The sequence below is a fragment of the Nannobrachium achirus genome, assembly GCF_963921795.1.
Source record: "Nannobrachium achirus genome assembly, chromosome: 16".
NCBI classification, from domain to species: Eukaryota; Metazoa; Chordata; class Actinopteri; order Myctophiformes; family Myctophidae; genus Nannobrachium; species Nannobrachium achirus.
This window is the reverse complement of record NC_137823.1, coordinates 40,395,577-40,456,524: the sequence shown is the minus strand read 5'-3', so window position 1 is coordinate 40,456,524 and position 60,948 is coordinate 40,395,577. Positions and strand designations below refer to the sequence as shown.

Genomic DNA, 60,948 nt, shown 5'->3' with positions numbered 1-60,948 from the left:
ACAAAATACCTATCAGCTATATGGGGTCTCTCCATGAGAGCTGGCTAATGAATGCAATTATAGACTATATAGGAGTAGTGTCGGGGAGATATATCTGTGCAGGTAAAAGTGTCCAATTCCAAGCAGACACAGCCAAATTCAGGAAACTCACTGGTTCTCAATGTCAGAACCAGAGACCCCACGGGGTCCCCAAATGAATACAATTGAACAGTCACAGTGTAGATTGGGTTCAAAGTTGGAAAGAAAGGGGAAAGAAAGTTGTATTTATACACTCTCAGAGTTACAGACCTGTAAGAGTCCATTTGAACCCCTTGTGGGCCCCGGCCCAGATGTTGAATTGTGACGGTGCATGCCTGCGCAAATCAGTGTTGTTAGGACTGTGTTCAACGCTTTGTCTTGGGTGTGACATCAGACCAGAGCTCTAGCCAGGTTAAAAGAAAATGCCCTTACTTTACACATTTTATCTGTTGTAGTCTGTGCAGGTGAAGTGTACTGAGGGATTCAGAGAGAAAGGGTTGTAGAGAGATATATAACTAGAGACAGATAGAGCCTTTTCGATCCCTCTCCTCCGCTGAAAGACTTGCCAAAATGTCGTCTCATCTGCAGTGGATGATCATTAGGGACAGCTCCAGCTTCCTGCGCAAGAGGAAGGGACAGACCTTCAGCACCGAAGCCAACAACCTGACGTCCAGGAACCGCTTTCGCTTCAATGGACTGGTGCACGAGAAGACCCTGGGAGTGCAGCCTCCAGCTGGTGATGGCAAGGGTGTTGTCGTTGTGTTGAAGAAACGTTCAGTTCAGCGCAAACCTGAATATGACAAGATCACCATCAACAAGTACCCCATCCTGAAAAGCCTCAGCAACATCATCAGCAAGAAGAACTACAGGAAGGACCTGCTCTTGCCTGCTCTGAGTCGCACCAGTGCCATTCTGAATAGCCAGAAACGTGTGGAAAAGATCAAAAAAGAAAAAGAAAAAAATGCTACAAAAAAACCCAAGGCTACCAAGAGAAAACAATCGGGGAGATTTAAATGTTAAGTTATTCGCTGAAAGAAATCGCACCTGTGCGAAGTGACCGGTGTTCACTTCACAGACACACGTACAGATCTCCTCTGTTCGTGACATCTGCTGTGGTGATGTTGGTCTCTGGCTGCGTACTTTCTATGACAGGGGTCTTCAACATTTTCAGGCCAAGGACCCCTTAGTTGAGAGAGATGAAGCAGGGACCCCCACAACCCTTTCAGAGATTCCTTATAGTTTGATCGTTTAACAGCACAATCATCAATGCGTATTTTGGATTCATGACAATTTGTGTTTTCAGATATTTAACTGTCAATACTTAGTAAACTTGACCTTTCACTCTGTACTTGGTCTGCCCTTTTTCCCCTCTACACAGAGGCTCTTTGCCGAAAATATTTTTGGCTAAAGTTCTCAGGATATGGACACTAGGGTTCAAGTGCATGCATATAAAAAAGGAGAAAAAAGTTACAAAAATATTTGGAGGACCCCCTTTAGTAACGCTGAGGACCCCCTAGGGATCCCGGACCCCCGTTGAAGACCCATGTTCTATGACGTTAGTCTCGTGTGACGTTAGTCTCGGTCTCATACAGACAAAGGGACATAGGACCTACACACAGAAGAGTGAGAGAGAGAAAATGAAAGAATGTTCAGCCCCATGAGACCTACAACTCCGGCCATATAGTCCACGCATCAGCTTTGACGATGAACAAATGTCCTAAGCGTAGAACACTAGCCTATTCCTCCATGAACACATGAAGAGAAGACACAATCACATATACTTACTGATCAGTATCCACTGAAATAATCAGATAAATTAGGTGATGCAATAACCATGAAAGGGTGCATATAGTATGGTGTAAATAAAAAATCACACCCAATGTGAAGTGAGCGGTGGTCGTGCTTGCATAACGTCTTCAGACTAGGATTTTAGTCTAGGATGTATACAGGGTATGCTACACACACACGTTTTGCTATGGCAAAACGCTGAGGAAAAAGGCTACAGACATACGACATGTGACATCACTAGACAAACATGATGCTACGTACACACATTTTACTATGGCAATACGCTGAGGAAAAAGGCTACAGACACACACACAGCCACTCTTAGGAGCGGTTTACCACCGCTCAAAAATAAAGTTTCCCCAGGACTACAGTGTGTTCCCCTGTTGGGCAACCCCACTCACTAGAAACGATGCAATTGGAAATTGCAAGTATGGTTGCCTATGTTAGCCAAATTGTCATGTGAAGCTTGACCAATCCTTAAGCTAGCACCACTCCCTCATTGAACTCGATGGACTTACTCTGTAATGGTGACGTCACCGAGAATGCTGCTTCCTGATTGGCTAAAAGTTTATCCAGAACCTTAGGAGGTAAGCTGGGCTAGAACTATTAGTGGGAGAAATATGTGAAAAAGGTGTTCACTTCCGGCAGAAAGCGTGAAAATCTGCACCTAGGGGTATTTTTGTGCGCTGAATTCAAAAATTGACGGATCCAAGCACTTTTCTCAAATTCACTTCTCTCTAATTCACTTACCATACAGGGAAAAAAGACCCCCCAAAAATCTTCTTTAAGTAGCATGTGAGAGGTCTATCTAGGTAGGGGGTTTTCATGATACTGAATCCATTCCAAGCATTTTATTTGCACAAAAAACATTCCTTGGGCTAGCAATGGACCCCACAAAACTATGGTTTAGTGATGAGTCATCACTTTTCACAGTTTTGTAGGGACTCCATTTTGAAAATGGACCCTACAAATGAAAACCCCCTAGATAGACCCCTCACATGCTACTTAAAGAAGATTTTTTGGGGGGTCTTTTTTCCCTAGTTTGGTAAGTGAATTAGAGCCACCAGATCCCATGGGAAAAGTGCTTGGATCCGTCAATTTTTGAACACAAATACCCCTAGGTGCAAATTTTCGCTCTTTCTGCCGGAAGTGAACACATTAGCCTATTTGTGTTACATATTTCTCCCACTATATAGTGTGTTGCCTACAGCAACCACACTAATGAATCAAATAGAAATGAAACCATTATGCGATTTTAATTTTATTATATCGATTTTAGTGGCACTCTTTGCACACGGACGGACAGACCGTGTGCAAAGTCTTGGCACCTTAGTACCTATAGCTGGAGAAGGGAACAAGGTGAATATTACTTTTATGGTTGTTGGTTTATATAATGTTGTGGGATTTTATTGTTGGGCTTGTATTTTCTCTTCCTGCACTGTACTATGCTTTGCTTACACAAAAAATATTATTGAACTCAAGTCTCCATGGCGTGAGTAATCAGTAGAAAAAAAGGTCATTTTGGGGGTGAACTACTCCCTTAAGGTCCTTGCAGGCTGAAGAGGTGATATAATATCACGTTTCTTGTTGTCTGCAGTGCCTCTTGCTCTACTGATAACACAATATGTTCTCAGTATGTTAATACATCCATGGATAAGACAGCATTCCTGTCTTCCAGTGTTGACCTCATCCCTCAGGGTGTACTCTGTGTTGTCTGAGGTCGGGGGATTAGAGTAGTTCTCTTATCGGCTGCGGCAGCGCGTCACATTCCAGGGATGCAGACATGACCCACAGGCCACAGAGTACCAAGGGCTGAACGCAGAGCGGGTTATGGCTATGTAAATGTCCAATCCCAAAGTCCTTAATGACTATCGGCCTGTTGCCTTGACATCACTAATTATGAAATCTTTGGAGCGCATTGTTTTAAACAACCTTCTTAGTAATGTGCAACATGAAATGGACCCGTTACAGTTTGCATATAGAAAGGGGAGGGGTACTGATGACGCTCTTCTTGTGATGCTTAATAAGATCTACTGTCACCTAGATAAACCTGAAAAGAAACGATATGCTCGTGTACTCTTTGTAGATTTCTCGTCGGCATTTAACACTATGAGACCTCTTATACTGATGAGAAAACTATATGATATGGGTGTTAACACCAATATCATCAGATGGGTGGAGACCGTGGAGTCCTTCCTGACTGATCGGGTACAACATGTCAGGGTGAATAAAGCAATATCTCTCCCTATTACGACCAACACGGGGGCCCCGCAAGGGAGCGTGATTTCACCGGTATTGTTCACTTTGTATAAAAGCGACTGTAGGAGCGACTCTGATAACACCTGTATTGTTAAATTTGCCGACGACACAGCCATTGTTGGTTTGATCGAAGATGACGAGATAGGCTATCGAAGAACAGTGGACGAGTTTTCTGGTTGGTGTAAGACCAGTAAGACTCCCTAATCGGGAGATAAGCGACCGTTGGTCGCTTATCTCCACAAATAGGCCAAAAGTTTGTTTTACCAATTATCAAGACATACGGGCAGTTGACAGTTTGCCATGGTTACTCATTGAAGTTGAATCTCCATATATGGAGATAACCTACGCATCACACTAAGTCTGACCTCACCAGCCCATATTTGGGCATGAGCAACTTATGTCTCCATATATGGAGATATGATGACATCACACAGTCCTCAGCCGATGATGTGGCGTGATGTCATACAATACACAAACGAGCCCTACAGTATAAAGGGGCAATTCTTGCCAGGAAAGAAGCATTTCTTCGACTCAGACCTTATCGCCAGGGTTGGCTTATAGCAGCTGTCGGTAGGACCATATATGGATTCTGTTAGTGTGGATCTCCTAACAGGGCATCATCTGGGATACAATCCCTTTTATGCCCATATATGGAGATCCCTAACAGAATCCCTTTCATGCCCATATATGGAGATCCCTAACAGAATCCCTTTTATGCCCATATATGGAGATCCCTAACAGCATCCCTTTTATGCCCATATATGGAGATCACTAACAGCTAACAGAATCCCTTTTATACCCATATATGGAGATCCCTAACAGAATCCCTTTTATGCCCATATATGGAGATCCCTAACAGAATCCCTTTTATGCCCATATATGGAGATCCCTAACAGAATCCCTTTTATGCCCATATATGGAGATCCCTAACAGAATCCCTTTTATGCCCATATATGGAGATCCCTAACAGAATCCCTTTTATGCCCATATATGGAGATCCCTAACAGAATCCCTTGTATGCCCATATATGGAGATCCCTAACAGAATCCATTTTATGCCCATATATGGAGATCCCTAACAGAATCCCTTTTATGCCCATATATTATGGAGAAATCCCTGCTCTGAGTATCTGACATCAGTGTGATGTCACCTGTTTATGCCCATATATGGAGATCCCTGCTCTGCGTATCTGGTTGCTATGGTAAACAGTTGGTTGCTAGGGTAAAAAAACATGGTTGCTATGGTAAACAGTTGGTTGCTAGGGTAAACAGTTGGTTGCTAGGGTAAAACCATGGTTGCTAAGGTGGTTGCTAACGTACACTAACAAACCAGCAACAACAGACTGTTGCCACAGCAACGTACACAAAGGTTTGTGTACACATGTGGTGTGATGTCATACTGATGCGGAGATATGAGCAGGGCAAAGGTGTGACGTGTGACGTGTGACGGACGGACGGCCGGTGGAGGTTTTCATAGTAAACTGCTCCCTTACGGTCGCAAATAATTTCCTTCAGTTGAATATTAAAAAAACTAAGGAGGTTATATTTGATTTCCGGACCAGTTGTGATGCTGCACACCAGAAAATAGTCATTGATGGGGATGAGGTCGAGACTGTTGATGAATACAAGTACTTGGGTACAACGATTGATTCAAAGCTGACATGGAATTCGAACACCGATGCCATCTATAAGAAAGGTCAGCAGAGGCTGTATTTTATGCGCAGACTGAGAAAGTATAATGTGGATAAAAGTTTAATGTTACTTTTCCATCGCTCCTTTGTGGAAAGTGCATTAACTTTTTGTTTTGTTGCCTGGTATGGCTCCTTATCGTTGGTCAACAAGAACAGGCTCCATAAAATCATAAATGTATCCAGCAAGATAGCTGGGGTACAGCTGGAGAGTATGACCTCTATGTATGAGACGCGTGTGCTCAGGAAGGGCAAAGCCATTTCTAGGGATATAGAACACACCCATTATACAGTCAATATAACCTTATGCCCTCAGGACGACGGTACACAGTAGGCCTACCTGGGTTGAAGGCGAGGGCTTCCAGGACATTTGTCCCTACAAGTATAGGGCTTCTGAACAAACAAGCCCCAGCTCAGTTCCGTGCATGAAATGTTATGACTGGTATTCTCGTTTTGTATCATGTTGTCAGTGAATTGTGAGTTTGTCTTGTCATTCATGTATTGTGGTGTGTATCATGTTGTCAGTGAATTATGAGTTTTGTCTTGTCATTCATGTATTGTGTATTATGTGTTGTGATTTTGTGTCCTGATGACTGCTTGGTGCAAAAAGAATTTCCGCAAGGACAAATAAAGCATCTATCTATCTATCTATCTATCTATGTATTATGAGATACATTATCAGCACCATGGCCCATGGGACCTGTTGGAGGTGTGGTTCATTAACCTTTAGGTCTTATTCCAGAGTGATACCGGTAGTTTCAGTTCTGTGCTTGTTAAGGTTGTAAATAACAACAAAACATGTAGCTCTTGGACAGAGGTGTAATTTCAGAAAAAAATGGAAGGCAAACCATTAACATTAAGCCCCATTTGCGGCATCTACAAGCTCTCAACGCTTCGCCTAGCAACGTGTTGAGAGCTTGTAGATCAACTATTTTCACTGTTTGTTTGGTAGAAAATGTTTGCCTATAATGATATTCCCAAAATAGAGTAAGTGGTAAATAAATGAATGGTACAATATGCAAAAAATAATTTAATTTAAGGTTAAATGTGAACACTATGTGTGGCAATTGCCATCCCCTGATGCCCCAAATGACACCCCTGCTTCTGGACAATTAAAGCTCTAATACTCTGATAGTAATCATCGCTACAGAGTGTTTGTTCAGGGTCTTTCCAGGTCGGTAGTAAACAAAATGTAATTGTCCAGGTTAGGATACAGATGTTATCCAATCAGTAAAGAGAACTCAGATCTTATAGTGTTGTAGTTTTTGCTAATTTGCTTTTGTTTTATCACTTCCATAACTTGTTTATCCTGTATGCCTTCTCTCTCCTGATTTAAGGAGAGAGATGTATTTTCTGTTTACTAAAGAGCTGGAGAGACCACTTGTTACTGGACAACAGCAGAATAACCTTAAATTCATATTTTACCAACACTAGAGCACAAGGAGCTAAAGAGATTCCCGGCAATAGAAGTTGTTGTGTGACCGTAAAAGGATTATGTTGTTACATCGAGAAGTGTTACAGTAGGAATAGGAAACAAGACATTACGTGGTTTGGTTTGGGACTCCTTGGAACCAGAGGGCAGAGGGTGTTGCACAAGTAAACCTCTGCATTGTGGTCTTCCTTGGACACAATTAATGTCATACTTCTCCCAAACGCTCTCAATGAATCTGTATTGTTTTCTATTTCCCGTCCAGATGTGGACGAATGTGCGGAGATGCTGGACTCCTGCCCTCCTAACTGTGTGTGTGTGTGTGTGTGTGCGTGCGTGCGTGCGTGCGTGCGTGCGGGTGTGTGTGTGTGTGTGTGTGTGTGGCTTTGAGCTGAACCCTGACTGGCACATGCATGTGTGTGGGTACGTAAACTGCAACCAACCCTGAACCTTAAACCATTGGTGGAAAGTAACTAAAGTGCTGTACACATCCACATTAACTTCAGCGTCCCTATTCTGGACCTGTCATAACGCAGAGCGGTGAACATTTGGCAAAAACAGGAGAACGTTCACTGAAAATAGTAGATCTACAAGCTTATTCTTTTTTTAGTTTGAAAGGGCACATACTGTATGCTGGTATTTATTAATGTTGCTTTTAATCTACTTTGAGTACCAGGAGTACTAGGAGGCGTCTACTTCATCAGGGGAATTACATGACAACATTTTATGTTGGAACACAATATTAAGGCCAGATGGATAAGTCACAAGGCACTGGCACCAGTTTATTTTGAAAGCTATCGATGGGAAGTTACCACCTTATATCACTCTATTACTTGACTGGAAAAAAATAACTTACCAGACTCGCTCAAGTGACTGGCATTTCACTTAAGGTTCCACCTGTTCAGTCCGAACTAGGTAAAACTGCTTTTTGCGTTGATGCTCCCGTTTTTATGCATGCTAACACTTTATGCATGCTAAAAATTAATGCTCCAATATCCTATGGTCAATTTAATAATATGCTCTTAAATCTCCCTACCTCAGTATGCAATTGTTTTTAACCTACTATTTCCCTATGATGTTTCATTTTATTTCTTGTTGTTGTTGTATATTTGTATATGTCTTAAAGGGGAAGACCACCCATTTTCAATATTGAACTATGTCATTAATATACCTTAGAGGAGTTGTGTGGAAATTAAAAAAAGGTTCCCCCTCTTCTGTGTTGCCTAGAACTGGAGGATTGATTTTGGGGTTTGTATTGTAAAGTACAATGTGTGATGTCATCAAGTTGTGATTTGCAATACAAACCTCCAGTTCTAGGCAACACAAAAGCGGGGAAACCTTTTTATTTATTTCTACACATTTCCTCTAAGGTATATTAATGACAGTTCAATATTGAAAATGGATGGTCTTCCCCTTTAATTGTTGATCTTTGTGTGTGTAATCTCGTCAGCATTGCAAATGAGGGTGAACCTCAATGCTCTTTTCGAGAATAAATAAAGGTTTCAATCAAAGTGTCTAATCAGAGGTGTTAAATAATAAAATAATAGCCTGGCATTAGCCAGACTGATAATGTGGATTCACTCAGGCGTTCCTCTGTGGTATCAGTCTGGACTTCGTCCCATAGGGAGCGAGTATGAGAAATCAGAAAATGACCGGGCCAATCAGTGATTGCGTTTCAACCGAACAGTTGATACCGTGGAGGAACGTGTGAGTAAATCCACATTATCAATCTGGCTAATGCTAATGAAATAAAGCCTTTTGTTTATTTGTACTCAAACCAAGTAGAGCCCGACCTATATATCGGTCAAACCGATGTATCGGTCATTTTTGGACCCTGATGTTGGTATTGGACATCGTCATTATCTGTCCGATGTATCGGCCGTTTTTTATAAGTAATATTAGACCACCATTTGATGACATTTAGCCACTCAGACCCAAGTAGAATATATTGTCGTTGCCCGTAAGGATCCATTGGGTTTCATTTTACACTCATAAGTTAAAGATCTTATAAAGGGTCCATTTGGTTACCAAATCGCCATCATTTTGCTGGGGACCACCTGGAAAACCCTCAAGGACCACTCACTGGTGGTCCCTGGACCATTGGTAACAAAAGGAAAAAAAGATTTGAAGGTAAGAAGTTTTTTAAATTTAGGCTATTTATTATTATTTTATATTATTACAAAACATCGGTTAAACATCGGCAATCGGTGGTGTAGCACTCTCCATCTGCAAACATCGGCATTGGTCCAAAAATATGGCGTCGGTCGGGCTCTAAAACCAAGCACACTTGTTGATGTTAGTAGATGCCATCTAGATAGTTTAAACATTTATTATAACCTCACCCATCAGGCAATGGGTGAGGTCACCCTTACAGGAAATAAATGCGGTAGTTAAAATATACTTTTGGAATACCATAGTAGTTTCATTGTTTTTTTTTGTCATTAGTCATTTCCTGTTCTATCATCTAGGCTTACTCAAGTTTGCAAGCATTTATAACTAAAATTACTCACAATGGAAGAATTTAAACCTATGACAGATGGCCAAAGCCAGTGTCACCTATAAAATACAGAGTCCTTTGAGGCAGTTCCAGGGGGTCCCCATAGTTGAATGATTGATTGTGAGGAATAAAATGGACACTTACAGCTCTGTAACTCCAAATGTGTACAAATGGAATAAAAGTACAAAATGTCTCAGAGGATTTGACAGTGTACATTGGGATCTCAGAGATTATAAAGAAATTAGTAAAAATAAGAAAAAAATAATCATATCAAACTAGGGGACCTTTTGATCTATTGGCGCTGGAATTATATTTTAAGTGCAAGTGATGCTAAAGCCATATTTCACATGTCAATGACAAAGTGTCAATAATATTCTACTCTATCTTATTGTAAATTCTATTGTCTCCCGACCTGATTTGGCTCGATACTTGGACTGCTTTTCCCCCCTCTACACCAAATCTCTTCACCAAAAATCAATTGATTTGAACATGAACCAGTCCATATTTTGGGCATGTCATTATAGGTGAAACAAATCAACAAGTTCACAAGCTTAATTAGATCGGCCATTTTTATGTGACACTGTTGTACAACAAATTAGGCTATACAATAGAGCTTAAGTGGTTAAAACAATGTCTTAACCACTTAGCATCTCTGCTCTGAGTTTGTGATACTGTATCTTCTTCTTTTTTTAAAAAGAATCTCATGAAAAGTGCCTTGGAATCTTTGTTTTTGTTTGGATTTTCTTCCCGGCCCTTTAGGAGCCAAAGAGCTCCTTCTAACTATTGAAAGGTCTTGAACGCTGCAGCAGCCCTCCTTTTCTCTATTGAATTGTGTGCCTCTGTCAGCTCTTATCTGGAGATAGTGAGAAGAAGCCCATCTATCTTTGAGATGATGATGTAGTGAGTAAGAGCACATCTATCATGGGGCCACTGCTGCCATGTATGTCACAATGTCACTTCCAAAGTGTCCGCGGTAACAATTTGAACCCTAGTGTCCCCTATTCTGGGGCAAACATTCAGCTAAAAATAGTCAATCTACAAGCTCACAACATGACATTAAAGCCTTAAAGGCATGCAACTCTGAAAGTGTACAAATGGAACCAAATTGACTCCCACAGATCCACTTGGTTCCATTTGGACAAAATGTAATGGTGAAACTTGCGGCAGGCCTCTGTTGTGCCGTCCTGCAGCTGTGCTCTGGACATGGTGTTAGGCAGATCCATATCCTTTCCTCTTATGTACTTGACAGTGATATACCACTGTAGTAGCTGTCCGTAAATTATAAAGTCCTGTAAATCTAGAGAAATGTCCATCACAGGGTTGACAGAAGTGTCCGTAAATGATACAGACTAAGTCCTGTTAATCTACGGAAACATCCGTTATAGGGTTGGCAGAAGTGTCCATACAATCACAGACAAACTGGCAGCTAATTACCGGTACTTTTTCAGTTTTTAAACTGAATCTTTTCTTACATTGTATTCTACAGTGTAGAACCCTGCGGGACTCCGGCCAACTAATGTAAGTGTTGGCCGGCACTTGTGTTTCCCAATACTGCTGGGACTACTTATCAGTGTTCTCAATGTCTGGCTTTAAGGAGAGGGAGTTCCATGTCAAAAAGATCTCGACTGGACGGTACAAGGCTGAGGATATTTGTATAAACCTCGAAATAAGTTCTTGAGTATATTTATACAGTGGGACATGGCCGTGTGTGTGTGTGTGTGTGTGTGTGTGTGTGTGTGTGTGTGTGTGTGTGTGTGTGTGTGTGTGTGTGTGTGTGTGTGTGTGTGTGTGTGTGTGTGCATGCGCGTGCGCATGCGTGTGTGTCTGTCTGTCTGACTAATTCATTTCACAAACCACTGGTCCGATTATTACATATTTTTCACATGTTTTATAGATTTTTGAAAAATTGAACTTTTTAAGGGAAGTCAGTGTGGATCCAATCGTGCTAAAGCCTTGTCTAAATCATAGATACTGTATTGTATGTCATAGACAACTGACGTGCGAGATCCACATTGGAGCGACGTCGTGTTTACATTTGGATTACATGATCCACATATCATTGCCGTCGGGCAGAAACCTTTTATCTCCATATTTTAACTTTTTTTGAGTGTGTGTCCTTTTTTTTGTACTTTTACATTATACCTCTATCTATACTGTAATAGTTCCAACCGGCCAACCAGTGCAGCAGTAGGCTCCCGCACCGCCCAATACCATAGCCTGACTGCAAGCGTCAGACTCTATCACACACTTCGTTTTGGGAAGAGAGTCTGATCCTGCGGACGGAGATTCTACTTCAGCGTGGGCGGGCTAAAGCCTATTGACGTCACACACACACACACACACACACACACACACACACACACACACACACACACACACACACACACTAGAGCCCGACCGATACCATTTTTTCCGACCGATACCGATATCCGATGTTGGAGAGTGCTAGAGCACCGATACCGATACCGATACCGATGTTTTGTAAAAATCATTTTTTATTAATTTAAGATCATTTAATTGACTGCTCGCCCCTCGGATAAATGGTCAGATTATTGCTTTTTTTGTGCTTTTCATGTCAAACTTTAAGTTTGGTCGCAGTTATCAATTTCTATTGCTTGTTGGATAATAATACTCTTTTAATTTGGGGGTTCTGCTGTGTTTGTCTCGTTTATGAATTAATATGTGTCTTTTATCCAAACGTAAATGCATTGCCAAGCAATTAAACAACACAAGTTCTATAGTCTATAGTCAGACATCTATATTTCTCTGTGGATTTTCACATAGGCCTACACACCTTCCTCCACCGCAACATGAAAAATCAGAGTTAGACAGTGCATGTGGTGAGTGAACGACACACGAGAGGCAGCAGCTCCAGTAGTGTTGGCTTGCATCTTGGACTATTATACTGGATAATTCTGGTATTGCCCACACATAGGCCTATATAACTCAGGGTTTCATACTCTATCCGCAGACACGTTACAGACAATTCACTCAGTTACTGCCAATTAAATATGCCTTCTTTGGGTTCTCCCTGCCATAAATCTCCATAGACTTCCATGTAATTTATAATGCACAGATCATGCACGCCCATGCACAGATCATGCACCATGTTTGTGCAGGCTGTTCACAGCTTTCAAACAAAAAAATCAGATTGGAAATCCGTTCAGGCATTCTTGAGAAAATAGCCATTATGTTTTACATGTTATGTAAGCAAAGATGACTGCCCTATATGAAAGATGGGGTTGTATGGGGGGTGGAACATGCAAAATCACGATTGAAATCATGTTTACTAGATTTAATGGGGTCCAAAAAAAAAAAAAAAAAAAAAAGAATTAAAAAAAGAAAAAAGAAAAAAATATCGGTATCGGTGGAATAATTCACCGATACCGATAGCTCCAAAACGACCGATATATCGAATTGACCGATATATCGGTCGGGCTCTAACACACACACACACACACACACACACACACACACACACACACACACACACACACACACACACACACACACACACACTTAGAGCCCCCGACGGCGACGTGGCGTGACATTGCAAAAATACGTTATTTCTCATAACATATTATATGACTGCATGTTTACGTTAGTGCAAAATGGTATTAAAACGTAATGAAACGGCACTATTGTATAGTTTATTAAAAGAATTCGAGTCGAGTCTGACTCCACCATGACAGTTTTCACGGACCAATCAGAGTCCACTAGCGGCTCACGTGGGCAGAAGAGCACCAATCAGAGTCCACTAGGGACTCTCACGTGGGCAGAACAGCTCCGAAGGGAGGGGGCTGGGGGGGGGGGGGGGGGGGGGGGGCTGGGACCGGACCAGCCTACCACGTGCCTCAAGTCTACAGCCCTGATTGGCCCATTCAATTCGCCCGCTCCTCGGGCGAGCTTGAAATAAAATAAAATAAAATATCTCCGGGTTCAGTCCACACTACACACCACCCACCAACAGGGGGTGGTGATGTGCGGACTGATTCATCAGGCTACAATACCAGGCCTCCTACAGGGGGTCAGGGGGTGGAGTCTCCCTGTGAGCACTGGAGGCGGAGCCTGGAGAAGCAGTACGGCGGGCAGCCCCGCCCTCAGGACTACCGTCCCCAGTATGATGTACTGGGGCCTGATGTACGTCCATGATTTCATAATTTGGCTATTCAAAATAGCAGACATACAAGCTCTGAAAAACCTTGAAAATGTGTTCAAATCTTTGAATATTTTCAAAGCAAATTCTTTGACTCAAATATTTGCTTTTTTCAGAAAAATCTTAGACTGCAACCCCGGACTCACATCATCACAGGAACCTGGCTAGGCAACCCAGCCTGGCAGAGATGCCCTTTCTAGTTGTTATTGCTCTAATAGTCAATTTAAGATGACTCTGTAATCCATAAAGCTGGAAAGCAGAGAGCTATGATGCAACAATCATCAGAAAAAGTCTAAAGTTGCTCTACACAGCAAAATGTGTAAAAATGGATCCTAACTCACATATTTAACACACAGGATTTTACTGAATGCCTGGTGAGTGACTTTGCCGATCCACAGAATGTTTACCAAGATATTTTGGGGGGCAGAGATTTTAAAAGTAGTTTTAATGTTGTATACGGCTTTGCTTTCTTGGCCAAGGCTGCCTTGTAAAAGAGATTTCCATCTCTGGGACTCACCTGGCTAAATAAAGGTCACATACAAAACAAATTAACCCACAAATATAATTTTGCTCCATCTGGCTCTGATGTCTATCATGTTCAAAAACAGATGTACTGTTGTTGTTCACAAAGAGTCGATGTTGATGAACAACCCTTGGTACATTGTGTCCAGGTCTGTCTAGCCCAGAGGGCCTGGGGGAGGATGTGAGGTCCAGGACCTTGTTCTGGGTGGACAGTGGGACAGACAGGTTGGAGCCATCCGGTCTAAAAGGTTCTGATGGGAGGGTACTGATTGACTCAGACCTGGTCAACCCCAGAGCCCTCATAGTGGACTCTGACACTGGTATATGTCTGTCCTCAATCTGTAATTGACCCCATCTTTTTTATTATCATTATTCCAGTGACCCCTATAATAGAAGATTTATGTTGTTAAACATTTTCTAAATTATTTAAAATGTTATGTTTCTAAATTAGCCTACAGTACTGTATCTACAGAGGGCCTTTTCCAGTACTGAAAAGATTAGTAGAGGAGTTGGCATGCAGAGAGACCCTCTCTGCATTTTACAGAAAGTTGTTAACCTACTATTAACAAACATTCAACCCGACAGAACTCTAACAGTTTGTGAATTATCAAATTGTTTATAATGTATAGTTATTCATATATACATACTGTACATATATATAGTGTTATTTCTTTAATGGTTTACACAGTTTAAATGTAAGTATGAGGTTGTATTGTCTATTGGGCAAGTTAGGCAACACAATACATTATTTGCAATTAACAAAATAATATACAGATCGAAGATTACTTCAAAATAAACAGTGGAAAGTGCCGTTGTCTAAATGAAGGAATCAACACAAAAAATGTGAAGAAAAAAAAAAACATTTTGGGTACAGTAGCTGAGGATAAATGGGAACATTTGTTTCAGGCTGAAGTTAAATATTTGTAAATACTTTTCATTCCTTCCTGCTTTGTTTAAGCCAGACTGGTTCCAAAATAATCCATAGTGTGTGTTGATGTCTCATCTATAAAAGGACTTAAATTCTCCTTCTGTAATTAACCCATTGTGAAGAAAAGACTTCCTCACACCCGGTTCCTCTCAAGCAGGTGCACGGGTAACATGACAGTATAAAAAAGGGATCTGAAACAGGTAACCCACACACTGCCACTTGCCGGTCAAGAGAGTTTTCTAATAAGAGATTTCTTATTAACTCTCTTGAACCGGCAAGTGGCAGTGTGCAGGTCTTATCTGTTTTCAGATCCCTTGTAATTAAATAGTTCACCACACACAGGTTTTGGTCAGTGGTGTAAAGTAACTAAGTACATACTGTACTTAAAACTGTACTTAGGTACAGTTTTGAGGTGCTTTTACTTTACCGGCGGTCAATGATCACCTGGACCCCCTTCAGTTTGCCTACCAGGCTGATATTGGGGTTGATGACGCCATCACCTACATGCTCCATAAGGCTCTCACCCATCTGGAAGATCTGGGCAGCACGGTCAGAATTATGTTTTTTTACTTCTCCAGTGCTTTCAACACTATCCAACCGTCTCTGCTTGCGGAGAAGCTTACGCTGATGGGGGTGGACAAGGGCTTTGTGGCATGGATCACAGACTACCTTTCAGAAAGACCACAGTTTGTGAGACTGCAGAGCTGTCGGTCTGATGTGCTGGTGAGCAACACGGGGGCCCCTCAAGAAACTGTGCTCTCACCCTTACTGTTCACTCTCTATACATCGGACTTCCGCTTCAATTCCAAGACCTGTCATCTGCAGAAGTTCTCAGATGGTACCGTGGTGGTCAGCAAGATCTCGGGTGACAACACGGCTGAGCACGATGGTGTGGTTAGGGACTTTGTGCAGTGGAGCGAGGCTAACCATCTCAGGCTCAACGCAAGCAAGACCAAGGAGATGGTGGTGGACTTCCGCACTTCCAAGAGAGTCCCCCCGGTGCCAAGCACCATTAACGGTGAGGTGGTTGAGCTTGTGGACAACTACAAATTCCTCAGAGTACACCTGAAGAGTTCACTGGACTGGTCGGACAACGCGCAGGCGATTCACAGCAAGGGGAAAAGCAGGCTGTTCCTCCTGAGAAGACTGAGATTGTTTGGGGTGTGCAATAGGATGATGTTCTACCAGTCTGTCATGGCAAGTGCCCTCTTTTTTGGTATAACATGGTGGCAACAACAGAGCAGGTGACACGTTTAACCTAAACAGACTGGTGAGGAAAGCAGGCTCTGTCGTTGGGTCCTCTCTGCAGGGGGTGGAGGAAGTAACCAGGGTGCGCACAGCGAGGAAGCTAGATTCCATCTTGGAGAACTCCTCCCACCCCCTCCATCTAGAGATCACCAGTTACTGGAGTAAGAGAGGAAACGACTGCTTTGCCTACCCAGGACGGAGAAGTGAGAGATTAGGAAAATCTTTTGTACCGGCTGCCCTTAAGCTGTACAACGAGACACATAACGGACGCTTGAAAAGGTCTCCCTTCCTAACTTAGGCTGACAGAACTATTGCTGTATTGACTTTGACCTCTAAGGAACTATTGCTGTATTGACTTTGACCTCTAAGGACCTTCCAGGGAGATTGTGTTGGTAGTTTCTGAGTATTTTGCTTTGTTTAACAATGACAGTGAGATACTTGTTTGCACTAACTAGCATTGACTGCTATGGTCTCTTTTGTAAGACACTTTATGTATATATACTTATATATTATTCGCCCCCTCTATTGATGCACCTTCTCTTTATTGGTACTGTACTGCTCTTGTTTGTTTTTTGGAGCGGTGAAAGCGCTCCCAATGAACAGGTATATCCGTGGGTATGTGGCTGGCTGGCTGGCTGGCTGGGTGGCTGGCTGGCCCTGTCCGTAGCCTGGGCAATACCTTGAGTGGCCACACACAACACACTAGTTAAAGGAGGGGCGCTGTTTTGTGCAGGCCAGGCACACTCACCACTCACTCACAGGCACAGTTTACACTCACTCACTCACTCACATAGGGTACAGCTGCTCAAATTCACCGCTCCACTTCGAACCGAGGTTTGATTTTTTCCCTCTTATCTATTTTTTTTTCTTACGTCTCTGTAACTTTGTAAATAACTGTATACTGCTGTGCTACAACTGGACAACTGAATTTCCCCCTTGGGATAATAAAGGTATCTATCTATCTACTGGAGTATTTCCAATTTCCAAGACTACTTACATCTACACCACTACATCTCAAAGGAATATATTACACTTTTACTCCACTACAATTATATGAAAACTTTAGTTACTTTATAGATTTTTGTTATTATTAATAATATATAAACATACATTAACCACTATATACATTTCAGGCATTTGAAAATAGCCAATCTACACGTAGATCTTCTATCTAGGCGGGAGATCTTCTATATAAGGAGGGAGCGTATCTCCTCCTCCAGGGTCGAGACCTGGTGGTCCTTGGCCCTGGTGAAAATCACTTTGGAAGACAGTGGAGGCTTTCTGTCGAATTGAATTCTGTAATTAATACAAAAACCAGGAGCACTGATCCAAATGTCCAACAGGACTCCAACGTATTGATTGATCATTAAAACACCATGCAACTCCAACCACTGCAGATTGGCTAAAATACATTTGTATTCATTAAAATAAGTTCCAGATTGCAACTTTAAATGTCAAACTAGATTTACTGTTCCTACGAAACAGTGTGGGCTCGCATGTAACACCATGTATGGGCATAAAGATCTACCCTTTGGTTGCACCTCATCTTTTACACTGTCTTTTGTACTGTACTGCCTTTATACTGTCGAGGAGAACTTGACTGTACTGCCTTTGTACTGTCGAGGAGAATAGGTTACGTAATAGGTTACATCATTTTTTAGGAGAACTTGACTGATAAATTACGTCATTTTTGAGGAGAACTTATAATATATAAATAATGAAGATAACATAGTGTTCTCGCTCTCAGCTAGCCCACAATTAGATAGAGACATTTCCTCCAAGAAATTCCATCTACTAAAACCAAAATCTGTGCTGCATGGTTTTGGTTTATGTAAACATAAGACTTTTGTTTAACATTTGCACCCCTCATTGGACACTTGATCCATCTGGATTTCATATTGTGTTCCAGCATGTCTCATTTTGTTATATTTTCTTCTCTTTGTGGACTTCAAGATCTCCCATTGGAAAAAAAAAGTTTTGGTCAAATCTTAATCGGCCCCTGGCACAAAATATTTTCAGATGAGGGTCCGCGGGGAAATACATATACCACACTTTCTATCAGTGGTGGAAGTAACTAAGTACATAATGCTGTACTCAATCAAGTACAATTGAAGATGTTTTTTACTTTACTGAAGTACTTATGCATTTTCAGTATTTTTACTTCTACTCCACTACATCTCTGCATTTCAATGGGCATGGAGTGTCCTTTTGCAGAAATCCGCAAATGGCAGCAAACCGCTCCATTCCCATTGAAATGCATTGGCAGAATCCTCCCTCATAGGTAGAATATATATATTTTTTTTGGTCAAAGTTGATCCCATGCCAAAGCGCCAGCGCTCGCCCAGCAGTCTGCTGTCACCCAGGCTGATGCGTGCACGCGCCCAAGTGCACATGCCCAAGTGCACATGCCCAAGTGCACATGCCCATGTGCTTCTCTTAGGGCCCATGTGCTGCTCTTAGGGCGTCTTACCGGTACTTTATACGGTACTCTCAAATAAATTAACGTTATCCATTTTATTGTGTACACTTGCAGTACTAATTATTACTCAACATATTTTCCTCACTGAAATGCGTTATCTTAAAATGTTTTCTTAACACAGGTCAGCACTGGGGACATTATGCTGGGTGAATGAGGCTGCATCAGAGCTACACACAACACTGTGAATCCCGATTGTTAATTTAAGAGTGTAAACATGTGACAGGTGATTTAATTTGATATGATTTCATGTGAGTGTATTAGGCATGTTGTCAGTTATAGGCCTTTTAAAGTTTTAGCCCAATTGCTAATTTTTTAGTTTTAGTATAGGCTATCTGTGTGATTTGTTTGTTTTGAAAATGTCAATGAGAATTGATTAGGGGGAAATATATATTTTTTGTTAGCAGAATCTGTCTTGAGAGATTACTGGTACCAAGTTGTTGTAGAGTTTATCCAGTAGATGGTGCTATAGGGCACATTTTATATCAGAAGTCAGTCTCTTTTAATCCACATTAAATGATTGTGATGTTATGTACCACATGCATGTTGGCATTTGAGGTGAGTCAGAAAACTCTAAAAAGTTAGATTCATTGAAGGATGTCATCAATATGTGTTTTATAGTTCCAAAATACACACAACTGTATGACTTTACAACACAGCATGCTTAAAATAAATTATGTAGGAGAGAAAAAAGAAAACAAAAAGTAAAAACGAACCACATCTTGTCTACACTCATGGCAACACCATGAGATGTAACAGGTGCTGGAACAGGTAACAAGCCATCTTTGACATGTGGTCTACGGGTGCTGGAGTTCACCAGCACCAGTCATTATGCCATCCTTTTCCACTGAGGCTAGACACATAGGCTGAAATTAAATAAACTATTTTGCAGGGAAGGCAAATTTGCACATTATAACCACCCGGTGGTCTATTAGAGTAATGCTAACTCCATAGACACACACAAAACAGAAAAGTACAAAACTATGGCACCACCTATTTAAGGATAGGTCTATAAGTTCATATGTTTCTTTTTTTTATCACTTTGTTTTAAAATTTGTTTTAAAGAAAACACACAGTACAGAAAATACACAGACATAAAATCCACCAACACCAACACGGACAAAACACTCGCCCACTAGGCCTACACCCCAACAACAATATTTTAATATGGCCCAAGACAATTTTGTCCTGATGTCTCAAACCGACATAGGCCTAGCCCTAGAATGTCTCCAATGTTCGGTCGATTGACACTCCGTGTAATCCCTCAAATCTGGAGCCATAGAACGCTCCCATTGCGCGGCGGTTAGCAGCTAATCTGCGCGGCCCTAAAGTGCTGCGCGCTACTTGTGTACTCACCCAATAATGTATTCCTCAGCCTGGGAGAACGATATTGTCCTGTAGTGTTATATCCATTTGAAAGTTCTGGCTGAAAACATGTACTTTGTAAAATATCACCAAAATTATCACGAGCCAACACGGACGACTTACACGACCGGGCTCGGAATGACTGCTGGACTGAATATATCATTATCATAACTTCCTTTTGGAAGCACAAAACGTAAGGGGCACACAATCACGCAGGTGGTGTGATTAGTCACCCCACGTCAATCACAAGCACCTGTCAATTGTGTGCCCCGTGCGTTTTGTGCTTCCAAAAGGACGTTTTCATATATTCAGTCCAGCAGTCATTCAGGGCCCCTCGCCCGGTCGTGTAAAGCCTGTATCATAGTCGGGTCCGCGGTTTAGTCTTTTCGAGTCTTTTTGAGTCATGAAACTACAACGTTCACGTGAGTCCCAACACATCTCTCTGTTTTTACTATCAGACAGACAGGCTCTACACCCCGTTCACTGATTGGTCAATCTAGACTAGTCAGTCACGGTGAATAGGACTCCACCGTGGCGTACTATGATGTCCTGCACTTATTTTCTGACTTGAGGTGGAAAGCTTTCCACCTCAAATTTGCGGTGGATAGGTCTCCACCGTACACTCTGATACGGGCTTAAGTCGTCCGTGTTGGCTCGTGATAAGTCGAGATATTTTACAAAGTACACGTTTTCAGCCTGAACTTTCAAATGGATATGACACTACAGGACAATATGTTTCTCCCAGGCTGAGGAATAAATTATTGGGTGAGTACACAAGTAACGCGCAGATTCGCTGCTAACCGCCGCGCATAGGGACCGTTCTATGGCTCTATTTGAGGGATTACACGGAGTGTCAATCGACCGAAAATAAGAGACATTCTAGGGCTAAACTTTACCCTGCAGAGCTGTTTTGTTTGGGCCAGGGTTGACATCTGGGCCATTCTGGGTTCACTTGTTGTCTCCACCAGGCGAAGGGGATGTGTTTATTAAAAGTATCTCATATAACATTTGAATAACAGATGGATAGAACACAGTGCTATGCAGGAGATATAGTCGTCGTAATTTTGCGCTTGTGGGGTTTATTTACCAACGCCTTCAGAGAGCACACTTTCAGGCTGCTTCTTCCCGGAAGTCAACCATAAGTTCATGTGTTTCATCATCTGCCAAAATCTATAAGCACTTTTATGTTTCAATGTGCAATAATGAAAATGATGCCTTTTTAGATGTCATAGCTAATACACCATGTTGTTGTTGATGAGAACATACCAGGATGTCCTGCTATGTGTGATCCCTTGTCAGCAATCAATCGTTTAGTAAAGAAAGAGAAGTGAAGTGCCACGGCCCCGTTAACACGTTTCCTCAGGAAAATACTCTGTTTCCCATGATGCCTTGGGAAATACACTTCCGGCGACATCCGGCCGTCCATTGAATTGTATTCATCCTGGCTGCAGAAGAATCTATGCCCATATAGGGTGTGCCAAATGTAGTTCTAAGAGCGGCCATTTCTTGGGTAAACACAGCCTTAACACGGACGCCTCGAGAATCTGGTAAATACTAGGAAAAAGCCTGGCAGTAATCTACATTAGTTATGGCAAAATTATGGCAGTCAAAATAATGTCTACAGTTTAGCTTGCAGTAGTGGGCAATTATTCTTCCCATAGAGCACTGTATTTGGTGCATACACATGGTGCACCCAAACTACTATGAATCACCCCATTTAATGGGAAGGAATTGCACTAATACTTTTGACAGTTTAATCTGTTAAAAAGCCTGTCAAAAAAACCTACAGCACTTATGAGTGTTACTTCCCCTACTTCACACCCAAATATGTCTGAGAAACGTTAAAGCTATACTGTGTAAGTTGCTCAACTAGTGGTCTGTAGCAGTATAGCAAACCGCGGTCGCGTCTGCTTTTTTCGGCCGTTTTTCACCGCGGACCGGGCCTTCAGACCACCTCGCCTCGCCGAGACGCATCCATAGAGGTCTCTTGTGTGCCTCTACGAGCAGCGGTTGGGGAGTTACATGCTAGACTTCTAGACCAGCGTAAACAAAGCTGTTGAAGCAAGCTATTTCCTGAAAAGACGCAAGATGCACTGTAATTGGCCGGTAGTGTATCATGTGTGTATGATCTGCGATGTGATTGGCCAACGTATACACAACGTATACAGATGATGCAGATTACGTAATTTTGCCGTGAAAATTCTACCCCCCTCACGGCTCATAGAAAACATAAAGAGAAGGCTTCAGAAGCTGAAAATAACGGAGTGGGTGTTCTAAAACTTTAGCGATTTAACAGTTAGGACAATTTTAAGATTTGTTTTATAAAAAAAGTTACATGGTATAACTTTAACATTTCATTTTGCATAGCGAGTGCTGACAATGTATTGATATTTTCGTGCCTTTTATACTCAGGTTCTTATCAGGATGAGCAAACAAAGCGACAACCTACAGACATTGTATTGAATGAGAGCAGGGTGGGCAGCAACTGTGGTTCAGCAAGGCTGATATTATTTTGTATTATGCATTGTATAATTATGTATTTACATGTACGTTTTTATTTTACGGTATTTTGGGGGTCACAGCCTAAAAAGGTTTGTGAACCCCTGGTGTAGCACCACAAAAATAGCTGATCTACAAGCTCACCGTAGCCTATAGTGACATGCACAGATTAGGGACACCAGGTTGAAAGTGGTTAAACGCGGTTCCAAAACAGCAGGTAGGGAGAACAACACCAACTAATAACCGCTAACCAACCGTCTCTCTGTCTTTGTGTGAATCTACTCTCTGTCACGCCACATTGACATATGCTGTAAAAAAGGAGAACATGTGTGCTGTGTGCTCTAATGAACTTCTGCTTTATGTTGCAGTGAACTTCACCTGCGGAGGACATCTGATCCGAACCGTCACCATATAAAGTTTTGCACATGCGCGTTCACTATTCAATGCAAGTGAACAGAATGGGAACTGGGTGGGCACAAAAACAAAATAGTTACGCCCCTGGAAGAGACACACTTAAAAGGCATGATTTTGTCCAGGACCAAAACCTTACTCATTCTGAAAACAAAGGACAAGACTTCTTTGTGATCTTGAAAAGAATATTTTTTATACATCCATTTGACATCGCTGAGTAGTAACTTAGCCATCATGTCAGAGGAGATCATTGATGATGATAGGGCCAAGCTGAAGCAGGGCCTGGTAATGGTACTGAAATGTGTGGCCGCCATCTCTTCGGCAGCAGGCGCGGTGATCCCTATTTTCAGTTTGGCTGGCTCTCTTATCAGGGTGGTGCTGCATCACGTGGACGATGAAGACATCCGCACGCTGAAGCGTGAGTTTGGCACGGTCAACCGTACCCTTGACAAGCTGTCCCAGCAGAACCACCACGCCTTGTTGCAGATCAAGAAGGAAACCATAGATGGCCAGTACTCCAAAGTGGAGGACAACCTGCAGAACCAGTTCCGGAAGTTCATGGAGATGGTGGAGGCAAAGCCCGAACACCGGGAGCGTAAGAAGATCGAGTTTGAAAAGAGCTACAACAACGACAACCAAGACCAGAACCTGTACACGCTCTACGATGGTGTGGTAGGCACAAAAAAACTCTTCAGCCAACCAATCCTGGAAGTGTACCTGAAGCACTCACAGGGCGACCGCTCCGCCATGGAGAGTCTCTGCACCCGCCTCACGCACCTCTTCTGCATCGGCCTCATCGCCCGTATGGGCTACGCCGCCATCATGACGCCGCCAGATGATGAAGAAAGCCTGAAGGAGGAATGGGCCAAGAAGATGGAGCATGTGCAGGAGAAGATGCAGGAGGCTCTGCAGAGGTGCAATGAGGAGGAGACGGCGTGCAATGAGGAGGAGACGACGGCACAATGTCACCGCTGCTATCTATGTTGATATTTAGGACTTCCTCTATGCCTCCAGGTTCCTTCTGCTTCTGTCCTCACTGGAGAATGGGTATTCATCCACACTCACCAGATATGCTCATTTGACTCTCTTATCATAGATCTGAAGACTATCTCATTTGTGTCTGCAAAAAAAAAGAAGAAAAAAAGAAAAGAAAACATATTAATTGGTTCAATATTTTAACAAATATCAATTTGATGCTACTTGTTTTTATTTCCACAGAAATTATGATCTTAATTTATGGATTAGGGAGGATTTATTTTTGTATTACAATGCATATTTATCAGTAAAATAAAGAAATTAAAAAGCTGCTTATTTTACAATATAATCTATTGGTATTTAAATTACAACTATTTGAACAAACTACTAAGTCAAAAGTTCTTTCATGCTCATAGTGGTGTAAAGTAATTAAGTAGGCTACTGTACTTATATATATAGATATTTCACTTTAAAAAAAAACTTTGGTCATTTTATCATCTAATCAGGCTTTTATGAACACCCTGAACCAGTTTTTAATTAGCTTGATTCAATATTTAGATATTTGATGTGAATCTTACCAGGCCCTCCCCCTCCTCCTTGTAATAATCTTTATCATCTAATCAGGCTTTTATGAACACCCTGAACCAGTTTTTAATTAGCTTGATTCAATATTTAGATATTTGATGTGAATCTTACCAGGCCCTCCCCCTCCTCCTTGTAATAATCTTTTATTGTATTTAATCTTTTTCCATTTTCCCAAAGAATTATTAAAAATGAATGAAAACAGTCATTGGAAAAACACGGCCTGCTCACATATTAGGAGGGTATTATGAGTCACCAGAAAAAATAATGGGTGTTTTTAATGAATCTATCATGGTTAAAATGGAGTTTGAAGTTACATGGGGTGTGTATGGGGAGAGGCCCTGGGCCTGGAGGGCGTGATACCATTTACATCAAATATCTAAATATTGAATCAAGCAAATTAAAAACTGTTCCGGGTGTTCATAAAAGCCTGATTAGACGATAAAATGACCAAAGGTTTTTTGAAAGTGGAATATCCCTTTAAGTAAAATTCAGAGGTATTTTTACTTTGTTTAAAATTTCAAGATTCAATACTTCTACCCCACTGCAGTACATATATTACTTTTACTTCACTATAATTATATGAAAACTTTAGTTATATAGATTTGTATATGATCATGAAAATAACAGATCTACAAGCTCACAATGCCACACATTGTGAGCTTGTAGATCGGCTATTTTCAAATGATCTCAGGTACCTTCGATTTTTTTATACATTTTGAACTTGTGAAATGGGACATTCTGCACATTAAGTCATTTTACTTTTGGTAGGCCTACTTTAAGTATATTTTGATGACGACACTTTTGTAGTTTTACTCGGGTACATTTTGAATACGGTGACTTTTACTTGTAACCAGGCCTAGAATTTCGTCTTTTTAGGGGCAAGGCCACTTGGCCTTTGGTGTTGTCCATTTTTTGAGGGCACAAAGGCCAAATGCTAGGGCAGGAAGGCCATCAAATAAAACAAGATTTTAGTCCATTGAAATAATGAATTGAATTTAAGGGTTAACTTACTGCATTGGTTTAAAGATGAGGTCTTAAATGTATATATCAGTTTAGTTTAGTTCAATATCACTAAACCTTTCTTTCCTTTTTTTATTTTTACCATTTTGAAAAACATTTTTGAATATTTCAAATAGCTGATCTCACAACATGCCGATGTACAGGGTTCATCACCATGTCAGCTTGTGATGGACATTTTGATAAATATTTTATTTTTGTCACGGACATACAAAATAACTGTCCAATAATTTTACAAAAGAACATACTGTATCATATTTGGCTAAATGGTTGAAATTTCAGTTCCTTAGTTTATTTATTTTTCTCAGTTCTCTGTCTGCTGGAAATGTCTCGTTCAAATGATGTGTGGTTTGTCCGCAAGTTCTCTTCCTTCACCATCTTGCTGATGAGACAAATACTTGACAGAGCTCCATCCAGTTCCATGTATGATACACAAATACATAAGGCTTCACTTCCTTCTAGCAGTCAAATGATTTGTGGTTTGTCAGAAAGAGTCTTTCCAAGTTCCCTTTCTTCACTATCACGGCATAGTTTTTGTAATTCATTGTCCCATCAGCAAATATTGTTTTATTCTTTTGTCTTTTGCCAAACTCATGTCTTGTCTTGTCTTGTCTTGTCTTGTCTTGTCTTGTCTTGTCTTGTCTTGTCTTGCATTGCATCCTCACCTGATGCAAGCATGTAGCCAACACGACTTATTAATCATCCTGACACTTTACCAGTCCCCAAAATAATTCAAACAAATGCTTTATTATTATTATTATTATTATTATTGAATATTTAGGATAGATTATGTACACATGATAACCAAAATACTAAATGTGCCACGGACATGTCCGTGCCACAGACACGTTTGTCCGTGTACAGACATGTTGATGACCCCTGCCGATGTAGATCGGCTATTTGAAGTATTTTAAAATGTTTTCCAAAATATAAAAAAAAATCGAACCTCTGTTCGAAGTGGAGCTGTGTGTGTGTGTGTGTGTGTGTGTGTGTGTGTGTGTGTGTGTGTGTGTGTGTGTGTGTGTGTGTGATAGGTATTTTGTTATGGTTCATATCATCTTTTTATCGATTTATTATTTGTAAACAACAACACCTTCTTATTCCCATATGAGATACAATAATCCATCACACAGAAATAAGACAGGAGAGTGATCAGAGTGAGAATGGTATGTTTACTATGGAGAGAGAGTATTCAAGACAGGTACAGTACAGAATAATCAATGGTTCGTGCTCTCTCTGACAAATTATGTTTTGACATGAGTATAAGTATGGTCATTTCATCAGTCAATGGATGACGTTTCAACACAAGACAAAGAGTCCACATACAGGGTTCCTGGGAGGAGAGATGTCCTTGCTCGTGTCTGGATGACACTGAGCCTTATAAACCAAAACAATTCTCATTGTTTTCGGTACAGGCTCCAGGCAGTTGATAAGGTAAAAATACCTATCAATTGATAGGTATTTTGTTATGGTTCATATCATCTTTTTATCAATACATATTGATGACCACCTGAAGTTGAAGGCACAGTGACTGTCATAAAATGTCATGTACAGTACAACACAAGGTCTCCGTCTGGTTGAAATCAGACCTTATCAACTGCCTGGAGCCTGTACCGAAAACAATGAGAATTGTTTTGGTTTATAAGGCTCAAGGCTCAGTGTCATCCAGACACGAGCAAGGACATCTCTCCTCCCAGGAACCCTGTATATGGACTCTTTGTCTTGTGTTGAAACGTCATCCATTGACTGATGAAATGACCATACTTATACTCATGTCAAAACATAATTTGTCAGAGAGAGCACGAACCATTGATTATTCTGTACTGTACCTGTCTTGAATACTCTCTCTCCATAGTAAACATACCATTCTCACTCTGATCACTCTCCTGTCTTATTTCTGTGTGATGGATTATTGTATCTCATATGGGAATAAGAAGGTGTTGTTGTTTAATAATAATATATCGATCAAAATGGTCCTACGTCGCCGCATACAGATGTAATCTTGGCCGACCGATGGATGGACAAGTGACCGTGGGTGCACTTTCTCTCCCCCGGTGGGTCGGTTTTACAACACGTATAAAAGAACCAGCTGTGAGTTTGGAAGTTTACTGTGTTTTCAGACAAGGTTATTATTTTGACAACAGTACAATTTATTTTATAACATTCCCTGCTTGGACATCCGCCACTGGACCGCTGGACACATGGTTTTCTGATTGCATGCTCCACGGTCCGAGGACGGATCTTTATGCACCACTGGTGACCGGAATAATATTTTAAGATAAGTATACTGTTTTCTTCAGTTATCTGTGCGCGATGAGTCGCTTCTCAGTTTGAATTATTGTTTTGATTTTTGATATTTCAGGGAGTCGGACAAGGCTAAATAATGTTTTAGTATCGCTCAGTCTATTTTACCTTCACTTGTTTGAACACATAAAATGCTCGGACACATCCTATCATAGGCTATTGTCTGTGCCAGCCCAACATAGGGGAAATACAGTAGGACCAGATTTATAACATTCTTTTAAATTATAACATTTACGTGTCGTGTCTTTGAATTTTGGAATTAATAATGAATGATTGTTCAGAGTCAGATAACTCCTAATTATGTTTTGGTTTGACACGCGTCGTAAATTAACCCTTATCTATCTGCGTTTGGATAACAGTAGATGGTCATTTTATCGGTCGTTTATTCGGTACCTTTTTGTTGTCTTTTTGTTGTTTGCTTTTTATTGTTAAATGTTTTGAGGACATAGCAGCCGTTTGGCCACGGAGAATGCTTGTCCAAGTTGGGTTTGTATCAGTACGAGACTTCAATATAGATTTCATTTTATGCTCCAGAACGGCTGTTTCAAGACGTTCTGACGGAAATCTTTTTATTTGGGGCCAGAACATATTTTGTTCTGAAGGAATGTCTCTTCGGCCAGTACGATAACCCAACAACGGCTGATTAGAGCCACTTAATCACATAAGAAATAGCGTGGTTATTTTAATTGGTAGATTTCCTTTATGTTCCAGAACAGAACGTTCTGACCGAAATCTTCATGCTTTACGCTTACATGTCTTATTTTATTTTATTTTTTAATTTCCGTCTCAGGCCAGCTGAGTCTGTTTTGGTACCGAATTCGCTCCGTTTACTCTACGCCTCCTCACTCCCCCGCTTGCCCTCGCGAAGCAGAGTGGGGGAGTCAGAGGCAATATGTTATTTCTTAGACCGTATTTTGACCATTTCTGTTCTGGTAAAATAATTGGCATGAAGGCCTCTAATAATATTCAAATGTTTAAAATGTATCTGACAATTTAAGTTAAGACAGAACTAAAATGTCTCCTTCTCCACTTTCTCAAGGAGTGGACCGATTGGACGATTGGACCTGCTGTCGGTGGAACCCCCAGGATTTTTTTTCTCCCCACCATGGCACGTGAGCTCACTGTTTTATCATACATGTCACTCAAATTGGCAAAGGGGCAAGCCGACAGCAGAGCCAACAAGGACACCACCCAGGTACCCTAATCAGGGTTGTCAACATTGGACTGTCAGAATCCAGGAGATTTATTTTTGGGGGGCGCGCGGAACTCCCCAACCGGGGTCTGGGGGGTCCTCTCCCCAAAACGTATTAATAGATATTTTTTCCTGTGTTCTGTTGAATTTTGTGCATGTTTGATACATTTATCAGGCTTACTTTACTAGCATGGGTACAATTTCAGCCTTAAAATGCCAAATGTTGTTGTACAGATTTGATGACTGAAGCAAAAGGACATCTTTAATAATGATTTCTCATCTTTAAGTCATTACTTAAGTGAATATCTGTATGATCTTTCTTGCATGCATTGCCCCCACCCCTAAAGCGGGGGGTCTGGGGGTCCTCCCCCAGAAAAATTTTAACATAGTAGATGTAATTTCCTGTGTTCTGGTGAATTTTGGGAGTTTGATACAAAATCCAGGAGAAATCCAGGAGATTTGCCAATCCAGGAGACTCCCAGGAGAGGGGTTCAAAATCCAGGAGACTCCTGGGAAATCCAGGAGAGTTGACAGGCCTGACCCTAATACAACTCACACACTGTCAGACTAGGTTAATATGGCCCAGGAAGTTAAAGGCTCAGAGACAAAAACTTGTATAAATGTTGAATTTATACAATTCAACATTTATACTCTTCTCTTTCTCTAATATGCTCTCTGTCTCTCAATTAACCTAAAATAAATCAATATTGTTACTTCCTGTCTTTCTCTATCTCCCTCTCTCTCGCCATGTGAAAGAAAATAGCAGCTCTACAAGCTCATATAATGTAGTCTCAAAGTCTAATAATTTAGTGGAAATAACAGTCTAATATTTGTCTAGAATATTTTCAAAATAATCCAACTTGCTACAGAACAGATTGCCTTGAGTAGCCTGAATCTATCTCTTATCAGTCTCTCTGCTCTCACTACTACTACAGGCCTTTGTCCACTAAAGAAAACCTGTATGTCTCTCATTACACTCATAACCCTTCCTTCGATAGTTATGAGACAAAAACTTGCTTAAGTTGTTATAAATCGTATTTTTTATCCATGATTTAACCTTGTCCATGAGGCCCCTGTGTCCTAAATAATGTGTTCCAAATTCCGTTGTTTCGTCGTTCCGGTTTGCCTTACAAATTACTTTTTATCTGCGGCCCTGTTAAAAACAGACATTAAATCGGTCGTGTTATTCTTTTTAAGTCTTTAAAGTTCCAAGGTGGTTTTCTACACCTTTACTTTCTAAATCTATTTCTCAGTTTTGATTATAGGCTATTCATGCCTTTTTGCACTGTAAATCACAGAGGTGTCCAGTACTTAAAGATTAATACCTGCTGTCTTGAGAGTCTAGCTAGCTCTTAACACAGCTGCAGTTTTATTGTGGGCTCGCCTATAAGGCGAGCACACTTTAGATGTTGTCATTGTGGGCTCGCCTATAAGGCGAGCACACTTTAGATATTGTCATTATTTCTATACTAGGCAGGCAGTCAGTGCAAGTATCAAAAAACTTCGGTTCCTTTCTACTCCTACATACTTAGTGAGAAAATGAAAATAAAAACATCAATGTGTTCAGCTTACTGTGGCGACGTGTGCTATTACTTTTTACAGCAATCGGCCAAATGGTGGCGCTGTAGGAAGCCTTCGAAAGTGCGAACTTTGAACAGGTATAGCTCATGCTGTGTTTGAGGTCCAGCCATGAAACCTGTATACACGTATGCGTCTCCTCATGCCGAACAACTTTTACCCTCTGACTTTTGACTTCTGACCTTTAGATCCCCCAGAATTTGGAATTATATGAAAAACAGTAAAAATCTATCTCCTCCTGGGATTTTTGCATAACGCGCACAAAACTTTTTTCACATGAACTTTGGACCAATACGGTCAAACTAGTCTCGGCGGATTTCTTTTAAAGTGAAATATATTTTTTTAATAATTCAATCAATATTGCGGTTTTATGCAAATTATTCTTTTGCCTCTAAATCATACATGCAAAGTTACACGTTCATGGCATTTGGCAAACATGTAGAGGGTTAGTCCAAATATCACTGAAACCAATCTTATTCCGATTGGCCAAAGGGGGGCGCTATACAAAGCGTCTGAAAATTCAAACTTCAAACGGGCATAAGTCATGACTCGTTTTGTTTGAAGACATGCAACTTGTTACACGCGTGCTTTGACTCAAGCGGAAGACATCTGTGTCGTTGTTAAGTAAGCTCCGCCCTTCAATTTTTCGCTATTTTGAGCAGTTTGTAAAACGCTTAAACCCGCTTTTATTCTGGAATTTTCGCGTCACGTGCACAAAACTTTTTTTAAGTGAACTTTGGACCGATATCTAAAGATCTGTCAGATCGGATTTCTTTAAAATTGAAACATGCTTTTTAAAATAATTCAATCAATATTGCATTTTTATGCAAATTATTCTTCTGCCTCTAAAACATACATGCAAAGTCACATTTTCATGACAAAATAGTGTAGAGGGTTAGTTCAAATATCACTGAAACCAATCTTACCCCAAATGGCCAAAGGGGGGCGCTATATAATTTTGAGCAGTTTGTAAAACGCTTAAACCCGTTTTTATTCTAGGATTTATTTTTGCAATTTGCAAGAAACATTCTACACGCAATCTAAGGACCTTTATCTAACATGCCTATGAAGTACACACAAAATAATAATAATAATAATAAATATAGCTGCAAGCAGCGATAAAGTGGCCAAAGCCAAAAACACCTCAAATCATGAGCCTGGGATATGCGTGAAATCTTGCAAGCACATTCCCAATAGGTCAAGGAACAGATACCACCCTTCTTACATTGGCCTGTTATAGCGCCACCAGCGGGTCAACTTTTGCATAACACATTTTTGGAACAAAATGGACCGATCTTTGACGTCAATAACGTCAAAGAGAGCACTGCCTGCGATCTTGACATTTTGTGCTTTTATAGCCATTGTTTTCTGGCTTGAAGCGAGCCCACAATTGTTTCGAAGGAACAATATTTTTCTAGTTATTTATCTATCAGTCATATCATACTGTAGACGGGAACTTCGGTTCCTTTCTACTCCTACATACTTAGTGAGAAAATGAAAATAAAAACATCAATGTGTTCGGTTTACTGTGGCGAAGTGTGCTATTATTTTCTATAGCAATCGGCCAAATGGTGGCGCTGTAGGAAGCCTTCGAAAGTGCGAACTTTGAACAGGTATAGCTCATGCTGTGTTTGAGTTACAGTCATGAAACCTGTATACACTTATGCGTCTCCTCATGCCGAACAACTTTTACCCTCTAACTTTTGACCTCTGACCTTTAGGTCTCCCACAATTCGGAATTATATGAAAAACAGTAAAAATCTATCTCCTCCTGGGATTTTCGCGTCAAGTGCACAAAACTTTTTTCACATGAACTTTGGACCGATACGGTCAGATTGATCAACCAGATTTTTTTTAAAGTGAAATATAATTTTTTAATAATTCAATCAATATTGCGGTTTTATGCAAATTATTCTTCGGCCTCTAAATCATACATGCAAAGTTACACGTTCATGGCATTTGGCAAAGATGTGGAGGGTTAGTCAAAGTATCACTGAAACCAATTTTATTCCAATCGGCCAAAGGGGGGCGCTATACGAAGCGTTTGAAAATTCAAACTTCAAACGGGCATAAGTCATGACTCCTTTTGTTTGAAGACATGCAACTTGTTACACGCGTGCTTTGACTCGAGCGGAAGACATCTGTGTCGTTGTTATGTAAGCTCCGCCCTTCGATTTTCCGCCATATTGAGCAGTTTGTAAAACGCGTAAACCCGCTTTTATTCTGGAATTTTCGCTCCACGTGCACAAAACTTTTTTTACGTGAACTTTGGACCGATATCTAAAGATCTGTCAGATCGGATTTCTTTAAAATTGAAACATGCTTTTTTAAATAAATTCAATGTATATTGCAGTTTTATGCAAATTATTCTTCTGCCTCTAAATCATACATGCAAAGTAACATGTTCATGGCATTTGGCAAAGATGTAGAGTGTTAGTCCAAATATCACTAAAACCAATCTTACCCCAATTGGCCAAAAGGGGGCGCTATAACATTTTGAGCAGTTTGTGAAACGCTTAAACCCGTTAGGATTTTTTTTTTTGCAATTTGCATGAAACATTCTACACACAATCTAAGGACCTTTATCTAATATGCCTATGAAGTGCACACACACACAAAAATTATAATAATGAATATAGCTGCAAGCAGCGATAAAGTGGCCAAAGCCAAAAACACCTCAAATCATGAACACAGCCTGCAATGTGCGTGAAATCTTGCAAGCACATTCCCAATAGGTCAAGGAACAGATACCACCCTTCTTACATTGGCCTGTTATAGCGCCACCAGCGGGTCAACTTTTGCACAACACATTTTTGGAACAAAATGGACCAATCGTTGACGTCAGTAACGTCAAAGAGAGCACTGCCTGCGATCTTGACATTTTGTACTTTTATAGCCATTGTTTTCTGGCTTGAAGCGAGCCCACAATTGTTTCGAAGGAACAATATTTTTCTAGTTGTGGGCTCGCCTATAAGGCGAGCACACTTTAGATATTGTCATTATTGTGGGCTCGCCTATAAGGCGAGCACACTTTAGATATTGTCATTATTGTGGGCTCGCCTATAAGGCGAGCACACTTTAGATATTGTCATTATTTATTTATCTATCAGGCAATCAGTAGACGGGATCTTCGGTTCCTTTCTACTCCTACATACTTAGTGAGAAAATGAAAATAAAAACATCAATGTGTTCAGCTTACTGTGGCGCAGTGTGCTATTACTTTTTACAGCAATCGGCCAAATGGTGGCGCTGTAGGAAGCCTTCGAAAGTGCGATCTTTGAACAGGTATAGCTCATGCTGTGTTTTAGGTACAGCCATGAAACCTGTATACACGTATGCGTCTCCTCATGCCGAACAACTTTTACCCTCTAACTTTTGACCTCTGACCTTTAGGTCTCCCACAATTCGGAATTATATGAAAAACAGTAAAAATCTATCTCCTCCTGGGTTTTTTTCGTTACACGCACAAAACTTTTTTCACATGAACTTTGGACCAATACGGTCAGATTTATCTCGGCGGATTTCTTTTAAAGTGAAATATCATTTTTTTAATAATTCAATAGATATTGCGGTTTTATGCAAATTATTCTTCTGCCTCTAAATCATACATGCAAAGTTACACGTTCATGGCATTTGGCAAAGATGTAGAGAGTTAGTCAAAGTATCACTGAAACCAATTTTATTCCAATCGGCCAAAGGGGGGCGCTATACGAAGCGTTTGAAAATTCAAACTTCAAACGGGCATAAGTCATGACTCGTTTCGTTTGAAGACATGCAACTTGTTACACGCGTGCTTTGACTCGAGCGGAAGACATCTGTGTCGTTGTTAAGTAAGCTCCGCCCTTCGGTTTTCCGCCATTTTGAGCAGTTTGTAAAACGCGTAAACCCGCTTTTATTCTGGAATTTTCGCTCCACGTGCACAAAACTTTTTTTACGTGAACTTTGGACCGATATCTAAAGATCTGTCAGATCGGATTTCTTTAAAATTGAAACATGCTTTTTAAAATAAATTCAATGAATATTGCAGTTTTATGCAAATTATTCTTCTGCCTCTAAATCATACATGCAAAGTAACATGTTCATGGCATTTGGCAAAGATGTAGAGTGTCCAAATATCACTAAAACCAATCTTACCCCAATTGGCCAAAGGGGGGCGCTATATCATTTTGAGCAGTTTGTGAAACGCTTAAACCCGTTGGGATTTTTTTTTTTTGCAATTTGCATGAAACATTCTACACACAATCTAAGGACCTTTATCTAATATGCCTATGAAGTGCACACACACAAAAGAATTATAATAATAATGAATATAGCTGCAAGCAGCGATAAAGTGTCCAAAGCCAAAAACACCTCAAATCATGAACACAGCCTGCAATGTGCGTGAAATCTTGCAAACACATTCCCAATAGGTCAAGGAGCAGATACCACCCTTCTTACATTGGCCTGTTATAGCGCCACCAGCGGGTCAACTTTTGCACAACACAATTTTGGAACAAAATGGACCAATCTTTGATGTCAGTAACGTCAAAGAGAGCACTGCCTGCGATCTTGACATTTTGTACATTTATAGCCATTGTTTTCTGGCTTGAAGCGAGCCCACAATTGTTTCGAAGGAACAATATTTTCTAGTTTATCTATCAGTCAGTCAGTCAGTCAGACAGTAGACGGGAACTTCGGTTCCTTTCTACTCCTACATACTTAGTGAGAAAATGAAAATAAAAACATCAATGTGTTCAGTTTACAGTGGCGAAGTGCGCTATTATTTTTTATAGCAATCGGCCAAATGGTGGCGCTGCACGAAGCCTTCGAAAGTGCGAACTTTGAACAGGTATAGCTCATGCTGTGTTTGAGGTACAGGCATGAAACCTGTATACACGTATGCGTCTCCTCATGCCGAACAACTTTTAGCCTCTGACTTTTGACCTCTGACCTTTAGGTCTCCCACAATTCGGAATAATATGAAAAACAGTAAAAATCTATCTCCTCCTGGGTTTTTTTTGTTACGCGCACGAAACTTTTTTCACATGAACTTTGGACCAATACGGTGAGATTGATCAACCAGATTTTTTTTAAAGTGAAATATAATTTTTTAATAATTCAATCAATATTGCGGTTTTATGCAAATTATTCTTCGGTCTCTAAATCATACATGCAAAGTTACACGTTCATGGCATTTGGCAAAGATGTGGAGGGTTAGTCAAAGTATCACTGAAACCAATTTTATTCCAATCGGCCAAAGGGGGGCGCTATACGAAGCGTTTGAAAATTCAAACTTCAAACGGGCATAAGTCATGACTCGTTTCGTTTGAAGACATGCAACTTGTTACACGCGTGCTTTGACTCAAGCGGAAGACATCTGTGTCGTTGTTAAGTAAGCTCCGCCCTTCGATTTTCCGCCACTTTGAGCAGTTTGTAAAACGCGTAAACCCGCTTTTATTCTGGAATTTTCGCGTCACGTGCACAAAACATTTTTTTACATGAACTTTGGACCGATATCTAAAGATCTGTCAGATCGGATTTCTTTAACATTGAAACATGCTTTTTTAAATAATTCAAACAATATTGCATTTTTATGCAAATTATTCTTCTGCCTCTAAAACATACAAGCAAAGTCACATTTTCATGACAAAATAGTGTAGAGGGTTAGTTCAAATATCACTGAAACCAATCTTACCCCAAATGGCCAAAGGGGGGCGCTATATCATTTTGAGCAGTTTGTAAAACGCTTAAACCCGTTTTTATTCTAGGATTTTTTTTGCAATTTGCATGAAACATTCTACACGCAATCTAAGGACCTTTATCTAACATGCCTATGAAGTGCACACAAAAAAATTATAAAATAATAATAATAAATATAGCTGCAAGCAGCGATAAAGTGTCCAAAGCCAAAAACACCTCAAATCATGAACACAGCCTGGGATGTGCGTGAAATCTTGCAAGCACATTCCCAATAGGTCAAGGAACAGATACCAACCTTCTCACATTGGCCTGTTATAGCGCCACCAGCGGGTCAACTTTTGCACAACACATTTTTGGAACAAAATGGACAAACTTTGACGTCAGTAACGTCAAAGAGAGCACTGCCTGCGATCTTGACATTTTGTGCTTTTATAGCCATTGTTTTCTGGCTTGAAGCGAGCCCACAATTGTTTCGAAGGAACAATCTTTTTCTAGTTGTGGGCTCGCCTAAAGGCGAGCACACTTTAGATATTGTCATTATTTATTTATTTATTTATTTATATACTATATCAAGTTTTCCTCAATACTTTGGCACCTTTCTACTCCTACATACTTAGTGAGAAAATGAAAATAAAAACATCAATGTGTTCAGCTTACAGTGGCGACGCGTGCTATTACTTTATACAGCAATCGGCCAAATGGTGGCGCTGTAGGAAGCCTTCGAAAGTGCGATCTTTGAACAGGTATAGCTCATGCTCTGTTATACGTACAGCCATGAAACCTGTATACACGTATGCGTCTCCTCATGCCGAACAACTTTTACCCTCTGACTTTTGACCTCTGACCTTTAGGTCTCCCAGAATTTGGAATTATATGAAAAACAGTAAAAATCTATCTCCTCCTGGGATTTTCGCGTCAAGTGCACAAAACTTTTTTCACATGAACTTTGGACCAATACGGTCAGATTGATCAACCAGATTTTTTTTAAAGTGAAATATAATTTTTTAATAATTCAATTAATATTGCGGTTTTATGCTAATTATTCTTCGGCCTCTAAATCATACATGCAAAGTTACACGTTCATGGCATTTGGCAAAGATGTAGAGGGTTAGTCAAAGTATCACTGAAACCAATTTTATTCCAATCGGCCAAAGGGGGGCGCTATACGAAGCTTTTGAAAATTCAAACTTCAAACGGGCATAAGTCATGACTCGTTTCGTTTGAAGACATGCAACTTGTTACACGCGTGCTTTGACTCAAGCGGAAGACATCTGTGTCGTTGTTAAGTAAGCTCCGCCCTTTGATTTTCCGCCATTTTGAGCAGTTTGTAAAACGCGTAAACCCGCTTTTATTCTGGAATTTTCGCTCCACGTGCACAAAACTTTTTTTACGTGAACTTTGGACCGATATCTAAAGATCTGTCAGATCGGATTTCTTTAAAATTGAAACATGCTTTTTTAAATAAATTCAATGAATATTGCAGTTTTATGCAAATTATTCTTCTGCCTCTAAATCATACATGCAAAGTAACATGTTCAGGGCATTTGGCAAAGATGTAGAGTGTTAGTCCAAATATCACTAAAACCAATCTTACCCCAATTGGCCAAAGGGGGGCGCTATATCATTTTGAGCAGTTTGTGAAACGCTTAAACCCGTTAGGATTTTTTTTTGCAATTTGCATGAAACATTCTACACACAATCTAAGGACCTTTATCTAATATGCCTATGAAGTGCACACACACAAAATAATAATAATAATAATGAATATAGCTGCAAGCAGCGATAAAGTGGCCAAAGCCAAAAACACCTCAAATCATGAACACAGCCTGCATTGTGCGTGAAATCTTGCAAGCACATTCCCAATAGGTCAAGGAACAGATACCACCCTTCTTACATTGGCCTGTTATAGCGCCACCAGCGGGTCAACTTTTGCACAACACATTTTTGGAACAAAATGGACCAATCTTTGACGTCAGTAACGTCAAAGAGAGCACTGCCTGCGATCTTGACATTTTGTACTTTTATAGCCATTGTTTTCTGGCTTGAAGCGAGCCCACAATTGTTTCGAAGGAACAATATTTTTCTAGTTGTGGGCTCGCCTATAAGGCGAGCACACTTTAGATATTGTCATTATTTATCTATCAGTCAGTCAGACAGTAGACGGGAACTTCGGTTCCTTTCTACTCCTACATACTTAGTGAGAAAATGAAAATAAAAACATCAATGTGTTCAGTTTACAGTGGCGAAGTGCGCTATTATTTTTTATAGCAATCGGCCAAATGGTGGCGCTGTAGGAAGCCTTCGAAAGTGCGAACTTTGAACAGGTAGAGCTCATGCTCTGTTATACATACAGCCATGAAACCTGTATACACTTATGCGTCTCCTCATGCCGAACAACTTTTACCCTCTAACTTTTGACCTCTGACCTTTAGGTCTCCCACAATTCGGAATTATATGAAAAACAGTAAAAATCTATCTCCTCCTGGAATTTTTGCGATAAGCGTACAAAACTTTTTTCACATGAACTTTGGACCGATACGGTCAGATTGATCAACCAGATTTTTTTTAAAGTGAAATATAATTTTTTAATAATTCAATCAATATTGCGGTTTTATGCAAATTATTCTTCGGCCTCTAAATCATACATGCAAAGTTACACGTTCATGGCATTTGGCAAAGATGTGGAGGGTTAGTCAAAGTATCACTGAAACCAATTTTATTCCAATCGGCCAAAGGGGGGCGCTATACGAAGCGTTTGAAAATTCAAACTTGAAACGGGCATAAGTCATGACTCGTTTCGTTTGAAGACATGCAACTTGTTACACGCGTGCTTTGACTCGAGCGGAAGACATCTGTGTCGTTGTTAAGTAAGCTCCGCCCTTCAATTTTCCGCCATATTGAGCAGTTTGTAAAACGCGTAAACCCGCTTTTATTCTGGAATTTTCACTCCACGTGCACAAAACTTTTTTTACGTGAACTTTGGACCGATATCTAAAGATCTGTCAGATCGGATTTCTTTAAAATTGAAACATGCTTTTTTAAATAAATTCAATGAATATTGCAGTTTTATGCAAATTATTCTTCTGCCTCTAAATCATACATGCAAAGTAACATGTTCATGGCATTTGGCAAAGATGTAGAGTGTTAGTCCAAATATCACTAAAACCAATCTTACCCCAATTGGCCAAAGGGGGGCGCTATATCATTTTGAGCAGTTTGTGAAACGCTTAAACCCGTTAGGATTTATTTTTGCAATTTGCATGAAACATTCTACACACAATCTAAGGACCTTTATCTAATATGCCTATGAAGTGCACACACACAAAAAAAATAATAATAATGAATATAGCTGCAAGCAGCGATAAAGTGGCCAAAGCCAAAAACACCTCAAATCATGAACACAGCCTGCAATGTGCGTTAAATCTTGCAAGCACATTCCCAATAGGTCAAGGAGCAGATACCACCCTTCTTACATTGGCCTGTTATAGCGCCACCAGCGGGTCAACTTTTGCACAACACATTTTTGGAACAAAATGGACCAATCTTTGACGTCAGTAACGTCAAAGAGAGCACTGCCTGCGATCTTGACATTTTGTACTTTTATAGCCATTGTTTTCTGGCTTGAAGCGAGCCCACAATTGTTTCGAAGGAACAATATTTTTCTAGTGACAATATCTAACCGTCATATCAAGTTCTCCTCAAAACTTCGGTTCCTTTCTACTCCTACATACTTAGTGAGAAAATGAAAATAAAAACATCAATGTGTTCAGCTTACTGTGGCGACGTGTGCTATTACTTTTTACAGCAATCGGCCAAATGGTGGTGCTGTAGGAAGCCTTCGAAAGTGCGAACTTTGAACAGGTATAGCTCATGCTCTGTTATACGTACAGCCATGAAACCTGTATACACGTATGCGTCTCCTCATGCCGAACAATTTTTATGCTCTGACTTTTGACCTCTGATCTTTAGATCCCTCAGAATTTGGAATTATATGAAAAACAGTAAAAATCTATCTCCTCCTGGGATCTTTGCGATACGCGCATGAAACTTTTTTCACATGAACTTTGGACCAATACGGTCAAACTAGTCTCGGCGGATTTCTTTTAAAGTGAAATATATTTTATTAATAATTCAATCAATGTTGCGGTTTTATGCAAATTATTCTTCGGCCTCTAAATCATACATGCAAAGTTACACGTTCATGGCATTTGGCAAAGATGTGGAGGGTTAGTCAAAGTATCACTGAAACCAATTTTATTCCAATCGGCCAAAGGGGGGCGCTATACGAAGCGTTTGAAAATTCAAACTTCAAACGGGCATAAGTCATGACTCGTTTCGTTTGAAGACATGCAACTTGTTACACGCGTGCTTTGACTCGAGCGGAAGACATCTGTGTCGTTGTTAAGTAAGCTCCGCCCCCCGATTTTCCGCCATATTGAGCAGTTTTTAAAACGCGTAAACCCGCTTTTATTCTGGAATTTTCACTCCACGTGCACAAAACTTTTTTTACGTGAACTTTGGACCGATATCTAAAGATCTGTCAGATCGGATTTCTTTAAAATTGAAACATGCTTTTTAAAATAAATTCAATGAATATTGCAGTTTTATGCAAATTATTCTTCTGCCTCTAAATCATACATGCAAAGTAACATGTTCATGGCATTTGGCAAAGATGTAGAGTGTTAGTCCAAATATCACTAAAACCAATCTTACCCCAATTGGCCAAAGGGGGGCGCTATATCATTTTGAGCAGTTTGTGAAACGCTTAAACCCGTTAGGATTTATTTTTGCAATTTGCATGAAACATTCTACACACAATCTAAGGACCTTTATCTAAAGTGCACACACAAAAAAAATAAAATAATAATGAATATAGCTGCAAGCAGCGATAAAGTGGCCAAAGCCAAAAACACCTCAAATCATGAACACAGCCTGCAATGTGCGTGAAATCTTGCAAGCACATTCCCAATAGGTCAAGGAGCAGATACCACCCTTCTTACATTGGCCTGTTATAGCGCCACCAGCGGGTCAACTTTTGCACAACACATTTTTGGAACAAAATGGACCAATCTTTGACGTCAGTAACGTCAAAGAGAGCACTGCCTGCGATCTTGACATTTTGTACTTTTATAGCCATTGTTTTCTGGCTTGAAGCGAGCCCACAATTGTTTCGAAGGAACAATATTTTTCTAGTTGTGGGCTCGCCTATAAGGCGAGCACACTTTAGATATTGTCATTATTTATCTATCAGTCAGTCAGACAGTAGACGGGAACTTCGGTTCCTTTCTACTCCTACATACTTAGTGAGAAAATGAAAATAAAAACATCAATGTGTTCAGTTTACAGTGGCGAAGTGCGCTATTATTTTTTATAGCAATCAGCCAAATGGTGGCGCTGTAGGAAGCCTTCGAAAGTGCGAACTTTGAACAGGTATAGCTCATGCTGTGTTTTAGTTACAGCCATGAAACCTGTATACACGTATGCGTCTCCTCATGCCGAACAACTTTTACCCTCTAACTTTTGACCTCTGACCTTTAGGTCTCCCACAATTCGGAATTATATGAAAAACAGTAAAAATCTATCTCCTCCTGGGATTTTCGCATCAAGTGCACAAAACTTTTTTCACATGAACTTTGGACCAATACGGTCAGATTGATCAACCAGATTTTTTTTAAAGTGAAATATAATTTTTTAATAATTCAATCAATATTGCGGTTTTATGCAAATTATTCTTCGGCCTCTAAATCATACATGCAAAGTTACACGTTCATGGCATTTGGCAAAGATGTGGAGGGTTAGTCAAAGTATCACTGAAACCAATTTTATTCCAATCGGCCAAAGGGGGGCGCTATACGAAGCGTTTGAAAATTCAAACTTCAAACGGGCATAAGTCATGACTCGTTTTGTTTGAAGACATGCAACTTGTTACACGCGTGCTTTGACTCGAGCGGAAGACATCTGTGTCGTTGTTAAGTAAGCTCCGCCCTTCGATTTTCCGCCATATTGAGCAGTTTGTAAAACGCGTAAACCCGCTTTTATTCTGGAATTTTCGCTCCACGTGCACAAAACTTTTTTTACGTGAACTTTGGACCGATATCTAAAGATCTGTCAGATCGGATTTCTTTAAAATTGAAACATGCTTTTTTAAATAAATTCAATGAATATTGCAGTTTTATGCAAATTATTCTTCTGCCTCTAAATCATACATGCAAAGTAACATGTTCATGGCATTTGGCAAAGATGTAGAGTGTTAGTCCAAATATCACTAAAACCAATCTTACCCCAATTGAACAAAGGGGGGCGCTATATCATTTTGAGCAGTTTGTGAAACGCTTAAACCCGTTAGGATTTTTTTTTTGCAATTTGCATGAAACATTCTACACACAATCTAAGGACCTTTATCTAATATGCCTATGAAGTGCACACACACAAAAAAATTATAATAATGAATATAGCTGCAAGCAGCGATAAAGTGGCCAAAGCCAAAAACACCTCAAATCATGAACACAGCCTGCAATGTGCGTGAAATCTTGCAAGCACATTCCCAATAGGTCAAGGAACAGATACCACCCTTCTTACATTGGCCTGTTATAGCGCCACCAGCGGGTCAACTTTTGCACAACACATTTTTGGAACAAAATGGACCAATCGTTGACGTCAGTAACGTCAAAGAGAGCACTGCCTGCGATCTTGACATTTTGTACTTTTATAGCCATTGTTTTCTGGCTTGAAGCGAGCCCACAATTGTTTCGAAGGAACAATATTTTTCTAGTTGTGGGCTCGCCTATAAGGCGAGCACACTTTAGATATTGTCATTATTTATTTATCTATCAGGCAGTCATATAGTAGACGGGAACTTCGGTTCCTTTCTACTCCTACATACTTAGTGAGAAAATGAAAATAAAAACATCAATGTGTTCAGTTTACAGTGGTGAAGTGTGCTATTACTTTTTACAGCAATCGGCCAAATGGTGGCGCTGTAGGAAGCCTTCGAAAGTGCGATCTTTGAACAGGTATAGCTCATGCTGTGTTTGAGGTACAGGCATGAAACCTGTATACACGTATGCGTCTCCTCATGCCGAACAACTTTTACCCTCTAACTTTTGACCTCTGACCTTTAGGTCTCCCACAATTCAGAATAATATGAAAAACAGTAAAAATCTATCTCCTCCTGGGTTTTTTTCGTTACGCGCACAAAACTTTTTTTACATGAACTTTGGACCAATACGGTCAGATTTATCTCGGCGGATTTCTTTTAAAGTGAAATATAATTTTTTAATAATTCTATCAATATTGCGGTTTTATGCAAATTATTCTTCTGCCTCTAAATCATACATGCAAAGTTACACGTTCATGGCATTTGGCAAAGATGTGGAGGGTTAGTCAAAGTATCACTGAAACCAATTTTATTCCAATCGGCCAAAGGGGGGCGCTATACGAAGCGTTTGAAAATTCAAACTTCAAACGGGCATAAGTCATGACTCGTTTCGTTTGAAGACATGCAACTTGTTACACGCGTGCATTGACTCGAGCGGAAGACATCTGTGTCGTTGTTAAGTAAGCTCCGCCCTTCGATTTTCCGCCACTTTGAGCAGTTTGTAAAACGCGTAAACCCGCTTTTATTCTGGAATTTTCGCGTCACGTGCACAAAACTTTTTTTACGTGAACTTTGGACCGATATCTAAAGATCTGTCAGATCGGATTTCTTTAACATTGAAACATGCTTTTTTAAATAATTCAAACAATATTGCATTTTTATGCAAATTATTCTTCTGCCTCTAAAACATACAAGCAAAGTCACATTTTCATGACAAAATAGTGTAGAGGGTTAGTTCAAATATCACTGAAACCAATCTTACCCCAAATGGCCAAAGGGGGGCGCTATATAATTTTGAGCAGTTTGTAAAACGCTTAAACCCGTTTTTATTCTAGGATTTTTTTTGCAATTTGCATGAAACATTCTACACGCAATCTAAGGACCTTTATCTAACATGCCTATGAAGTGCACACAAAAAATTATAAAATAATAATAATAAATATAGCTGCAAGCAGCGATAAAGTGTCCAAAGCCAAAAACACCTCAAATCATGAACACAGCCTGGGATGTGCGTGAAATCTTGCAAGCACATTCCCAATAGGTCAAGGAACAGATACCAACCTTCTCACATTGGCCTGTTATAGCGCCACCAGCGGGTCAACTTTTGCACAACACATTTTTGGAACAAAATGGACCAATCTTTGACGTCAGTAACGTCAAAGAGAGCACTGCCTGCGATCTTGACATTTTGTGCTTTTATAGCCATTGTTTTCCGGCTTGAAGCGAGCCCACAATTGTTTCGAAGGAACAATATTTTTCTAGTGACAATATCTAACCGTCATATCAAGTTCTCCTCAAAACTTCGGTTCCTTTCTACTCCTACATACTTAGACAGAAAATGAAAATAAAAACATCAATGTGTTCAGCTTACAGTGGCGAAGTGTGCTATTATTTTTTACAGCAATCGGCCAAATGGTGGCGCTGTAGGAAGCCTTCGAAAGTGCGAACTTTGAACAGATAGAGCTCATGCTCTGTTATACGTACAGTCATGAAACCTGTATACACGTATGCGTCTCCTCATGCCGAACAACTTATACGCTCTGACTTTTGACCTCTGACCTTTAGATCCCCCAGAATTTTGAATTATATAAAAAACAGTAAAAATCTATCTCCTCCTGGGATTTTTGCGTTACACTCACAAAACTTTTTTCACATGAACTTTGGACCAATACGGTCAAACTAGTCTCGGCGGATTTCTTTTAAAGTGAAATATATTTTTGTAATAATTCAATCAATATTGCGGTTTTATGCAAATTATTCTTCGGCCTCTAAATCATACATGCAAAGTTACACGTTCATGGCATTTGGCAAAGATGTGGAGGGTTAGTCAAAGTATCACTGAAACCAATTTTATTCCAATCGGCCAAAGGGGGGCGCTATACGAAGCGTTTGAAAATTCAAACTTCAAACGGGCATAAGTCATGACTCGTTTCGTTTGAAGACATGCAACTTGTTACACGCGTGCTTTGACTCAAGCGGAAGACATCTGTGTCGTTGTTAAGTAAGCTCCGCCCTTTGATTTTCCGCCATTTTGAGCAGTTTGTAAAACGCGTAAACCCGCTTTTATTCTGGAATTTTCGCTCCACGTGCACAAAACTTTTTTTACGTGAACTTTGGACCGATATCTAAAGATCTGTCAGATCGGATTTCTTTAAAATTGAAACATGCTTTTTTAAATAAATTCAATGAATATTGCAGTTTTATGCAAATTATTCTTCTGCCTCTAAATCATACATGCAAAGTAACATGTTCATGGCATTTGGCAAAGATGTAGAGTGTTAGTCCAAATATCACTAAAACCAATCTTACCCCAATTGGCCAAAGGGGGGCGCTATATCATTTTGAGCAGTTTGTGAAACGCTTAAACCCGCTAGGATTTTTTTTTGCAATTTGCATGAAACATTCTACACACAATCTAAGGACCTTTATCTAATATGCCTATGAAGTGCACACACACAAAAAAAATAATAATAATGAATATAGCTGCAAGCAGCGATAAAGTGGCCAAAGCCAAAAACACCTCAAATCATGAACACAGCCTGCAATGTGCGTGAAATCTTACAAGCACATTCCCAATAGGTCAAGGAACAGATACCACCCTTCTTACATTGGCCTGTTATAGCGCCACCAGCGGGTCAACTTTTGCACAACACATTTTTGGAACAAAATGGACCAATCTTTGACGTCAGTAACGTCAAAGAGAGCACTGCCTGCGATCTTGACATTTTGTACTTTTATAGCCATTGTTTTCTGGCTTGAAGCGAGCCCACAATTGTTTCGAAGGAACAATATTTTTCTAGTGACAATATCTAACCGTCATATCAAGTTCTCCTCAAAACTTCGGTTCCTTTCTACTCCTACATACTTAGTGAGAAAATGAAAATAAAAACATCAATGTGTTCAGCTTACAGTGGCGAAGTGTGCTATTATTTTTTACAGCAATCGGCCAAATGGTGGCGCTGTAGGAAGCCTTCGAAAGTGCGATCTTTGAACAGGTATAGCTCATGCTGTGTTATACGTACAGCCATGAAACCTGTATACACTTATGCGTCTCCTCATGCCGAACAACTTTTACCCTCTAACTTTTGACCTCTGACCTTTAGGTCTCCCACAATTTGGAATTATATGAAAAACAGTAAAAATCTATCTCCTCCTGGGATTTTTGCATAACGCGCACAAAACTTTTTTCACATGAACTTTGGACCAATGCGGTCAAACTAGTCTCGGCGGATTTCTTTTAAAGTGAAATATAATTTTTTTATAATTCAATCAATATTGCGGTTTTATGCAAATTATTCTTCGGCCTCTAAATCATACATGCAAAGTTACACGTTCATGGCATTTGGCAAAGATGTGGAGGGTTAGTCAAAGTATCACTGAAACCAATTTTATTCCAATCGGCCAAAGGGGGGCGCTATACGAAGCGTTTGAAAATCCAAACTTCAAACGGGCATAAGTCATGACTCGTTTCGTTTGAAGACATGCAACTTGTTACACGCGTGCTTTGACTCAAGCGGAAGACATCTGTGTCGTTGTTAAGTAAGCTCCGCCCTTCGATTTTCCGCCATTTTGAGCAGTTTGTAAAACGCGTAAACCCGCTATTATTCTGGAATTTTCACGTCACATGCACAAAACCTTTTTTACGTGAACTTTGGACCGATATCTAAAGATCTGTCAGATCGGATTTTTTTAACATTGAAACATGCTTTTTTAAATAATTCAAACAATATTGCATTTTTATGCAAATTATTCTTCTGCCTCTAAATCATACATGCAAAGTCACATTTTCATGACAAAATAGTGTAGAGGGTTAGTTCAAATATCACTTACCCCAAATGGCCAAAGGGGGGCGCTATATAATTTTGAGCAGTTTGTAAAACGCTTAAACCCGTTTTTATTCTAGGATTTTTTTTGCAATTTGCATGAAACATTCTACACGCAATCTAAGGACCTTTATCTAACATGCCTATGAAGTGCACACAAAAAAATTATAAAATAATAATAATAAATATAGCTGCAAGCAGCGATAAATTGTCCAAAGCCAAAAACACCTCAAATCATGAACACAGCCTGGGATGTGCGTGAAATCTTGCAAGCACATTCCCAATAGGTCAAGGAACAGATACCAACCTTCTCACATTGGCCTGTTAAAACGCCACCAGCGGGTCAACTTTTGCATAACACATTTTTGGAACAAAATGGATCAATCTTTGACGTCAGTAACGTCAAAGAGAGCACTGCCTGCGATCTTGACATTTTGTGCTTTTATAGCCATTGTTTTCTGGCTTGAAGCGAGCCCACAATTGTTTCGAAGGAACAATATTTTTCTAGTTGTGGGCTCGCCTATAAGGCGAGCACACTTTAGATATTGTCATTATTTATTTATCTATCAGGCAATCAGTAGACGGGATCTTCGGTTCCTTTCTACTCCTACATACTTAGTGAGAAAATGAAAATAAAAACATCAATGTGTTCAGTTTACAGTGGCGAAGTGTGCTATTATTTTTTATAGCAATCGGCCAAATGGTGGCGCTGTAGGAAGCCTTCGAAAGTGCGATCTTTGAACAGGTATAGCTCATGCTGTGTTATACATACAGCCATGAAACCTGTATACACTTATGCGTCTCCTCATGCCGAACAACTTTTTCCCTCTAACTTTTGACCTCTGACCTTTAGGTCTCCCACAATTCGGAATTATATGAAAAACAGTAAAAATCTATCTCCTCCTGGGATTTTCGTGTCAAGTGCACAAAACTTTTTTCACATGAACTTTGGACCAATACGGTCAGATTGATCAACCAGATTTTTTTTAAAGTGAAATATAATTTTTTAATAATTTAATCAATATTGCGGTTTTATGCAAATTATTCTTCGGCCTCTAAATCATACATGCAAAGGTACACGTTCATGGCATTTGGCAAAGATGTGGAGGGTTAGTCAAAGTATCACTGAAACCAATTTTATTCCAATCGGCCAAAGGGGGGCGCTATACGAAGCGTTTGAAAATTCAAACTTCAAACGGGCATAAGTCATGACTCGTTTCGTTTGAAGACATGCAACTTGTTATACGCGTGCTTTGACTCGAGCGGAAGACATCTGTGTCGTTGTTAAGTAAGCTCCGCCCTTCGATTTTCCGCCATTTTGAGCAGTTTGTAAAACGCGTAAACCCGCTTTTATTCTGGAATTTTCGCTCCACGTGCACAAAACTCTTTTTTACGTGAACTTTGGACCGATATCTAAAGATCTGTCAGATCGGATTTCTTTAAAATTGAAACATGCTTTTTTAAATAAATTCAATGAATATTGCAGTTTTATGCAAATTATTCTTCTGCCTCTAAATCATACATGCAAAGTAACATGTTCATGGCATTTGGCAAAGATGTAGAGTGTTAGTCCAAATATCACTAAAACCAATCTTACCCCAATTGGCCAAAGGGGGGCGCTATATCATTTTGAGCAGTTTGTGAAACGCTTAAACCCATTAGGATTTTTTTTTTTGCAATTTGCATGAAACATTCTACACACAATCTAAGGACCTTTATCTAATATGCCTATGAAGTGCACACACACAAAAAAATAAAAAATAATAATGAATATAGCTGCAAGCAGCGATAAAGTGGCCAAAGCCAAAAACACCTCAAATCATGAACACAGCCTGCAATGGGTGTGAAATCTTGCAAGCACATTCCCAATAGGTCAAGGAACAGATACCACCCTTCTTACATTGGCCTGTTATAGCGCCACCAGCGGGTCAACTTTTGCACAACACATTTTTCGAACAAAATGGACCAATCTTTGACGTCAGTAACGTCAAAGAGAGCACTGCCTGCGATCTTGACATTTTGTACTTTTATAGCCATTGTTTTCCGGCTTGAAGCGAGCCCACAATTGTTTCGAAGGAACAATATTTTTCTAGTGACAATATCTAACCGTCATATCAAGTTCTCCTCAAAACTTCGGTTCCTTTCTACTCCTACATACTTAGACAGAAAATGAAAATAAAAACATCAATGTGTTCAGCTTACAGTGGCGAAGTGTGCTATTATTTTTTACAGCAATCGGCCAAATGGTGGCGCTGTAGGAAGCCTTCGAAAGTGCGAACTTTGAACAGATGGAGCTCATGCTCTGTTATACGTACAGCCATGAAACCTGTATACACGTATGCGTCTCCTCATGCCGAACAACTTTTACCCTCTAACTTTTGACCTCTGACCTTTAGGTCTCCCACAATTCGGAATTATATGAAAAACAGTAAAAATCTATCTCCTCCTGGGATTTTCGCGTCAAGTGCACGAAACTTTTTTCACATGAACTTTGGACCAATACGGTCAGATTGATCAACCAGATTTTTTTTAAAGTGAAATATAATTTTTTAATAATTTAATCAATATTGCGGTTTTATTCAAATTATTCTTCGGCCTCTAAATCATACATGCAAAGTTACACGTTCATGGCATTTGGCAAAGATGTGGAGGGTTAGTCAAAGTATCACTGAAACCAATTTTATTCCAATCGGCCAAAGGGGGGCGCTATACGAAGCGTTTGAAAATTCAAACTTTAAACGGGCATAAGTCATGCCTCGTTTCGTTTGAAGACATGCAACTTGCCTACACGCGTGCTTTGACTCGAGCGGAAGACATCTGTGTCTTTGTTAAGTAAGCTCCGCCCTTCGATTTTCCGCCACTTTGAGCAGTTTGTAAAACGCGTAAACCCGCTTTTATTCTGGAATTTTCGCGTCACGTGCACAAAACATTTTTTTACATGAACTTTGGACCGATATCTAAAGATCTGTCAGATCGGATTTCTTTAACATTGAAACATGCTTTTTTAAATAATTCAAACAATATTGCATTTTTATGCAAATTATTCTTCTGCCTCTAAAACATACAAGCAAAGTCACATTTTCATGACAAAATAGTGTAGAGGGTTAGTTCAAATATCACTGAAACCAATCTTACCCCAAATGGCCAAAGGGGGGCGCTATATAATTTTGAGCAGTTTGTAAAACGCTTAAACCCGTTTTTATTCTAGGATTTTTTTTGCAATTTGCATGAAACATTCTACACGCAATCTAAGGACCTTTATCTAACATGCCTATGAAGTGCACACAAAAAAATTATAAAATAATAATAATAAATATAGCTGCAAGCAGCGATAAAGTGTCCAAAGCCAAAAACACCTCAAATCATGAACACAGCCTGGGATGTGCGTGAAATCTTGCAAGCACATTCCCAATAGGTCAAGGAACAGATACCAACCTTCTCACATTGGCCTGTTATAGCGCCACCAGCGGGTCAACTTTTGCACAACACATTTTTGGAACAAAATGGACCAATCTTTGACGTCAGTAACGTCAAAGAGAGCACTGCCTGCGATCTTGACATTTTGTGCTTTTATAGCCATTGTTTTCCGGCTTGAAGCGAGCCCACAATTGTTTCGAAGGAACAATATTTTTCTAGTTATTTATCTATCAGTCATATCATACTGTAGACGGGAACTTCGGTTCCTTTCTACTCCTACATACTTAGTGAGAAAATGAAAATAAAAACATCAATGTGTTCAGTTTACAGTGGCGAAGTGTGCTATTATTTTCTATAGCAATCGGCCAAATGGTGGCGCTGTAGGAAGCCTTCGAAAGTGCGAACTTTGAACAGGTATAGCTCATGCTGTGTTTTAGGTACAGCCATGAAACCTGTATACACGTATGCGTCTCCTCATGCCGAACAACTTTTACCCTCTAACTTTTGACCTCTGACCTTTAGGTCTCCCACAATTCGGAATTATATGAAAAACAGTAAAAATCTATCTCCTCCTGGGATTTTCGCGTCAAGTGCACGAAACTTTTTTCACATGAACTTTGGACCAATACGGTCAGATTGATCAACCAGATTTTTTTTTAAGTGAAATATAATTTTTTAATAATTTAATCAATATTGCGGTTTTATGCAAATTATTCTTTGGCCTCTAAATCATACATGCAAAGTTACACGTTCATGGCATTTGGCAAAGATGTGGAGGGTTAGTCAAAGTATCACTGAAACCAATTTTATTCCAATCGGCCAAAGGGGGGCGCTATACGAAGCGTTTGAAAATTCAAACTTCAAACGGGCATAAGTCATGACTCGTTTCGTTTGAAGACATGCAACTTGTTACACGCCGTGCTTTGACTCGAGCGGAAGACATCTGTGTCGTTGTTAAGTAAGCTCCGCCCTACGATTTTCCGCCATTTTGAGCAGTTTGTAAAACGCGTAAACCCGCTTTTATTCTGGAATTTTCGCTCCACGTGCACAAAACTTTTTTTACGTGAACTTTGGACCGATATCTAAAGATCTGTCAGATCGGATTTCTTTAAAATTGAAACATGCTTTTTAAAATAAATTCAATGAATATTGCAGTTTTATGCAAATTATTCTTCTGCCTCTAAATCATACATGCAAAGTAACATGTTCATGGCATTTGGCAAAGATTTAGAGTGTTAGTCCAAATATCACTAAAACCAATCTTACCCCAATTGGCCAAAGGGGGGCGCTATATCATTTTGAGCAGTTTGTGAAACGCTTAAACCCGTTAGGATTTTCTTTTGCAATTTGCATGAAACATTCTACACACAATCTAAGGACCTTTATCTAATATGCCTATGAAGTGCACACACACAAAAAAATAAAAAAAATAATGAATATAGCTGCAAGCAGCGATAAAGTGGCCAAAGCCAAAAACACCTCAAATCATGAACACAGCTTGCAATGTGCGTGAAATCTTGCAAGCACATTCCCAATAGGTCAAGGTACAGATACCACCCTTCTTACATTGGCCTGTTATAGCGCCACCAGCGGGTCAATTTTTGCACAACACATTTTTGGAACAAAATGGACCAATCTTTGACGTCAGTAACGTCAAAGAGAGCACTGCCTGCGATCTTGACATTTTGTACTTTTATAGCCATTGTTTTCTGGCTTGAAGCGAGCCCACAATTGTTTCGAAGGAACAATATTTTTCTAGTTTATCTATCAGTCAGTCAGTCAGACAGTAGACGGGAACTTCGGTTCCTTTCTACTCCTACATACTTAGTGAGAAAATGAAAATAAAAACATCAATGTGTTCAGTTTACAGTGGCGAAGTGCGCTATTATTTTTTATAGCAATCGGCCAAATGGTGGCGCTGCACGAAGCCTTCGAAAGTGCGAACTTTGAACAGGTATAGCTCATGCTGTGTTTGAGGTACAGGCATGAAACCTGTATACACGTATGCGTCTCCTCATGCCGAACAACTTTTACCCTCTAACTTTTGACCTCTGACCTTTAGGTCTCCCACAATTCGGAATTATATGAAAAACAGTAAAAATCTATCTCCTCCTGGGATTTTCGCGTCAAGTGCACAAAACCTTTTTCACATGAACTTTGGACCAATACGGTCAGATTGATCAACCAGATTTTTTTTAAAGTGAAATATAATTTTTTAATAATTCAATCAATATTGCGGTTTTATGCAAATTATTCTTCGGCCTCTAAATCATACATGCAAAGTTACACGTTCATGGCATTTGGCAAAGATGTGGAGGGTTAGTCAAAGTATCACTGAAACCAATTTTATTCCAATCGGCCAAAGGGGGGCGCTATACGAAGCGTTTGAAAATTCAAACTTCAAACGGGCATAAGTCATGACTCATTTCGTTTGAAGACATGCAACTTGTTACACACGTGCTTTGACTCAAGCGGAAGACATCTGTGTCGTTGTTAAGTAAGCTCCGCCCTTTGATTTTCCGCCATATTGAGCAGTTTGTAAAACGCGTAAACCCGCTTTTATTCTGGAATTTTCGCTCCACGTGCACAAAACATTTTTTACGTGAACTTTGGACCAATATCTAAAGATCTGTCAGATCGGATTTCTTTAAAATTGAAACATGCTTTTTTAAATAAATTCAATGAATATTGCAGTTTTATGCAAATTATTCTTCTGCCTCTAAATCATACATGCAAAGTAACATGTTCATGGCATTTGGCAAAGATGTAGAGTGTTAGTCCAAATATCACTAAAACCAATCTTACCCCAATTGGCCAAAGGGGGGCGCTATATCATTTTGAGCAGTTTGTGAAACGCTTAAACCCGTTGGGATTTGCATGAAACATTCTACACACAATCTAAGGACCTTTATCTAATATGCCTATGAAGTGCACACACACAAAAAAATTATAATAATGAATATAGCTGCAAGCAGCGATAAAGTGGCCAAAGCCAAAAACACCTCAAATCATGAACACAGCCTGCAATGTGCGTGAAATCTTGCAAGCACATTCCCAATAGGTCAAGGAACAGATACCACCCTTCTTACATTGGCCTGTTATAGCGCCACCAGCGGGTCAACTTTTGCACAACACATTTTTGGAACAAAATGGACCAATCGTTGACGTCAGTAACGTCAAAGAGAGCACTGCCTGCGATCTTGACATTTTGTACTTTTATAGCCATTGTTTTCTGGCTTGAAGCGAGCCCACAATTGTTTCGAAGGAACAATATTTTTCTAGTTGTGGGCTCGCCTATAAGGCGAGCACACTTTAGATATTGTCATTATTTATCTATCAGTCAGTCAGTCAGTCAGACAGTAGACGGGAACTTCGGTTCCTTTCTACTCCTACATACTTAGTGAGAAAATGAAAATAAAAACATCAATGTGTTCAGTTTACAGTGGCGAAGTGCGCTATTATTTTTTATAGCAATCGGCCAAATGGTGGCGCTGCACGAAGCCTTCGAAAGTGCGAACTTTGAACAGGTATAGCTCATGCTGTGTTTGAGGTACAGGCATGAAACCTGTATACACGTATGCGTCTCCTCATGCCGAACAACTTTTACCCTCTAACTTTTGACCTCTGACCTTTAGGTCTCCCACAATTCGGAATTATATGAAAAACAGTAAAAATCTATCTCCTCCTGGGTTTTTTTCGTTACGCGCACGAAACTTTTTTCACATGAACTTTGGACCAATACGGTCAAACTAATCTCGGCGGATTTCTTTTAAAGTGAAATATAATTTTTTAATAATTCTATCAATATTGCGGTTTTATGCAAATTATTCTTCTGCCTCTAAATCATACATGCAAAGTTACACGTTCATGGCATTTGGCAAAGATGTGGAGGGTTAGTCAAAGTATCACTGAAACCAATTTTATTCCAATCGGCCAAAGGGGGGCGCTATACGAAGCGTTTGACAATTCAAACTTCAAACGGGCATAAGTCATGACTCGTTTCGTTTGAAGACATGCAACTTGTTACACGCGTGCTTTGACTCAAGCGGAAGACATCTGTGTCGTTGTTAAGTAAGCTCCGCCCTTCAATTTTCCGCCATTTTGAGCAGTTTGTAAAACGCGTAAACCCGCTTTTATTCTGGAATTTTCGCGTCACGTGCACAAAACTTTTTTTACGTGAACTTTGGACCGATATCTAAAGATCTGTCAGATCGGATTTCTTTAACATTGAAACATGCTTTTTTAAATAATTCAAACAATATTGCATTTTTATGCAAATTATTCTTCTGCCTCTAAAACATACATGCAAAGTCACATTTTCATGACAAAATAGTGTAGAGGGTTAGTTCAAATATCACTGAAACCAATCTTACCCCAAATGGCCAAAGGGGGGCGCTATATAATTTTGAGCAGTTTGTAAAACGCTTAAACCCGTTTTTATTCTAGGATTTTTTTTGCAATTTGCATGAAACATTCTATACGCAATCTAAGGACCTTTATCTAACATGCCTATGAAGTGCACACAAACAAATTATAAAATATTAATAATAAATATAGCTGCAAGCAGCGATAAAGTGGCCAAAGCCAAAAACACCTCAAATCATGAACACAGCCTGGGATGTGCGTGAAATCTTGCAAGCACATTCCCAATAGGTCAAGGAACAGATACCAACCTTCTCACATTGGCCTGTTATAGCGCCACCAGCGGGTCAACTTTTGCACAACACATTTTTGGAACAAAATGGACCAATCTTTGACGTCAGTAACGTCAAAGAGAGCACTGCCTGCGATCTTGACATTTTGTGCTTTTATAGCCATTGTTTTCTGGCTTGAAGCGAGCCCACAATTGTTTCGAAGGAACAATATTTTTCTAGTTGTGGGCTCGCCTATAAGGCGAGCACACTTTAGATATTGTCATTATTTATCTATCAGTCAGTCAGACAGTAGACGGGAACTTCGGTTCCTTTCTACTCCTACATACTTAGTGAGAAAATGAAAATAAAAACATCAATGTGTTCAGTTTACAGTGGCGAAGTGCGCTATTATTTTTTATAGCAATCAGCCAAATGGTGGCGCTGTAGGAAGCCTTCGAAAGTGCGAACTTTGAACAGGTATAGCTCATGCTGTGTTTTAGTTACAGCCATGAAACCTGTATACACGTATGCGTCTCCTCATGCCGAACAACTTTTACCCTCTAACTTTTGACCTCTGACCTTTAGGTCTCCCACAATTCGGAATTATATGAAAAACAGTAAAAATCTATCTCCTCCTGGGATTTTCGCATCAAGTGCACAAAACTTTTTTCACATGAACTTTGGACCAATATGGTCAGATTGATCAACCAGATTTTTTTTAAAGTGAAATATAATTTTTTAATAATTCAATCAATATTGCGGTTTTATGCAAATTATTCTTCGGCCTCTAAATCATACATGCAAAGTTACACGTTCATGGCATTTGGCAAAGATGTGGAGGGTTAGTCAAAGTATCACTGAAACCAATTTTATTCCAATCGGCCAAAGGGGGGCGCTATATGAAGCGTTTGAAAATTCAAACTTCAAACGGGCATAAGTCATGACTCGTTTTGTTTGAAGACATGCAACTTGTTACACGCGTGCTTTGACTCGAGCGGAAGACATCTGTGTCGTTGTTAAGTAAGCTCCGCCCTTCGATTTTCCGCCATATTGAGCAGTTTGTAAAACGCGTAAACCCGCTTTTATTCTGGAATTTTCGCTCCACGTGCACAAAACTTTTTTTACGTGAACTTTGGACCGATATCTAAAGATCTGTCAGATCGGATTTCTTTAAAATTGAAACATGCTTTTTTAAATAAATTCAATGAATATTGCAGTTTTATGCAAATTATTCTTCTGCCTCTAAATCATACATGCAAAGTAACATGTTCATGGCATTTGGCAAAGATGTAGAGTGTTAGTCCAAATATCACTAAAACCAATCTTACCCCAATTGAACAAAGGGGGGCGCTATATCATTTTGAGCAGTTTGTGAAACGCTTAAACCCGTTAGGATTTTTTTTTTGCAATTTGCATGAAACATTCTACACACAATCTAAGGACCTTTATCTAATATGCCTATGAAGTGCACACACACAAAAAAATTATAATAATGAATATAGCTGCAAGCAGCGATAAAGTGGCCAAAGCCAAAAACACCTCAAATCATGAACACAGCCTGCAATGTGCGTGAAATCTTGCAAGCACATTCCCAATAGGTCAAGGAACAGATACCACCCTTCTTACATTGGCCTGTTATAGCGCCACCAGCGGGTCAACTTTTGCACAACACATTTTTGGAACAAAATGGACCAATCGTTGACGTCAGTAACGTCAAAGAGAGCACTGCCTGCGATCTTGACATTTTGTACTTTTATAGCCATTGTTTTCTGGCTTGAAGCGAGCCCACAATTGTTTCGAAGGAACAATATTTTTCTAGTGACAATATCTAACCGTCATATCAAGTTCTCCTCAAAACTTCGGTTCCTTTCTACTCCTACATACTTAGTGAGAAAATGAAAATAAAAACATCAATGTGTTCAGTTTACAGTGGCGAAGTGTGCTATTATTTTTTATAGCAATCGGCCAAATGGTGGCGCTGTAGGAAGCCTTCGAAAGTGCGAACTTTGAACAGGTAGAGCTCATGCTCTGTTATACGTACAGCCATGAAACCTGTATACACTTATGCGTCTCCTCATGCCGAACAACTTTTACCCTCTAACTTTTGACCTCTGACCTTTAGGTCTCCCACAATTTGGAATTATATGATAAACAGTAAAAATCTATCTCCTCCTGGAATTTTTGCGTTAAGCGTACAAAACTTTTTTCACATGAACTTTGGACCAATACGGTCAGATTGATCAACCAGATTTTTTTTAAAGTGAAATATAATTTTTTAATAATTCAATCAATATTGCGGTTTTATGCAAATTATTCTTCGGCCTCTAAATCATACATGCAAAGTTACACGTTCATGGCATTTGGCAAAGATGTGGAGGGTTAGTCAAAGTATCACTGAAACCAATTTTATTCCAATCGGCCAAAGGGGGGCGCTATACGAAGCGTCTGAAAATTCAAACTTCAAACGGGCATAAGTCATGACTCGTTTCGTTCGAAGACATGCAACTTGTTACACGCGTGCTTTGACTCAAGCGGAAGACATCTGTGTCGTTGTTAAGTAAGCTCCGCCCTTCGATTTTCCGCCATTTTGAGCAGTTTGTAAAACGCGTAAACCCGCTTTTATTCTGGAATTTTCGCGTCACGTGCACAAAACTTTTTTTACGTGAACTTTGGACCGATATCTAAAGATCTGTCAGATCGGATTTCTTTAACATTGAAACATGCTTTTTTAAATAATTCAAACAATATTGCATTTTTATGCAAATTATTCTTCTGCCTCTAAAACATACATGCAAAGTCACATTTTCATGACAAAATAGTTTAGAGGGTTAGTTCAAATATCACTGAAACCAATCTTACCCCAAATGGCCAAAGGGGGGCGCTATATAATTTTGAGCAGTTTGTAAAACGCTTAAACCCGTTTTTATTCTAGGATTTTTTTTTTGCAATTTGCATGAAACATTCTACACGCAATCTAAGGACCTTTATCTAACATGCCTATGAAGTGCACACAAAAAAAATATAAAATAATAATAATAAATATAGCTGCAAGCAGCGATAAAGTGTCCAAAGCCAAAAACACCTCAAATCATGAACACAGCCTGGGATGTGCGTGAAATCTTGCAAGCACATTCCCAATAGGTCAAGGAACAGATACCAACCTTCTCACATTGGCCTGTTATAGCGCCACCAGCGGGTCAACTTTTGCATAACACATTTTTGGAACAAAATGGACCAATCTTTGACGTCAGTAACGTCAAAGAGAGCACTGCCTGCGATCTTGACATTTTGTGCTTTTATAGCCATTGTTTTCTGGCTTGAAGCGAGCCCACAATTGTTTCGAAGGAACAATATTTTTCTAGTTGTGGGCTCGCCTATAAGGCGAGCACACTTTAGATATTGTCATTATTTATTTATTTATTTATTTATATACTATATCAAGTTCTCCTCAAAACTTCGGTTCCTTTCTACTCCTACATACTTAGTGAGAAAATGAAAATAAAAACATCAATGTGTTCAGTTTACAGTGGCGAAGCGTGCTATTATTTTATATAGCAATCGGCCAAATGGTGGCGCTGTAGGAAGCCTTCGAAAGTGCGATCTTTGTACAGGTATAGCTCATGCTCTGTTATACGTACAGCCATGAAACCTGTATACACTTATGCGTCTCCTCATGCCGAACAACTTTTACCCTCTAACTTTTGACCTCTGACCTTTAGGTCTCCCACAATTCGGAATTATATGAAAAACAGTAAAAATCTATCTCCTCCTGGGATTTTCGCGTCAAGTGCACAAAACTTTTTTCACATGAACTTTGGACCAATACGGTCAAACTAATCTCGGCGGATTTCTTTTAAAGTGAAATATAATTTTTTAATAATTCAATATATATTGCGGTTTTATGCAAATTATTCTTCGGCCTCTAAATCATACATGCAAAGTTACACGTTCATGGCATTTGGCAAAGATGTGGAGGGTTAGTCAAAGTATCACTGAAACCAATTTTATTCCAATCGGCCAAAGGGGGGCGCTATACGAAGCGTCTGAAAATTCAAACTTCAAACGGGCATAAGTCATGACTCGTTTCGTTTGAAGACATGCAACTTGTTACACGCGTGCTTTGACTCAAGCGGAAGACATCTGTGTCGTTGCAAAGTAAGCTCCGCCCTTCGATTTTCCGCCACTTTGAGCAGTTTGTAAAACGCGTAAACCCGCTTTTATTCTGGAATTTTCGCGTCACGTGCACAAAACTTTTTTTACGTGAACTTTGGACCGATATCTAAAGATCTGTCAGATCGGATTTCTTTAAAATTGAAACATGCTTTTTTAAATAAATTCAATGAATATTGCAGTTTTATGCAAATTATTCTTCTGCCTCTAAATCATACATGCAAAGTAACATGTTCATGGCATTTGGCAAAGATGTAGAGTGTTAGTCCAAATATCACTAAAACCAATCTTACCCCAATTGGCCAAAGGGGGGCGCTATATCATTTTGAGCAGTTTGTGAAACGCTTAAACCCGTTAGGATTTTTTTTTGCAATTTGCATGAAAGATTCTACACACAATCTAAGGACCTTTATCTAATATGCCTATGAAGTGCACACACACACACACACAAAAAAAAATGAATATAGCTGCAAGCAGCGATAAAGTGGCCAAAGCCAAAAACACCTCAAATCATGAACACAGCCTGCAATGTGCGTGAAATCTTGCAAGCACATTCCCAATAGGTCAAGGAACAGATACCACCCTTCTTACATTGGCCTGTTAAAGCGCCACCAGCGGGTCAACTTTTGCACAACACATTTTTGGAACAAAATGGACCAATCTTTGACGTCAGTAACGTCAAAGAGAGCACTGCCTGCGATCTTGACATTTTGTACTTTTATAGCCATTGTTTTCTGGCTTGAAGCGAGCCCACAATTGTTTCGAAGGAACAATATTTTTCTAGTGACAATATCTAACCGTCATATCAAGTTCTCCTCAAAACTTCGGTTCCTTTCTACTCCTACATACTTAGTGAGAAAATGAAAATAAAAACATCAATGTGTTCAGCTTACTGTGGCGACGTGTGCTATTACTTTTTACAGCAATCGGCCAAATGGTGGCGCTGTAGGAAGCCTTCGAAAGTGCGAACTTTGAACAGGTATAGCTCATGCTCTGTTATACGTACAGCCATGAAACCTGTATACACGTATGCGTCTCCTCATGCCGAACAATTTTTACGCTCTGACTTTTGACCTCTGATCTTTAGATCCCTCAGAATTTGGAATTATATGAAAAACAGTAAAAATCTATCTCCTCCTGGGATCTTTGCGATACGCGCATGAAACTTTTTTCACATGAACTTTGGACCAATAC

General features: G+C 39.9%; 2 protein-coding genes across 2 annotated transcripts; both read left to right on the top strand.

The window, feature by feature from the left end:
• Nucleotides 1–588: 588 nt before the first annotated feature.
• LOC308301023 (large ribosomal subunit protein eL28-like) lies at nt 589–23,287 on the top strand (the record flags this gene model as incomplete). The annotated part of the gene is made up of 3 exons (XM_080744919.1): nt 589–946; nt 14,506–14,676; nt 23,241–23,287. 3 exons carry the CDS (start codon nt 589–591, stop codon nt 23,285–23,287), a joined length of 576 nt encoding a protein of 191 aa, XP_080601045.1.
• A 230-nt stretch (nt 23,288–23,517) lies between these two features.
• Nucleotides 23,518–24,270, top strand: LOC308301022 (protein rapunzel-like; the record flags this gene model as incomplete). Its single annotated transcript, XM_080744918.1, has 1 exon — nt 23,518–24,270. The coding sequence occupies one exon, from the start codon at nt 23,518–23,520 to the stop codon at nt 24,268–24,270; it is 753 nt and encodes a 250-aa protein (XP_080601044.1).
• Between the last annotated feature and the right edge of the window lie 36,678 nt (nt 24,271–60,948).